This window comes from Xenopus laevis, chromosome 2S, assembly GCF_017654675.1.
Source record: "Xenopus laevis strain J_2021 chromosome 2S, Xenopus_laevis_v10.1, whole genome shotgun sequence".
Classification (NCBI taxonomy): domain Eukaryota; kingdom Metazoa; phylum Chordata; class Amphibia; order Anura; family Pipidae; genus Xenopus; species Xenopus laevis.
In genome coordinates, this window is record NC_054374.1 from 146,064,771 (window position 1) to 146,136,462 (window position 71,692).

The window sequence follows — 71,692 nt, forward strand, 5'->3', positions numbered from 1 at the left end:
GCAGCCTGAGAAAAATAAAAAAAGAGGAACTCTTTTGCAGCCTATCACCCTGAAAAATAAAAAGTCGCCAACGTTTTTTGGGACTTTTTGGGAAAAATGTTCAACTATTTTTTGAGGAACTCCAATCTACTCTATTGCACTTCGCCTGTTCTGAGGTGGCGAAGGCAGGTCTGGCACGGTAACCTTCAGTTAAATCCGCATCTTAGTGAATTTGCGTAGTTACGTCCATTCGCCAGAGCGCAAATTCGCCAGGCGTTAGGGAGCGAAGTACCGCTAGAGTTTATCTCCTTCGCTAGCAAAGGGCGAATTTTCACCCATGTTAGTCACTTCACCTTTAGTAAATTTGCCCCATAAAGTGGACATACACTGGCAGATTAAAGATGCCAATATCAGTCCTTCAGACCGATACGGCAGCTTATCTGCCCCTGTGTGGGGTCCAAAAAGTCGGCCTGATATCGATTGGGCAGGTTTGATTTTTCCTGTGATTGAGGATAGCATCAGCTAGTTAATGCAGTCTTACGACCCGTCAGCGCACAATCCGATCACTAACTCGCCCTGTCTGGCGAAAGATCTGCTAGTTTGGCAACCTAGTGAAATGAGTGGATCTTATCGTGTATGGCCACCTTTAAGGGAGAAGGAAACCCTGTATGTCCACTTTATGGGTTTCCTTCTCCTTTAAATATCCCCCTTGCCACCCCCTAATTTATGCATCACCCAGATTCCTAGTGCAAAGGTTGTCATATCATACAGTGCCAGATTTAAACTTGATTTGGGTTCTTAAAACCGATTCGGTGGCCTTTGTATCGGGCCCTCCACAGGCTTCCCTGATATCTGGCCAAAAATTGGTCAGATGTTGATTGGGCAGGTTTGATCTTCTGTGTCTGCATCGGATAGTTGATGAGGTCCTTGTCATCTTTTCTGTCATCTTAATCCGATCATTTGGCCCTGGGGTGGAACGATCAGATTAGCCCAATATTATCCGATTCAGGTGGACATAACAGGGAAAGATCTGCTTATTTACCAATCTCGCCATACAAGTGAATCTTATAGTGAATGGCCACCTTCATGCAGTGTAATGAAAATCTTGATCATTAATGGGAAACATATTGCAGCCCTGTTTTTTTATCAATGCAGTTAATAAAAAATTGCCCTCATGATGAAAAATGTGGGTAAATCCTGGTTTATTTCTAGCATGTAGTAATCACATGTAGTGAATACTGAAAAAACTTTTGAATAACTATTAGTTTAACATATTTTAATTCTCAAAACCTGGAAGATGACCAGTAATGCACATTGAAAGAGTGATCTGGTGAGTAGCACCCCTGGACCCTCTACACTGTGATCAGTGGAATTGGAGGGAATAGTACAATAGCGAAATGTATATTAATTGAATTGCCCCCCTCTGAAACACATCACACTAATAACATTTTATTAGGACAGACCCAGTTACAGTAATCAGCAGCAGTCTCACGTGAGGTAGAAGAATTTAAATGTGTAAAAGCTCCTGTTGTATTCCCCACACACACACACACACACACACACACACACAAAATCGCACAATCTGCATTGACTGAAGAACAAATTCACTTCTTAGGCTGGTGTCCATGAACCTTCATTTGAGATGATTTTTGCTTTAAATTCTGATAGCCGCGGCCTGTGACTGAAATCAGGATTTGTTCAACCGCTGCTTTGTCTGTCAATTGAAGTAGAAAACATTAGTGTAGAATGAACTGATTCAAATGAGCGGAAAAATCTGAATAATGTTGCTTTAATATAGAGAACTTCTATTCTGTATGCAAATAACAGGACTGATCCAGTCAACCGGGAGGCCATCATATTACTGCCTCATATTATATTTATTAGAAGCAAAACTGAGCAAATTCTAATCCCTTAGTTTTATGGTAATATCCTTGTGATCTGCAAGGAGTTTGTAAGTTCTGTCCATGGGGGCAAATTCACTAAGCGCCGAAGCGCCTAACGCTAGCGTCAATTCGCTAGCGTTGGGCATTTTCGTTACTTCGCAAATTCACTAACGGACGCTGGCGTAAATTCGCTAGTGTTACTTCGCACCCTTATGCCTGGGGAATTTTCGCTACGGACGTAACTACGCAAATTCACTAACGCGCGCAGTGTACTGAACGCTACCTTTTATGCTAGACTTCCTTCGCCACCTCAGACCAGGCGAAGCGCAATAGAGTAGATAGGGATTGCTTCAAAAAAAGTTCACATTTTTTCTAAATCCCAAAAAACCCTGGCGTTTTTTCTATATTATGGGTGATAGGCTGAAAAAGATCGAAATTTTTTTTGGGTCTCCCCTCCTTCCCCCCTACATTTCCTAACTCATGGCAACTTAACTATACAGTGGGCACATGTGTAGGGCAAAATAAAATTTTTATTTGATGTTTTGAAGGTTTTTCGAGGCATTTGTAGTGATTGTACATATTCCTCCATTGAAATTTGAATTTGGCACCGTATGCAAATTAACCATCGCTAGCGTAACTTCGCTTAGCGAATCAACGCTAGTGCAACTTCGCAACCTTACGCTACCCCTGTGCGCAACTTCGGATTTTAGTGAATTTGCGGAGCGCTGGCGAAACTAAGCCTGGCGAAGTGCGGCGAAGTTGCGCCTGGCGCAACTACGATTCTTAGTGAATTTGCCACCATGTCTTTGTGGGTTTCTTTTTCGTTGGCTCAGCGCATGCGTGTGGTGCCGGCGCCTTCATGCGTGCACGCAGAGAGGTGCGTCGGAGTAGGGGGGCCCTGGACAGCAGTCCCGGTGGGCACTGGGCCCCCCGGTCCGACCCTGGGAGCGATAAACACCGATTAAGCATGATAGCTTCAGTGTTTCCCGGGTACTGACAGGACCTATTGGCGGATAAGCTGTGATAGTGAAGTATTGCCAAATTTCAAAAAGCTCACACGAAACTATTCAAACAAAAGTTTTGCCTGCCCCGACCCGGCCTGATTTGACTATGATTTCTGCCTACGCCTTGTACCACGACCTTCTGCCCAAAAGACTTTGCATTACCGTTGTGCCCCTTTGCTCGTTCAGAACCTTTCACTTGGCACCTCTCTTAATAAGACCTGGCGGCATCCGATTAGCCGAGGGCTCCTCCCGAGGTGAAAGGTGGCTGTTAAAGGCTGAAGCAAGAACCCAGAAGAGGGTGCTTAGCATTGGTTCTGAATTTAGGGTGCCGACCGTGACACTTGGCAATACTTCACTATTACACTTTATCTGCCAACAGGTCCTGTCAGTACCCGGGAACCACAGAAGCTATTACGCCTAATTGCTGTTTATCGCTCCTACCAAATGTGAGTAGGCTGACCTACAGTAGATCAAGGCCAGTTTTCTTAAAAAGTAACACACTATTGGCAATTTTTTTCTTTTTAGAAAGCGCCTATTTCTTTTCCTCACTCTATATTTATCTACTAGGAAAGGGAGCTCCCCTAAAAGATCTACCTGACAATGAAAATCTGACCCAGACCTCTGCATGATGAGAGTAAGATACTGATCAGTTTATAAACGGTACTGAATTTTTTAAATTGATTATATTTAGAAAGTGTCTTCATTTAGTGAGATGAAGCTTTAATTTTTGCGATAGATCCCCTTTAAAATGTATGCAATCAGTATCTCTGTCCATCACTTGTGGGTACTGATTCATTGTTGGAATTATTCAGTAAGCGTAGAATTACCTTCAGGGGGTACGCTATCCAGATATTTATTTAGCTCCTCTGGATTCATTGATTTTACAAGTGATGGAAGGTCAATGTATTCTTTTCCAAAATGCCTCTGATATGTAGTCAGTTGCTTTCTGTGTTCTTGGTTCTGGATATGAGACTTTAGCACAGTAGGAACTAAAAGGAAATAAAGTGACAACCTCAGGACTATGTGCAAAAATCATAATAAACAATACAGAGCTTTACCTTGCATGATTATTGGTGCTATTGCAATTTTATTATTATGAAAGTAAAGAATCAGCACCAAGAGCAATATAAACAGAGTGGGACAAATGTTAAAACACAGCGCTGCTAAATTGCACCAGAGCCGCTACACACAGTGACCAATCAGATTTCTGGTTTCATTTTCAAACTTGTAACAAATTGATCAGTGATAAGAGTGATCATTTGCAGTTGGTTTTAATTTTTTTTATTTGTGTTTTTTTGAGTTATTTTTTATTCAGCATCACTTCTGTCTGCAATTTCAGCAATCTGGTTGCTAGGGTCCAAATCACCCTAGCAACCATGCACTGATTTGAACAAGAGACTGGTATATGAATAGGAGAGGCCTGAATAGAAAGATTAGTACTAAAAAGTAGCAATAACAATAAATGTTTAGCCTTACAAAGCATTTGTTATTTTTAGATGGGGGTCAGTGACCCCCATTTCAAAGCAGGAAAGAGTCAGTATAAAAAGGAAAACAATTCAAAAACTATAAAAAAGGAAAACTGATGGCCAACTGTAAAGTTGCTTAGAATTAGCCATTCTATAACATACTAAGAGTTCATGTAATTGTTTGTTGTTGAGGAGGCAAGAGTTATGTGCGGGTTGAGAAAAACTCGACCTACACCTGACCCTAACCCGCACACTCCCCACACATGACTTCCGCCTTCCTTTTATAGGCCCGGCCCACGATGATGTCTCTATAGGGATAGACAGGCAGAAGTTGGAACCGGCAGTGTAAGGTCGCGGCCGGGGATAGCAGGCAGAAGAGCTCAACCTGAACCCGCCAGTGACCTGCAAATGAAGGAGTGAGGTCGGCCCAAACCCGCCCAACCCATTCGCAAGTATTTGCCTGGCCTGCAAATCACTACAACATAAAGATGCTGGAGCGTTCCAGAGCTACATATCTCTGCACTAGCACAGAAGATGGAATTTTTAGTTTTATGATAGCAGAAGCAGAAATGGAACCAGCTGACTCAGATAGGCCATTGCTTTAAGTATTGAAAAGAATTTCCAGTCATTAAAGGGGAAATATACCCCCGTTTTGACATCAGCTCATTCAGTGGAGCCTATGTAGAAAAGGTGCATAAACACCATCTGAACTTGCAGAAATAAATAGAAAATGATTTGTTGACACAGACATTTTGCATATCTGCTCATTGTCCTGTCCTTTTGACGTTCAACCTGTTGGATGGGGCAGTAATTATTTGCAGCACACAATGGCATAACATGACAGTTAAATGGCTTGTCTATGGGGAAAAGCATTTTTTTTATAGCTCTGCGCCTCCTTTAGTAAATGAGACTACAACACTTACTGCCCAACAATGAGAAGAACATTCCAGAGCTGAATGCATCTATATATTATACTGACAATGTCTTGAATGTCTTCCTTCGGTAGAGGAAATGGTATCATGGCGGCAGTGCTCTTACCTACACCTTTGGCAGGCAGATGCCTGTTTGCGTAACATCCATATTTGTACGTGAAGTTCTGTAGTTCAGGATCATGTGGCTGAATCTGATAATGAAATCGTGACTCCGTTTCAAGAGGGCGAGGAATTTGCTTTTTCCAGTTCAAGGTAGGGGTCAAGGCGTATTTAACCTGAAAGCCTGTAGGTATGGAAGAAAACACTAAAATGAAAGTCAGGAACTAAACCAATTGAGACAATGATATCAAAAGGTTCACTAAGATCTCTGGGTCATACAACACTGACTTCTAAAGCACGGATTTTAATCTGATTCCTCTCCTTTCCCTAAAAACAAGCAACTGAATAATCAAATTTAAGAGTAAAGTAAATTAAACAAAATTATATACCTAAAGGAAATCTTATACCCCCCGAACAATGTAGGTCTCTATAAAAAGATATGGCATAAAACAGCTCATGTTTAAAACCCTGCTTCATGTAAATAAATAAACCATTTTCATAATGATACACTTTTTAAGTAGTATGTGTCATTGGGTAATCATAAATAGAAAATTGCCATTTAAATAAGGGCCGTCCCCTGGGATTGTGGTATTCACGGTGCACACAACCAAACCCTAAATGTTAGGTCACATGAGCCAATTAACAGAATTCTGTCTTTTGCTTCCACACTTCTTCCTGTTACAGTTAGAGCTGCAGTATTTCTGGTCAGGTGATCTCTGAGGCAGCACAGAGACCAACACCAAATGGTGGTTCAAGGCAAGAGATATAAAAGAGCAATATTTACTTAAATATATACACCAGTTTGGTAATATTCTTTAATATGCCACTTAATATGATATAAACTGTTGCTTAAATATTCATTTTAGGGGTAAAGTTTTCCTTTAAATTAGTTGTTTACCATGTGAGGACCCTGTATGGGACACTTTTCCCCAGGAGCTAAGATCCTGAAACATTGCCTAATGGGAACCCTATCATACAGCAGGAGTTCACCTAACTGGACCAGAGGCAGTAGTTCATATGTTTTGAGTACTGCTCCCTGCTATAAGGATGTATTGAAAGGAACAGTAACATCAAAACATGAAATTGTTTTAAAGTAATACAAATATAATGCAGTGTTGCCCTGCACTGGTAAAACTGCTGTGTTTGCTTCAGAAACACTACTATTATTTATATAAATAAGCTGCTGTGTAGCAATGGGGGCAGCTATTCAAAGGAGAAACAGTTCAGGTTACAAAGCAGACAGCAGATAAGCTCTGTAGAACATAATGGTGTTATCTGTTATCCACTATTTAACCTGTGCCATATAGCCTTTTTTCAATTTCCACCATTGCTACACATCAGCTTGTTTATATGAACTATAGTAGTGTTTCTGAAGCAAACACATCAGTTGTACCAGTGCAGGGCAACAGTACATGATATTTTCATTACTTTAAAACACTTTCATTTTTTATTGTTACTGTTCCTTTAACCTTTTTACAATGGGTCAGTTTTTTCAGCCACTGCTGATTTATACTTTATAATGCAGGTACCCAGATATAGCGAGTATGGCAGTGTTGGACTGGGCTGGTGGGACACTGGGGTAAAAAAAAAAAACCTTGTGGGCCCCACTGGTCAGACCCACTTTCTACTGGAAATTGCTAGTGATCCACCTTGTCCCCTCGTTGACTGTGGTGAGAAGCAAAAGGGGTGTTGGGTATCTCACCAGGAGAAGCTCATGATTGAGGTGGGGGCCTCTGAGGGGGTGTGGGTCCCCTGAGGTCAAAAATACCCCTGTCTCACACTGGAGTGTGGGCTCTATTGTTATACAGATTTTAGCACAGCAGAATGTAGGAGCGGTACCAAATATAAAAATTACTGACGTTGAACTGACCGAAAATACAGTGAATATGAACAGACACCATTGCTCAAAGCATGTTTTATAATTCTCAATAATGGGTCATGGGATGGAAGTACTTTTGGGCAATTTTCTCGTGTTGTGGAATGTTAGCCAAGATCTACACCTCTAGTCCCAGTCCCAGTATTCCTTCCTTCTGGACACCATGGCTTTATAAAATAGCAGATATTACAATGACTCGAAGTCGGGGATTCTCATGCTTTAAATCTGCAGAAAAAGCCATCAAACAGGCAGAATACTGTGAAATTGCCAATAATCTACAATCGTAAAAGCAAGAACATTACAAAGGTACTTTGTTATGAATTTAGGTCCAAAATACATTTAATTTTACTAAATTATAACTAAATATGTTAAATCATCATTTGAATCATTTCAGCAACTAATTTACTTGCACAATGTTTTTTTTTCCTCCTAATTGCACTCATTATGAAATGACAGTTTCCTGGGGAATAGCTGCCATTAAATCTATTTTTCTATAAAAACAATTTTCAAGCAGTGTCATTAAAAATGTGGGTAGTTTTGTGGTTACCTTATCTGACCTCAGCTTGCAGAAGGAGGAGGTTTTTATTCAGTTCAGTAGACAGATTATCCGCTGTTACTTTGAAGTTTTACTTTGAAGTTGGGCCCTTTATGTGCCTAATCGCAGGTGACCCACGATCCCCCCGCCCCGCACCATGCATACCTTATCGCACATCGATCCTGCATCGCCAACTATCCCCTGCCGTACTGCATAAGCACATACTAACAAAGAAGTGACAGACCTGTTATCCAGAATACTCGGGACCTGGGGTTTTCTGGATAAGGGATCTTTCTGTGATCTGGATCTCCATATCTTAAGGCTACTAAAAAATAATTTAAACATTAATTAAACCCTATTGGATTGTTTTGCCTCCTATAAGGATTAATTATATCCTAGCTGGCATCAAGGACACAGTACTGTTTTATTATAACAGAGAAAAAGGAAATCATTTTTAAAAATTAGAATTGTTTGATTCAAATGGAGCCTATGGGAGATGGCTTTCTTGTACAGGTATATCTGTACAGGTATGGGACCTGCTATCCAGAATACTCGGGACCTGGGGTTTTCTGGATAATGGATCTAATTTGGAACTTCATACCTTAAAGGGGAACTCCAAACAAACATAACGTAAGCTTTTTGAAAAGTAAACATGATTTCAAGCAACTTTGCAATATACATCAGTTAAAAAATGTGCAGACTTTTCATGATTTTTAATGATTTGGAACAGTTCCCTAAACGTAGCCCCCTGCTGATCTGTCTGACTACTTTGCTGAGCTGGCTGACTACTGTTACTTTGCAGGGCCGGAACTAGGGGTAGGCAGAAGAGGCAGCTGCCTAGGGCGCAATAATAGAGGGGCGCAGGGCAGCTACCTCTAAAATTGTCTTCTGCCTATACCTAGTCCGCACCTCAAAGTCCTCTTCCTTCCCTCCTGACACCCTCAACTCCGTCGCTGTCCCTCCCTCCCCTCCATCGCTCTTTTGAAATTAATACTTCCAAAAGAAAAAAAAATACAAGGAGAGGTGTTTGTCTACAAGTTCAGTGGGAAATTGTAAATTCAAGTGCAATTCCAGCATCGTCATGGTCATTAAAGGTTGATGCACTTTCTGAGTCTGCTCTGCGCCTTCTGCAATTGTACCCAAATTTGCCAAACTTACCCCAACTGCATGTGCATTTCACTGCCTATTGTTTTAATCACAAAAAAACTATGCTTTGCATTTACATCTCCGTGTACCTTGTGGTAATCCTAAAAAATCTCCTCTGTAAGTGGAAGAGAACTGGGCCTTCATTACTCTCTGGAAATCTTCAGCTGTTGGTGTTTTTTTCAAAGGTGTGCAGGTGTCAAAAGCAGCCTTTTGTTCCTCGCGAGACAGCTTCCAAACTGTGAAAGCCTAATGGCAAATATTCATCAACATAAAATGATACTCACAATCCTTCCTATGCAGGTCTGTCAACATAAAACAATAAAAACACAATAAACCAAGTTTAGAAGAAACATAAGCATTCTTATAATATTGAAATATATCAGTCACACCGAGTGACGTAACTAGAGGGGGGCGGGCCCTGGCGCGGGACGCGCTGCCGGGCCCCCGCCCCCCTCCGTACACCCGGAACCGCCCGGGAATCGTGGCGCGCGAGCTGCCGGGGGGGCCTTGAGGGGGCGCGGCCCCTTGCCCAAACGCACCCCCTGCTCCCCCGGTAGTTACGCCACTGGTCACGCCCTATTGCCCTTCTCTAACCCTTTATTCTACCTAGGCCCAGGTTCAGTGTCGGACTGGGGACCCAGGGCAGCCCCAGAGGCCCACTCACCATCCTCTGGGCCCCCCAGTCGCAAAACCCCCTGTGCTACAACCCCCCCCCCTGCATGCGCGCACCTTCCTCCGGTGCGCACCTTCCTCCGGGTTTTTTCCCCGTGTCCCACCGGCCCAGCCCGACCCTGCCGAGGTTCAAAACCAGAGAGAAAGCAAACCCTGCAGAATTAAAATAAAATGAGCCATCCTACAACATACCAAAAGTTAAAGGTGACCCACCCTTTAACTTTTAATATGTTATAGAATGGTTATTTATAATCAACTTTTCTATTGGTTTTCATCATTTATTTGTTATAGTTTTTTTTTAATTATATGCCTTCTTCTACTGACTCTTTCCAGCTTTCAAATGGGGAGTCACTGACCCCATCTAAAAACCAGTGCTCTGCAAGGCTACAGAGTATTGCTACTTTTTATTTCATTCCCTCTCCTATTCATATTACAGTATCCGTTAAATCCGTGTATGGTTACTAGGATAATTTGGACCCTAGCAACAAGATTGCTGAAATAGCAAACTGTAGAACTGCTGAATAAAAAGCTAAATAACGTAAAAACACAGATAATAAAAAAATAAAGAACAATTGCAAATTGTTTTTGAATCATCATATTAAACTTTAACTTGAAGGTGAAAAAAACCCTTTTTAGGGGTAGTAAACCCTGCTGAAAGGCACTGGTCAACCAAACTTTGTTGCTGGACTACAAATCCCAGAATAATGTAACATATAAGTTGAGGCATGCTGGGAGCTGTAGTCAAGAAACATCAGGTCTGTATTCTAAGGGCTCTTACTGAGGAGCGGTTGAAGCTGCGCTCCCCTGCATTCCGTTTTTCTGCGTTCAGCCACAGGGGAGCGCAGGAATCGACGCATTACGTTTTTTCCGATGGGGCTGTACTCACACAGGCGCATGTAGGCGCCGAACGCAGGTTGAGACGCAACATGCTGTATTTTTCCTGCGTTTGGCGCCTACATGCACCTGTGTGAGTACAGCCCCATTGGAAAAAACATAATGCGGCTAGTCCTGCGCTCCCCTGCAGCTGAACGCAGAAAAACGGAACGCAGGGGAGCGCAGCTTCAACCGCTTGTTAGTAAGAGCCCTTAAAGCGAAATTGCACAATAGAACATTTCTCCAAATCTCCACAGCCAGAAAAAAAATGCAAAAATAAGAATCCCAGCTGATCTGTATAAATCTGGCTGCATTTTCTTTGTTCCTGCAATTGAAGCTGGAAGCTTAAAGAACAGCTTCCCAGCACTAAACAAGTCTGTATCTTTCTCCCATGTTTGATTCCAGTGTATTATAATAGAGGAAAAATGACATAATCAGTGGCGTATCTATAGAGGAAGCAGACCCCGAAGTCACAGAGTGGCTGGAGAACAGGGGGGCCTGGACACTGGCTTCCTCTATAGCTCACAAGAACCACCCCTTCCCCAGCAGCTCTCTTACATGCGGAGTGCAAGTCGGCACAGAGTGGAGAAGTGGGCGGGGAGCGTGCGTATCGGTGTGTGGATAGGGCAGGAAGTGGGAGGGAAGATAGGGATTGGAGTGTGCAGGGGGCCACTGGTCATAAGTATCTCTATATGTAAGATAACAGCAGGAAGCCGGAAATACTGCTAGCAATCATCATTCTCAAAGGCCAATTCTTTTGCATTTATAATGAAGTTTATGATCAGTAGAATTCTAATAGGTGCATTTTCTTGCATCTATAATTATGTTTTGTGAAAACTTCAACAGAAAACTAGGAGGGTGCGGTGGGACGGCGTTATGTCTGGGTCTGCGACCCCTTAAATGTTCCAGGGCCAGTGTGTCCATTTTCACATCCGCCTGTCACGTGGCATATGTGAGACACACGCAGAGCAAGTTTACCTTATTCGCCTGGGGATTGTTACTTCTCGTTCCTGAAGATGTTGCTGCCCTTATCGGTTCTGGTTTGGAATATGGCTTCCAGCCAAACTCATCGCTGTACATACTCATCCCCACCGGGTCGCTCAGGCAGTAAGGATTCCTGTAGCCTTTAGATGTCTGAGGACTAGAATGGAAAACCGAGGCAGGTGTAAGAAACAGGATCCCTCAGGAGGGAACTACATGGATTGGGTGTACTTTACAAAAACCTGTGAATAAATATGTAGATTGATGCATGACAGCATAATTGGCCTGCAGTAACAGGAGCCCTGAGAGTAGATATAGCCATTAAATGGTAACTGTAATACCAAGCAAGACTAAAAAAATTTTGTTTTTAAAAACTATGCAAAGGGATCATTTACATAGACCCAGGGCAGAAGTGTAAGAGCACTAAGGGGCACAAGCCAGGGGGTAAGTACAGGGCCCTGGTGTTGCCTGCATCTCCAACACTCCCTAACTAGGGCACATTAGGGGATGGAAGTATATGTGCCTCCCCCTGGCCACCCCTCTCATGAACACAGTGCTGCTGAATGCAGGTAGTGTTGTATCCATAGGGGGCAGCTGCAAGTCTCTTTGCTCCAAAACGGAGCACAAAGCCCTTCAGTACAAGTATGGGATCCGGATCCATTATCTGAAAACCAGTTATCCAGAAAGCTACTGATTATGGGAAGTTTGTCTCCCATAGACAAATATAGAATAATCCAAATTTTTAAAAACGATTGTTTTATTTGTAATAATTTAATAGTACATTGTACTTGATCCAAACTTATATATATATATAACAAATGCCGTTTCCCTTATATGATTGTATGTCATAATTGACAATATGTTGCAATTTACTAAGATAAGGCTTATCTTGATTCACAGGTGCTGTATTTGTGTATCCATCGGCCTTGGAAACAAGGAGATTGATTTGTAACAGTTTTTTAACTCACTTCAATGGAATATGAGCACAGATTAAATGCACAGTATTTTGCTGACACCTATTGACACAAATATGAAGGTACACCTTTTTTATTGTGATTAACCACTCATCATATGTGTTGAATTGTTAATTGAGTGTTGTAATGAGGTCATCATGACGTTGCTAATGAGGGAATTGTGGGTATAAATATTGGGCACTAAGCCACACACACTTTATCCTTGATAAAGGCCCCAATGCGGGCCGAAACGTTGGATGCACAGTGTATTGAATAAACACTTTTGATAAAGAAAACGGAGTGCTGGTCCATCTTCAATTGATACATATCCTTTTGACCGAGCACCCGGCAAGGAACTACAGAGGATAGAGTGCAGGTGTCTCATATTGAACTATATATATATATATATATATATATATATATATATATATATATATATATATATATATATATATATATATATATATATATATATATATATATATATATATATTACATCTTTACTGAAAGCCAAACAAGCCTTTTAATTATTGTTTAAATGATTTTCTAATAGAATTTAGAAACCCCAGGTCCCAAGCATTCTGTATAGCAGGTCCTATACCTTTAATGCATTTATCCAAATCATTTATTTTCAGAAGGTACAAGTAGCATTAAGGCTTACTCATTTGTTACTCTGTTCCACTGGATAATTTATTATTATCCAACAGCAGCATGTACCTTGCAATACACAACCAACCTGAGGTTTCGTTTGCCCAACATGAGGAGATATGCTGAATGGAAACAGTGTTGTAACATAGCATTGGGAAATCCAAAAAAGGATCAGAAGATTCTATCTGCATCTTAGGCTAAAATGGCTTGAGAACAAGACAATGGGGCTGATTTACTGAAACAGGTGCTAATAAATTGCAAATTGTGTCGGTACCCACAGCAGCCATCATTTGTATGCTCTTATTTTCTTACTTGCAATGGACTGTTTTAAAATGATTATTGTTGATAATTGAAATTATACACCCTTGCACAGATACTAAATTCCTAGTGAATTGGGGGACCAGGGACTGTGCATTATTCAATCCCTTCTATCTCATGTATACATGTAGCTTTGTGGGTCAGATCAGCTGCATTTCCATTGTACTTCCGTTGTGCCATACCTCCAACATTTCAAAAACAAAAAGAGGGACAAAAAGATCTGCCACACAGCGGGGCAAATTTTTTGACCATGCGCATTTAGTGGCCACACCCCCTAAACACCATGTTCATTTTACAAAATTTGGCAGGCTATGGAACATTTGAACACATTTCTGGCAGGTTTAGGGTCATTTTATGTGTTATTACAGTTTTGCTATTGAAGGTGAAATTGCCCTTTAAGGAGTCTCAATTCTCCCAAGAGAGCTGCTTATTTTATTAGTTACATTTTTAGCTTGGCTTATCTTAAATTGTTACAAATGTATCTATGTTCTGAGCTCTTTGCCAAGAGCCTCTTATTTAAATGTCAGAAACATTGTATCTTTTTTCTGGCTGTTCAGTGCAGGAGATCAAATAGAAACTCAAAGAGAACATTTCAGTAACAATCCGGAACTGAGGACTGAGCTGTCAAAATTGGGACTGCCCCGCAAAAAACGGGAACGTTGGGACGTATGTTGTCTTCCAACAACCCCCACCCTTTTTTGTATATTTTCAATTTGGGTGACATGGGTAACACAATTAGCCCCAAGCCCGTGGTTAAACAGTGGTTTAATGTTGGATTTTTACAAATATGTTTGAAGACTTACCGCAATGCCTGGGTTGATGAGATTTTGTGTGTGTATTCACGATTCATAGTTGTTTCATATGGATTCCATGTGCTTCCTCCTATTAATATGAAAGAACACTTGGATAGAGGAGACCACATTGAAGGATGCGAATAAAAATGGAGAGAAAGGCATTTTGGGCAGTAGGGATACCAATGAAAACACCAAGAACAGATTACTTACCTGACCTTTATAGGAAATTATACATTTGAATATTATGTACCTACCCACCACTTCTTATACTGTATTTGCAAGTATTCTTGTAGTGCCACTACTTCGATGCCTAGCCATGTCTCCACTACAAAACATCAATACACAGAGCTGTGTACACTTTATTTAAATATACCACTGCTCAATTTTTCAGGAGGGTGATTGTAATGTGTAGTTCAGTAATGGAGATTATTTACACCACTCCTGCTGTTGCATTGAATTGTGCATAGTGATGCTAGGCTTGTGCATGGCTGTTTGCCCATGGTGATAAATCTTGTTAAGCTCCTGACATTATTATTTTGCTAGTGTTGCTTCTATAAATAGTTTTTACTTAGGCAGTGTGGGTGCCAACTGAGGATATGAGGTTTTAATACTGCATGATAAGACATCACTGTGAGAGCAGAATGAAATAGAAGAAGTCTATCTTGTAGGCACCAGCAGAGGGAGTATGTGGATAAGGAATGACTTGACACCTTGCTTTTATAGTCACCTGTCTGTGTAGCTTTGAATTAAAAAGAAGAGGTTGTTGCTAGCCAGCAGATCAGGAGAAACAAACACATATGTGGCACATATGTGATTCAATTTAAGCAGCAAACACATTTCAAGGTGTCCCTTAGAAGCCCCACAGCCAAGTTTAAAAGAGATGAACTGTATAATCTGAGTCTATTGTTCTAGTATCCTATAAATACTTTATTGCTCACTTACTAAAACTGGGCAAAATTGCGTCGGTGTAGCATCTCATAGCAACCAATCAGCTGTCTGCTGCAACTACAAAAAAATCAAATACATGAGACATGTTTTCCAGAATGCTCGGGACCTGGGGTTTTCCTGATAAGGGATCTTTCCATAATTTGGATCTTCATACCTTAAGTCTACTAGACAATCATGTAAACATTAAATAAACCTGATAGGCTGGGTTTGCCTCCAATAAGGATTAATTATATCTTAGTTTGGATCAAGTACAAGGTATTGTTTTATTATTACAGAGAAAAAGGAAATATTTTTTTAAAATTTGGATTCATTGGATAAAATGAAGTCTATGGGAGACAGCCATTCCGTAATTGGGAGCTTTCTGGAAAACAGGTTTCTGGATAAGGGATCCCATACCTGTATCTAATCAGTTGCTATTTTTAATGTGCTAATGTGTCAGCATGACTTTAATGCCCTGTTATTGTTCCATCATTGCTACTACGGAGTGGTTATAGTGTATATCATAAGCACCATTAAAGGATAAGTAAAATGTTAAAATAAGTGAATGTAAAATAGATGAGAATTATATTCTATTTTGCAATTTACATTTTTTAAATTCCAAGTTATTAAGGGATATGTGTACTATTAAAATAAATTAATTTTGTTACAAAAGCAACACCTTCCGGTCACTTTCAAACCATGAAGTAGTCAAGGCAGTTGTCAGGAGAAAGGAAGAGGGCTACTGATGTTGGAAAGAAGTGAGTAAAGTTATCAGAGGTTTCTACTGTTTTTCCTTCCCTCAATATCTTGGAATTTAAAAAAATAGATAATGAATGTATGTAAATTGCCAAAGTGCTTAGAATAGCACTCTCATGAATTTTACAGTCACTTATTTTTAAGGTTTACTTGGAATTAAACATGATGCATGTATATTGCCTTCATAAGAATGCTTTTTAATATAAGAACCTATATTTTAAGCAGAAAAATAACAGGAAATGTTGCAAATATTATATTTCTGCTTCCCCGTTTTTCACCTTTCCTATATCTGGCACATGGAAAGCTGGGTGCAGACTCAGAGGTCAACTCAACCTGTAGTTACTCCCCAGCACACAGTGATATGTGGATTTGGTGTTGGGTGAAGCTGGACAGGATCTTTGGAAAAAAAATCTCAGCAAAGCATATGTTGTATTTCATCTTTGTGCCATACATGCCTATCCCTAGTTCCTATTGTCTTTCTATTGTCTCATTTTATATGTAGAAGCTGTAAGAATGTGCACTTATTGTGTAACTGAGAAGAATGAAGGTGAGTGAGTAAAGACAATAGATCAACCCTGGCAATGAATTAATAAATTACCCATTGTACGTGTATTTGACAGGGCATTGCAGTAAGGTGTCAGCATGGAGGATGTGCTTGTGCCTAGAATTCCTTACCTAATGCAGCCATAGCAGTCTTGGGCCTTCCTTGAGGTTTATCTGCAGGTTGGGAGAGTTTATTATGGATGTGCTTAGAGGAGAGCAGGAGACAGGCAGCGAGATGGTCACATCTTTCTCTAAGGTAGTTCAGCTGCTCCATGAACTGCGGCTTCAGGATATCGCCACTGAGCTGGAGAACAATAGAGTAGAAACAAATGAGCTGTTATTCCCCCAAGTAGCTGGGTTTGATGTATCTGATGTACCAATGAATCAAATAATGTTTGATTTGTTTAATGTTGATGGCACATAAATGTTCCATGGTTACTTGGTTCATCAAATGCAATTCTCCAGCACTAGATTGTTGATCCAAGGAAGTCCAATCAGTTCCAGCAATAGACCTTTTTAAAGATACAGTAGAACCCCCATTTTACATTTTTTAGGGGACCAGAAAAAAATGGTGTAAAATCCAGGAAAATGTAAAATCAGGGAAATGTATTATGCATAATAATAATACATAGGTGGCACCACAAAACAACAATGTAAAATGAGGGAAAACTTAAAATCAGGGGATGTAAAATAGGGGTTCTACTGTATATGTATGTATGTATATATATATATATATATATATATATATATATATATATATATATATATATATATATATATATATATATATACTGCCTTCAGAATAAGACACACTGAAAATTTAGACCTGTCATCGCTGCTAGATTTAATAGGAGTCGCTGGTATTAATATGGAGACTGTGTGCAGGCAATGGAATGATCTGTGTGGGGTAGAATGTAAAGTGTTTGGAGGGCAGAAATTATGGTGACAATGTGTGTGGAACCGAGAGTCTGTGCGGGGTAGAACTGAAAGTCTGTGCGGGTTAGAACCGAAAGTCTGTGCGGGGTAGAACCAAGAGTCTGTGCGGGGTGGAACCGAGAGTCCGTGAGGGGTAGAACCGAGAGTCCGTGAGGGGTAGAACCGAGAGTCCGTGAGGGGTAGAACCGAGAGTCCGTGAGGGGTAGAACCGAAAGTCCGTGCGGGGTCGAACCGAGAGCCTGTGAGGGGTAGAACCGAGAGTCTGTGAGGGGTAGAACTGAGAGTCTGTGAGGGGTAGAACTGAGAGTCTGTGAGGGGTAGAACTGAGAGTCTGTGAGGGGTAGAACTGAGAGTCTGTGAGGGGGTAGAACCGAGAGCCTGTGAGGGGTAGAACCGTGAGCCTGTGAGGGGTAGAACTGAGAGTCTGTGAGGGGTAGAACCGAGAGTCTGTGAGGGGTAGAACCGTGAACCTGTGAGGGGTAGAACTGAGAGTCTGTGAGGGGTAGAACTGAGAGTCTGTGCGGGGTAGAACTGAAAGTCTGTGCGGGTTAGAACCGAAAGTCTGTGCGGGGTAGAACCAAGAGTCTGTGCGGGGTGGAACCGAGAGTCCGTGAGGGGTAGAACCGAGAGTCCGTGAGGGGTAGAACCGAGAGTCCGTGAGGGGTAGAACCGAGAGTCCGTGAGGGGTAGAACCGAAAGTCCGTGCGGGGTCGAACCGAGAGCCTGTGAGGGGTAGAACCGAGAGTCTGTGAGGGGTAGAACCGAGAGTCTGTGAGGGGTAGAACTGAGAGTCTGTGAGGGGTAGAACTGAGAGTCTGTGAGGGGTAGAACTGAGAGTCTGTGAGGGGGTAGAACCGAGAGCCTGTGAGGGGTAGAACCGTGAGCCTGTGAGGGGTAGAACTGAGAGTCTGTGAGGGGTAGAACCGAGAGTCTGTGAGGGGTAGAACCGTGAGCCTGTGAGGGGTAGAACTGAGAGTCTGTGAGGGGTAGAACTGAGAGTCTGTGAGGGGTAGAACTGAGAGTCTGTGAGGGGGTAGAACCGAGAGCCTGTGAGGGGTAGAACCGTGAGCCTGTGAGGGGTAGAACTGAGAGTCTGTGAGGGGTAGAACCGAGAGTCTGTGAGGGGTAGAACTGAGAGTCTGTGAGGGGTAGAACCGAAAGTCTGTGAGGGGTAGAATGATGAGTATATGGAGGGTAGAATGATGGTTGTGGATGGATCAAATGTACAGAATGTTAAAGGACAAGGAAAGGAAGGTTCACAGGGAAAAAAACAAGCATACTGCCACACTGCCATATTTCTTACCTTATCCAGGCATCCCTTGCCAGACTTAGACTTAGCACGTAGAGTAATTATAGAGTAGAACTTTTAATATGAAGCATAACAAAGTGGTGTAAAGGTGATACCTTTATTGGCTAACTAAGGTGATAATCACATCAAGCTTTCAGAACATTTCAGTTCCTTCTTTTAACAGTAGACACACCAGATAATGGGGCAAATTCACTAGGATTTGTAGTTGCGCCAGCGTCCGATTCGCCGCACTTCGCCAGGCATATTTTCGCCAGAGCTATGCAAATTCACTAAAATCCGAAGTTGCGCTCAGGGGAAGCGTAAGGTTGCGAAGTTGCACTAGCGTTAATTTGCCAAGCAAAGCGAAGTTACGCTAGCGATGCTTAATTTGCATACGGCGCCAAATTGAAGTTACAATGGAGGTATATGTAGCAGCACTACACAAGCCTGGGAAACCTTCAAAACAGCAAATAAAAATTTTTTTTTGCCCTACACATGTGCCCATGTATAGTTAAGGGTCCATGAGTTAGGAAATATAGGGGGGAAGGAGGGGAGCCCCAAAAATTTTTTCGATCTTTTTCAGCCTATCACCCATCAAAAAAGGGGAAAAACGCCAGCGTTTTTTGGGACTTAGAAAAATGTTTAACTTTTTTTGAAGCAATCCCTATCTACTCTATTGCACTTGGCCTGGTCTGAGGTGGTGAAGGAAGTCTGGCGTAAAAGGTAGCGTTCAGAAAAATGCGCGCGTCAGTGAATTTGTGTAGTTACGTCCGTTGCGCAAATTCGGCAGGCGTAAGGGTGCGAAGTAACACTAGCGAATTTACGCCAGTGTCGTTAGTGAATCGGCGAATTAACGAAATTAGCGAATTAACGCTAGTGTTAGGCGCTTCGTCCTTTAGTGAATGTGCATGCGGCGTGAGAAGTGGATAAAATGTATGGAATAATAAAGGTATTCTGGATAGAATGTGCATTGTTTGATACAATTTACACAGGAGTAAGGCAGAGAGAGATATTGGCAGATAGAATGCTCAGGATGGAATGTATAATAAGATATAAGAATAGGGAGAAAGGAGATAGAATGTGCAGGATAGAACTGATAACACACACACAGTAGATGCACAGGGCAGACTTTACAGAATATAAAGACACACAATGTGCAGGATATAACAACTCTATGCCCTTTCATAATGGAAACAGACGTTGACAGTGAGTTTCTCTTATTATTTGCTCACAGATACAGATTAACCGGTGCGCCCCCTAGTGGCAATATACAAGTAACACGCCTGGATATTATTATTTGTAATTCCCAATCCCTAATAACCACGATTGAGTCGCTCTCTAACACTGTCACATACAGCGCCCACCTGGGTGGAGATCATGGTGACAGCGGAGATTCCTGGTCCAGCAGGAGCCGCGGATTCTGAGCTGCAGTTTGGGAAGTCCGTCACGAAGTAAGAGCGCAGTTCCCTAGGCCGCTCCCATTACTTTAAGTTTAGGCCGCCCGGCTAAGAACGCTTTGGTTGCCAGGCAACCCGGACAACACGTGATTAGGAGGGCGGAGATCATTTCTTTGAGAGGCAGAAAGGAGCTAATGTAATAAAGTTTGTTGTCAGTGTCAATTGGGATCATTTGTGTTCCCCAGACGAGCTAATGATGTCTCTACAGGGAAAGGGTTTAATACCAATGTATAGTTATAAGTCATACCATTCCTCTCCATATGGAGCTGTTTATAACATTTCCTAGATTGGTTTTCATTTTTCTGGAGGCCATTTGCCAACCAGCCCAACTGATAGCCATGAAGGAGACCCTTGTATTTTCTCAACACTTGGTAGAAAGTGACCAAAACAAACACCAACATTGGACTGAGGGGATCCAGGGCCCACCAGAGATATTGTACCTGCCCAGTCTAGGGTTGCCACCTTTTCTGGAAAAAAATACCGGCCTTCCTATATATTTATCTTTTTCCCTATTAATAACATTGGGGTCAACCATCATTTTTACTGGCCAGGCCGGTAAAATACAGGCCAGGTGGCAACCCTAGCCCAGTCTGACCCTGGCAACTGCCAATATTGGACTGAGGGATCCACGGCCCACCAGACGCCAATATTGGTTTTTGTTAGGGATTCACTGACTCCAGGATTCCTTTTGGGATTTCACAGGATTCGGCCAAATGCCTTGTCAAAACAAAACCATGTGACTTTTTGTCTCACAAACAAGGAAATAGTGATTTTAATAATGCTCTGCCTCACAGTCTCAGCCCCCCCCCTCCGCCCCGCGCGTGGTTAATGCAGGAAGAAGCGCAGGGTACGGATCTGGGCCGGCCCTGATTTACCTTCAATTGCATATGCAAAGTAGGCTTCAATTCGGGATTCAACCAGATTCCAAAGAGTGGATTTGGTGTAGGGATGACTTCAACTACCTATGCGGTAATGGCGGAGCTCACCCGGAGTTGTGTATCGTCCTGCTTGATCGCAGCTCTCGCGATATGCCGGTCACTCCTTAACGGCGACTGCACCAAACTATCTAACCGATGTGGAACGCTGATCAAGAATAATTCAGGAGTCTGACACTGCTAACATCAATCTTCGGCTTTATTCAGACGCATGTGAGGATTACATCGGAGGGTGTACATTTCTAACGCGTTTCGTGCCCTAAAACTGGGCACTTCATTAGAGTCACGAAACGCGTTAGAATTGTACACCCTCCGATGTAATCCTCACATGCGTCTGAATAAAGCCAAAGATTGATGTTAGCAGTGTCAGACTCCTTAATTATTCTTGATCAGTGATCCGCAGCAGTTAGATCGTTTGGTGTAGGGATACACCGAATCCAGGATTCGGTTTGGGATTCAGCCAGGATTCCGCTTTTTTCAGCAAGATTCTGATTCGGCCGAATCCTTCTGCCCGGCCGAACCGAATCCAAGTCCTAATTTGCTTTTGCAAATTAAAGGGCGGGAGGGAAATCGTGTGACTTTTTGTAACAAAACAAAGAAGTAAAAAATGTTTTCCCTTCTCACCCCTAATTTGCATATGCAAATTAGGATTTGGTTCGGTATTCGGCCAAATCTTTCACAAATGATTCGGGGGTACAGCCGAATCCAAAATAGTGGATTTGGTGCCTCCCTAATTTGTTGTCTATGTATAGCCGATTTTACTCTGTCAGTCATTGTAAGGGATACTTACGGCTCTGGTGCTGCCTCCTCCGCGTCTCCTAATCCAAGATGGCAGCGCCCACGGAGTCCTCGTGATCGGCACGAACGCCAGCGTCAGGATAGACGCAACGTAGCGACGCCGGCGACAGAATGGACGCAGCGTCATGACGCAATCACGCTCGATTTTGGCGCCAAATGATGACTATTTAAAGCGCCAGAACACTGCAGTCAGTGCCCTTATATAGGTTCCAAATAGTGAGTTCCTGGGTGTCCTATTCTACTTTCTAATTGCTTCTGATCTTGACCTTGCCTGTTAAACTGTGTACTGAACCTTTGCCGCCTGAACCGACCCTTCTTGCCTGGACCTGACTACGCCTTTCTCTTAATCCCTTGGATACCTCGAACTGGTTGGACTGTGCTTCCTCCTTGGTCCGCTACCCCTGTTTGAGCCTTTGGGCCCCTTACAGTCATGCACTGTCAAATTTAAGATGGCTAAGGGCCTACAATGGGCTTGCCCAAATGATATCAGGCTGCTAATTGGGCAGGTTTGAGAAGTCTGTCACACTAGGCATATTGATGTGGTCCTCATCCAACAGTCTCTGTAGGCTCCAATTGTTCATCTAGTACAGGGGTCCCCAACCTTTTTCACCAGTGAGCAACATTCAGAGTTAGCGAGCAACACAAGCATGAAAAATGTTCCCGGGTGGTTCCAGATAAGGGCTGTGATTGGCTATTGGTAGACCCTATGTGGACTGGAGGTTCTGTTTGGCAGTACATCTGGGGTTTTTTTGCAACCAAAACTGGCCTCCAAGCCTGGAATTGAAAAACAAGCCCCTGCTTTGAGGCAACTTTGAGCAAGTCCAAGGGGTTGGTGAGCAACATATTGCTGAAGATTCAGAACTTTATGCCTCGCATTAGCATTGATCAGCACTGGGCAGGGTGTAACTTGACTGATAAAAGTAAAGCAAGAAAAGTACAACGTACAAAAAAGACTTGTAAACATACATGAAAGAAGTAAAAATATGTGAAATAACACTATAGTCCACCAATTTCTATTATTTGAATGCTCAGAGTAATAAAAAGATTTGCAGCACAGACAATACAGCCTTAAGTCTCCAAAAACATACATTGTAAATACATTCATTATAAACTGGTATAAATAAGAACATTTATAAATATAATCAATAATAAATGATGTACCATTTCTGAAATAATCCAGTTACTCTTCACTTTCCCCATCTCAGCAACTTGCTGCCCCATTTTAATGTACATAATCGGCCATGTTGAGTGTTGTGCTCCACGACAGTTGTGTTTACTATGTAGTAAAGAGACATTATAATGTGGATTAAAAATCACAATTTCTTCCAAAGTAAATGAATGGCATTCAGAATTGTTGGTCCAAAAAAGTTACACCGTTTTTGGCCACTAGATGGCAATTTTCAGGTGAGACTGTGGATGAAGTGACCTTATCACTAAACTCAAGGCTAAGCCCACTGATATGCCATATGCAGATAAATAAGATTTCCTACGTCAGTATGTTGTACTGAGCAGTTATAGGAAATAAAGTGAATATAAACCAGGTCTGGACTGGGAGTCATTATATTATTATTATTAACATGTATTTATATAGCGCCAACATATATAAGTACTGAGAGGCCCAATCAGCTCCTCCTGACCAGCCCACTAAATAGTGACTTTCTATGGCATCTTATGGCAGACCCTCTGGCATTTGCCAGAACCCACAGTCCGGAACCCTATGCTGTCACTTTACAAAATTACTATAGCTGACAGGACCTAGGGATATGCAGCCATGAACAGGGTCGGAATGGGCCAGCGGGACACCGGGAAAAAACCCGGCCCAGACCCGCTTCCCCACACTTGCCCCTTACCTTCTGGGCCCCGGTCACACATTGCAAAAACGTATGCACGTGCGCATACGCGTGTGTGGCCCAGACCCGCTCCCTGCTCTTCCTCCTTACTTTCCGCCAGCAAAAGGTATGCATGTGCACATGCGCAGATTAGACAGTCTGATGCTGGCCATGTACAACAAACCATCATCTATTAGTAGGCTATCCCTTAAATCATTTTTCTGGGTAAGATACTACCAGCTTCTTTTGACTTTGATATCTACAATTACCGACCCTCCAGTGTCTTAACCACTCTGGAACTCTGGGGCTGTCCCCACTAGGGCGACCCCAAAGCAGTGAATGGGGCAGCTCACCAGAACAAGCTGTATATTGTGTGTAGCTCAACAGCTGACTGAATTATATATCAGTCATCTGATATATAATCCAGAGTTTTACTACAACAACATAAGGGGGCAGATTTACTAAAGGGCAAAGCAGCCATTGCTAGCGAAAATTCGGCAGAAATACCATCCGCAGGGACATCTCCAATTTACTAACAGGTGTAGAGGACAATTCACAATCTAAGAGACTGTCGCTAGCGCAGTTTCACGCCCTTTCGGAAGCCGCATTTTTGCTCAGATAAACAATCGTTACTCCACAAATTCACTAAAGTGCAAATTTTACAGAACATTACCTCTTTCGCCAGAGTTTCCTTTGCCACCTTAGGCCTGGTGAACTGATAAGATGAAGCTACATCCTCTTCAATCCTTTAATCCTATGTCACTGTATGCCGAAAAGTTATCAAAATGATAAAAAAAAAACACTGGCTTTTTTCATATTTTAAAGTGGGATTGTCTTTAAAAATTGTAACTATTAGAAATTTTTGTTTTAAACTTTTTCTTTTACCATTTGAAGGTCATGCCACATTTGTTTTAGGGTGGGCTCATGTCTAGGACATTAGAGGATCTTTTGTTTTTATTTTGCGTCCTTGGACATTTGTAATAATAAGTGACCACTTCAAGCATTTGCACCAACATCTCTAATAAAGACATATATATGACCTATTTGTACCCACCCTATTCAAATGGACCTAAGCGTAAGAGTACTAACGAATTTTCGCTAGGCAGAAATGAATGTTAGCGAAAGTTCGCTATGAAATGCTTGCACTGATGAATTAACCAAAGCAAAACTTCACCAGTGTTTGGCTGTCAAGACGTAACTTTGAATTTTATTGAATTACCGTAGTGATATCGAATTTGTGCGTGGCGAAGTGGCACGAAATGTATTGAAGCCTTCGCAGGCGAAAATTCGTCCTTTAGTGAATTTGCCCCAAGGTGTTTCGAATTTAGATCAGAAAAGAATGCAAAATGAACAAAAGTCATTTTTAAACTGGTTTAATATTTTTGTAATATTCCTGTTCTCTTTTTTTGCATTGTGGCATTAAAAATACATTTACTGTACAACTTCCTATACATAATGTCTGTACAAAAACTGTACACTGTCAGATTATCTCATATTGTATTAAACAGAACAGCAATTTGTGTTATCCAATATTTGGAAAATTCATACACATACACATACTTTTAACTGTAAGTAATAAAGCTAGTGCTACACACACACAGGCATACACACCCTGTTTATACACTGTTAGAATAGCATGTGAGAACATAATCAGTTGGCTTCATACTTGCTATTCGGAAATTCTGTTCTAAAAATTATAACATGTGTCTTCCATGGAAATTTGGCACTTGCTCTTTTTGTTTGTGAAGTGGTGGAAGAGGGGCATGTGCAAAATTTGCACTGGAGCCCAGAAGGCACTGATTAGGTTTCTGCTTTTGGGTTAGTACTGGCTAATATAGTTTACATAAAAATGAAAATGAAAGTAATCAATGTTGCTAGTCCCCCTTAAAGGACAAGTCAACCCCCAAAATAAAAATTTGCCTAATAAAAGAGCAATAAAATAGAATTCTAAGCAACTTTGCAAAATACATTCATTTTACATTTTCTATGTTTTTTTTAAGCTATTTGTATATGTATTCCTATTGAAAGCAGTGTCTGTCCCTTTCTATTCTCTGTCCTGATGGCTCAGACTGTTGATACAATGTAAGACAAGGCAGCTGATTAACAGACCTGACTTTGCGGGGGAACTAAGACTTTTGCAACATTGTTTAAAAAGTAACAAGCAGGAGTTAAGCAAATGCTGCTTTCAATAGCAATGGAATAAAAGTATATTGGAAAGTTGCTTAGAATTATTTTTTCTATTATTGGGCACATTTTTTTGGGGAGTTGACTTCCCATTTAAGCCTGCTGTAAAGAACACAATACAACTGATCCCATGGATACTAGGCAACTCTACAGCTAGGCACACTTGTGCCATCCTGGACCTGGAACTCTTGGGCTGTCCCCACTAGGGGGGAAACATCTGTGTAGTCCTACCCTAAGTGCTGTGATTGGCCATTTGGTAGCCCCTATGTGGATTGTCAACCTACACTGAGGCTCTGTTTGGCAGTGCACCTGGTTTTTATACAACTAAAACTTGCCTCCAAGCCTGGAATTCAAAAATAAGCACCAGCTTTGAGGCCACTGGGAGCAACATCCAAGGGGTTGGTGAGCAACATGTTGCTCACAAGCTACTGGTTGGGGATCACTGCCCTAGAGGGAAGCTAACCCAGCACTAATGCTATTACTACCTCCATCCTCACTGGGGTAGCCTCCTAGTGGATAAAGTAGTGGTCCTTGCCAATAAATTTGTAATTCCATCTTTTTCTGCCCCTAATCCGCACTAAGGGCAAAACTCCATGAGCGCTTTTGATCAGATGTTGTTGCTCGTTGTTTATCTGATCATGCCATGCAACAACATGCAACATCACGCAACAGCACAAGATTTTGTAGGATGCTATGAAATCTGATCCCCCTCGAATGTAAATACAGATGAGATAAAGTTGGATGGAGGAAAAAAAGGGGAAAAAAAAACTCTTTTTGACACCATTCGTTTTTATCTTGTTGGATAAAGATGCAACATTGACATCTAACAGTCATGTCGCGTTGGATGGAAAAACTTACATGTAGTTTACGCATCAGATTTTTGTCCCATTATAATTTGACCCATACGACTACATCCGACTTGTCAGATACGGCTAGTTGATCCAACGCCATCCAACAAATGCACTTGTGGAGTTTAGTCCTAATGCCTGCTTAAATCTTTCCTTTAGCATTTTAATTCCTCAGAATCCACCCTGCAGAGCGGGGCAACATGGCTGGTATTTTACAAATGAAAAGGTGGCAACCCTGATCCCCACTCACCCTCACAATTTGCCCATGAAAGCAAGTAATAATTTGCACCTCTCAGAACATTGTACACAAGCTGTGATGAAAGTTATTAGTGCATCCACGATTACTCCGGAATTCTGGGGGAAATGCTGCATTGTGGGTAAATAAATATACACTGCCAAAGGCAAAGGTGGCAGTGACAGACGGACTACCCCTTAGAACTGTTGCCGTTTGCACCTGAGCACAGTGAATTGACAAAGCTCCCATGTGCCATACTCCCTATAGTTTATAAAGTGCCAGCATATTTTTTTTAAAAAAAGCAGTACAATTTATTAATGCAAAATACAATAAATAGAAACAGTGCAACAAGCAGAAATAAACCAACTTTTCAGACACAAGTGCACCCACAAGTCCAGGTGATCGCTTTGCAAATCTGATTTTTGGAACTTGACAACAAAATCACTGGCGTTATGTTAGCCCTGAGGGCAATGGCACACGGGGAAACCACCATCATTAACTTTCATGTGGATCACCTGGAAGTGCTAGTACTATATGTTTGTTTAGCTGGCCGATAAAATAAAGTTCTACCATAGTATAAATATGTACTAAAACTGTACAGCTGAAGAGAGTCTCATTCTCCTTCCAAGTGCTGGAATCATTTTGTCATTGCTGCTTGGCTTTATGGTGTTAGAGGAGATACTGGAGAGGTTTCATGGAAGTTGTCTGTGCATACTTCAAATGGATCTTCGTCACATACATCTAAAGTTAAAAAAAGGTTTTAATACATTTTAGTGAACACCTCAGAACCTTAGAAAGCTGAGTGGCAGAACATTAACTACTAATTTGCTTACATAGGCAAACCTAGGAATTAATTCTGGTCTTATGCAGCTTCAATCGTACAGATATAGCTAGTGTGCATATCAGGCACAGTTCTTCCCAGCTCCCATGATTGGCCAGATATCTGGAAGAAGGATTTCAGCCTTAGAGCAATAAGTATTTCTAATAATCATGCTTTCTCAAGAAGTATCACAGCTACCAAAGTATCCTTTCCTGTTGTCGGCCATTTCTACATAATGCTGCACTGGCAGCAGGGCTGTAACTATATAGGCACCCATGGGCCTGTGCCTAGGGTGGTAGTTTTAGGTGGTGCCCTGGGTGCCGATATATCCAGTTCCTCAGGTTAGAGAAATACAACCCTAACAGGCATTAAACAAGTATTACCCCAGTAGGAGTTAAGGCAGGGGTGTCCAAAAGGTAGATGGGGATCTACCAATAGACCAGCTGGTGATCAGTAGATCTCAAGACAGACAACAAACAGTTTGACTAAACTCCCTCCTATTTCATTATTTTCATTCAGAAATGTATTATGTGATGGTTGAATAAGAAAACGTTGTTTGTTAAATATAGCAATATACATTTTGTAATTAATCAATATTTAAGTAATATTTTCCATGGAACAGAATGCTAACAATGCTTTTTATGGATGTAGATCATAATGGGACATCATCACTAAAAGTAGACCTTGCATTAGTAAAGTATGGGCACTCCTGAGTTAAGGGTTTCCATTGTTTGTGTTTGTTTTATAAATAAAAGTTTTAAAGAGAGAATAAAAAAGGGATATAAGCAATAGGGGTGGGTGCAAAATCACTCCCCTTAGAGCTTTCAGGGGTGCTTCTGTCATGAGGCGATTTGAAAAACTCTCCTCAGGAGACAGCAGCTCCCTAGTTACCAAGGGCAGCAAAAAGTCTCTCCTGGTAATTTTAAGAGCTGAATTTCCGGTCATTAAACTGGAAATTCAGAAATTGCAATCTCTGCACTAGTGATGCACCCCCCCCCCCCTTGGACCCACTCCTGTGCAAAAAAGATAAGCGATGGGAAGCGAGGAGGGGGCGGCATCGCAGAAGCCAACTCAGGCGGCAAGAGACTTAGAATTGCCCCTGCACTGTCTGCAGTGCTGTAATGCACAAGGCAGCCCTGAAGTGCAAAAACCTATGGGTGCTAATCAAGGGGCAGGGTGCAATAATTGCATCTCTGTGTAATGTTGCTCTGAGTCCTCTGTCAAAAGAAACGCCGCATTTCTTTCTCTCTATTGTGTACACATGGGCTTCTGTATCAGACTTCCTGCATCAGCATAAACCTCTAGGGTTAGGGCTTGAGCATGCTCAGTTTGCTCCTCTACCCTTTCCCTCTCCCTTTTCCCTCCTCACTCCTAACTGTAATCTGAGCCCATAGCCATGAGTGAGCAGGGAGAGACTCAGGCAGGAAGTGATGTCCCGTCAAGCTAATATGGCAGCTGCTATCCTAAACAAAACAAAAAAAGAGAGCTTCTAGAGCTCTCAGGTATGGTAAAGCAGTTTACAGAATACATATTGAGGTCTAGCTTGCACTTTTGTGGCTAATCTATTGGCAATAAACTGCCTTGGTAGCTTTCCTTCTCCTCTAACCCTTCCCCAAGCTTTGTTAATGAGCCCTAATCATTTCAAAATGATATAAGTAAGCATACTAAAATACAGAGTGTGCAGAGAGAGATAGGTTTGCATATATGTATGTTACTAGTAAATGATCCTTCATCCAACAGACTTACTTAGAGAATATAAACTGGGTCTGCGATCAGTAGAGCCCCCCAGTTTTATTAAGGGGCTGGACATTTTTGCCAGAATCATTTTCACTGTTTCTTGCTTTTCAGGTTTGGTGCAGTGCAGGCTGGTTATGTTGCTGTTCACCTGGCAAGTCTTTTTACTCAGTCCCAACAAGTGAAAAATATCCAGGAACACGTCCACTTTGAACGTAAAGCAGAAGCTCAGGCCGTCCTTTTCTGTTAATACAAACTTCTGACTTGCTAGATATTGAGTGACCATATTTTTTAAGTCGAACTAGAAAAAGACAGAATATATACCATAGAAATGTTAAGTATTATATTGCCCTTTAATTTTAACAAATGTTTTCTCTTTTAAAAGCACTTTAGATTCAGGGGTGGTAATGGAGCCCCTTTTACAATCTACAGTATATTTTTGGCCTCCAGTATTCAAAGGGGACATTACTAAAATAGAGAGATGTGCAGAAAAGAACAACTAATATATGAAAGATTATGGCTACAGGTATTAATCCTTTTTGTATAATGTTAAGCATGGAGAAAACCAACAGATTGGGTTAGGACTTCATCTGAGATATTTCATCATTAACATTAACTTATCCCTTGGCAGATAAATTTCCCAATGAAATTGACATACACAGGCTTATTAGGAGTCAATAACCTGCTTGTTTTTGGAGTATTAAAGGAACACCCAGAGAAAATTGATGCTGACACATGGAGAACATACAACCACTTGCAAATGGTACCCACGTTACATACACACATTGTATATCACATCAGATGCTGCAGCTACTGCTTACAAACATTCAAAGAGTTGTCAAATATTTCTCTTTGTCCCATTACTCTGCAATAAATGATTGTAAAAGGGAGGTTGGTGACATGGCAAAGAAAGCTGTCGTACTGAGATGGACAGTAATAAAGATAATACTACTTGTAGGCCCATGTACGCATTTCATCAGTCTGAACTGGACTAGCACTTGGGCTCACCTGCAGTTGGTAGTTTTCTCCAAATACTGATGATATCACATTGTTCATTCCACCCTCGAATTGTGCCTTTATTTTAGGGTGCCGGGTGTTCACAATGAGGGCAAAGGTTTTTTCTGAAGGAATAAAATGCACACTCTCACAATTTTGATATGTTTTTCTTATAGATCCCTTATGGCACAAAATACATTACATTACATACATGGTCTCTAGTACACAGCGCCACACCAATGGATAGGTTACCTTAGCATTACCCAATAGTACTAGTTAAACCTATGATTTTAACCTTGGCTCCCCAACTGTTGCTGACCTACAACTCCCACAATTCTTCATTGTAAAATCATTCTTGGAGCTGTAAACCAATTATATCTGGGGCACAAGGTTAAGAAACACAGATGTAGACAATATAACATTTTTTGCAACTGGTTTTTAGTTTTAATCCTTGTCATTTCTTCAGTGACCAGCAAAGGCTGTATCTGTCCATCCAGCACCTATAAATAAAAGTTTTTGGCATTTTGGCAGCAAATGTCCTATTTTATGAGAGAGGTTTTCATGCTATAGTACAGGCAGAGCCGGGCCAGGCCCTAGGCAACCTGGGTGGTCGATGTGCGCATGCGCAAAAGGGAGCTTGCATCGCGCATGCACGAATTAACCTGCACAAATACACGGGCAAATAGAGCAGACCGTCGGAGAGAGGGGACTGGACATGGAGTAGGCGACAGAGGAGGTACGTGCCTGGCGCCCCCCAACTTTTTCGCCCTAGGCACGTGCCTACCCCTAGTTCCGGCCCTGAGTACGGGTATGGGATCCGTTATCTGAAAACCCGTTATCCTGGGGCAGCCATTCAAAGCTGAAAAGCAGAAAAGGCACAGGACACACAGCAGATAACATGCTGTATAAGCTTGATTCTTGATTTTTCAGAAGATTGTGTTATCCTTTGTGTAGCCTTTGAATGGCTGCCCCATGACTACATAGAAGCTTGTTTACATAAACTATAGTTGTGTTTCTGAACACAATGATACCATTTAGTATTGCATGCTACGCCACTGATCTATTAATTAGCTGGTTTCTGCTACATTGTTTGAAGTCAAAACCACCAGAAAGGGGATGGATAGTATACTGCTTTCAGCAGCAATTACCTATACACCAACTTTTAAACCAGTGTAAATGTATTATTAATAAACTCTGGATAGCTGCTTAGCATTACATTGTTCATTAGGTAAAAATTAAAATTTTTGGTTTACATATTCTTGTTTTTATTTACAGCTTTCTTTTACAAAACACTACATTTTATTTTCAGGCACAAAAATAATGTATTGGTGTCTCATAACTATTCATACAGAATTGATAATTGTTTCCAATGACTTGACATGCTGCTGTGCTGCTGTGCTATCCCTGTAGATCGGGGAGTGATGTCTTGGCCACCAGAATAGTGTACAGGCTAGTCACTTATAACAGACCATAAGCAGCCGAGACAGGGCTAGACATTGAGAACACAATCCACAGAACATTTTTCATTTACCAACTTTTTCTGCAGCACTTTACAATAGAAAACATTAGCAATCCAAATACATGATCAGTACAGGAGATAAAGAGGGTCCTTGCTCATTAGAGTCTACAAGTAAAAGGGTGGAAGAGACATGAGTGCAGCTACATAATGAGTGAACTGTAACAGTTATAAACTATCCATTGACATCATGACCTCATTTATTGATCATGACCTCATTTATTGATTTAGTATACAATTAACTATATGATATTTATCTGTAAGTACTTCACTCCATAAAGGAAGAACTGCTATGAAGTGAATCTGCCCTTTGAATAGCACAGAGAGTTATTATAAAACAACGATGCATCATCGACGGCAGAAATTGCTGCCCTGATATGAAGGCTGTGTCTGAAATGATTTGCTTAAGGATGGGCAGCCTGCAAGTGCTGGAAGTTGTAGTCCAACAACATCTGGAGGACGTCAGGCCACTCTGCACAATATATATATATATACATATATGTGTATATACAAATCTATCCTTCAAAGACCCACACTTCATTTTGTGATAAATCAAATTGCTTTTATTTCACAATTAGATTTTTCACAAAATGGAGTGCAGGTCTTTGAACAGATTTGTTTATATTAGTTTTAGGGATGCACCGAATCCAGGATTTGGTTCGGGATTCGGTTAGGATTCGGCCTTTTTCAGCAGGATTCTGATTAGGCCGGATCCTTCTGCCCGGCCAAACCGAATCCGCATCCTAATTTGCATATGCAAATTAGGAACGTGAAGGGAACTTGCGTGACTTTTTGTCACAAAAAAAAGAAGTAAAAAAAATTTCACCTTCCCACCCCTAATTTGCATATGCAAATTAGGATTTGGATTTGGATTTTGGATTTGGTTCGGTATTCACCCGAACCTTATGCAAAGGATTCAGGGGTTCGGCCGAATCCAAAATAGTGGATTCAGTGCATCCCTAATTACTTTTGTCCCTGCACCCGAATTTATTTGAAGAAGTACCTCTAAGTAGGCTCAGTTACAGTAACTGATTTTAATAATCAAAGAAAAAAAGAAAAAAAAGAAATATATATATATCCTTCAAAATGGACCAGCACACCAGGTTTTCAAGTGTTCAAATTCCTTTATCAAGGATCAGTTGCAAGTGAGTTAGTGGTCATATAAATACAAAAAAAAACTTTCAAAAAAAACTTTATATATATATATATATATATATATATATATATATATATATATATATATATATATATATATATATATATATATATATATATATATATATCTGAAAAGAACAAAATACTACATACCTGAGGCAGAACTGTTGTTTATCTTTTTAGCATTTATCAGGAACAACATTGGCTTGCTGAGGATACTTTCTCTGTAATCCTTGTAATCAAAGTGGCTATTCAGTTCCACTTTCCTAATGTAAAGACAAAACAAGCAGTCAGTCTCATAGTAAATGTAAAAAATGCATTCTCCTAATACAACCTCATAAGGTATGTGGGTTTAATTCTTTAGTTTCAGTTGCTGTGTGATTCCATAGGCAGGTATTTTACATCCCCTGGTTTTAACTCTTTCACAGATTATTTGTGGTCCGATTCTTGCGCACTGCGTTTGTTTCTTTCTGGATTTTCCTGAATTTTATTGTTCATGTTTTAGTGGCCCCTTGGAAAACTCAAAAGCGAGTTTCTACCATATTTGGTCATATCTGCCCAAGTTTGGTCAATCCGTTTTACCCTAACTGAAAATAGGAGGATGGGGGAGGTTTTCACTGAAAATCTAGTGATCCTATCAGATCACAATGGGTCAGTCCAAACAAAACATTCTGCCATTTCTACTCTAGAGGGTGCCTGTTTCACCTCCTCTACGAATATGTTGCATATACAGTTATGGGAAACCCCATTATCCAGAAAGCTCTGAATTACGGAAAGGCTGTCTCCCATAGACTCTATTATAATCAAATAATCCAAATTTTTCAAAATGATTTCCATTCATTCTGTAATAATAAAACAGTACCCTTTACTTGATTGAAAATAAGATTTAATTAATCCTTATTGAAAACAAACCCAATTTATTGGGTTTATTTAATGTTTACATGATTTTCTAGTAGACATAAGGTATGAAGATCCAAATTATGGAAAGATACGTTATCTGGAAAACCCCAGGTTCCGAGCATTCTGGAAAACAGGTTCCATATCTATATTGTATGTCTGGTTGGCTCACAGGTCAATCAAATAGATACATTGAAGCTTGGCAAGTGTATCAATACTGAGTTTGAGCCCATATTAAGATATGGTGCAAGAACTGTTATTTCCCCGGCTACTGTCACAGATAATATGATATAAATATTAGGGATGCACCGAATCCACTTTTTTGGATTCGGCCGAACCCCCGAATCCTTGGTGAAAGATTCGGCCGAATACCGAACCCGAACCCTAATTTGCATATGCAAATTAGGGACGTAAGGGGAAAATATTTTTTCCTTCCTTGTTTTCTGACAAAAAGTCACGCAATTTCCCTCCCCACCCCTAATTTGCATATGCAAATTAGGATTCGGATTCGGTTCGGCGGGGTAAAAGGATTCGGCCGAATCCGAATCCTGCTGAAAAAGGCCGAATCCTGACCGAATCCCGAACCGAATCCTGGATTCGGTGCATCCCTAATAAATATCACATTATAGAGCATATTGCATGTACAAATGCTTACTATCAATGCCATATATAGTAATTGGCTTTGCACACACTGGAAATATTTACTGTATAAATCTGTGTTATCCAATTTGGTGACTCACTTTCAAATTAAAAATAATTATAAATTAAGTGTTTCTAAAGGTTTCTATGTTCTGGTAAATCCAAATCATCCAGTGTTCTTACCAAAACAGAATGTCACACACTGTGTTCCAAGTACTTGCAACATGGGGGTAAATAATAGGGGAACCTTAAAGGGATACAGTCATGGGGGAAAAAATTTTTTTTCAAAATGAATCAGTTAATAGTGCTGCTCCAGCAGAATTCTGCACTGAAATCCATTTCTCAAAAGAGCAAACAGATTTTTTATATTCAATTTTGAAATCTGACACGGGGCTAGACATATTGTCAATTTCCCAGCTGTCCCAAGTCATGTGACTTGTGCTCTGATAAACTTCAATCACTCTTTACTGCTGTACTGCAAGTCGGAGTGTTATCAGCCCCTCCCCCCCAGCAGCCAAACAAAAGAACAATGGGTAGGTAACCAGATAGCAGCTCCCTTACACAAGATAAAAGCTGCCTGGTAGATCTAAGAACAGCACTAAATAGTAAAAACCCATGTCCCACTGAGACACATTCAGTTACATTGAGAAGGAAAAACAGCAGCCTGCCAGAAAGCATTTCTCTCCTAAAGTGCAGGCACAAGTCACATGACCAGGGGCAGCTGGGAAATTGACAAAATGTCTAGCCCCATGTCAGATTTCAAAATTGAATATAAAAAATCTGTTTGCTCTTTTGAGAAATGGATTTCAGTGCAGAATTCTGCTGGAGCAGCACTATTAACTGATTCATTTTGAAAAAATGTTTTTTTCCCATGACAGTATCCCCCAGGGAGGACAAGGAGGCCAGTCTGGCACTTATTAGAAGTTTCAGTATATGTTTATGAAAAGTGTTTTAAAGGACCAGTAACAGCAAAAATTTTCAAAACAAAAAATGTGTTACTATTAGGGTTGCCACCCGGCCAGTATTTTACCGGCCTAGCCGGTAAAATACCTGCCAAGGCCGGGGCCGGTATTACAAATTTACCGGCAATGTAGCTGCCGGTAAATTTGTAATACGATTAAAAGGAGCCCTCGGCCTGCCCCCAATCCCCTGGAACCTACCTTTTCTTTTGCTTCTTCTAGCGTCCATGGCGCGGCCCCGCCCCTTTTGACGTCACTGCCGCCCCTTTTGACATAACGGCCCGCCCCTTTGTGTCCCCGCCCCCCACCAGCCGGTAAAGCATTTTAAAAAAGGTGGCAACCCTAGTTAGCATGCTATGAAAAAAAGACACCAACACATATTAAACTTTAAAATCGCTAAGTCTTTATTAAGAAATAACTTACTGAAACTCCACTTGCGCTCCACTTCATTAACGGCGACGATCCATCGTGCGGCGCTCAATCTCCTATAAGGAAGGCAGGGAGGAAAAATGGAGCGCCGCATGATGGATCACCGATCGCCTTATCTAAAGTGGAGTGCAAGTGGAGTTTCGGCGAGTTATTTCTTAATAAAAGTGTCTTTTTTTCGTAGCATACTAACAAATTTTTTAAAAAAAAGTTTTTGCTGGTCCTAATTGTACACTGGTGCCCGAGTCCCAAAAAGAGACTCATCTGGCAAAACCTCCTTGTAACGTACACCCTGTGGTTATGTCTCACCTGCTACTAAGGGCTTTACCTGTAATATTAGCTGCATAGATCTCATGGAGGCTAATAAAGCACTGACTGGCAGAAATAAATTCACAGGAGGTATTTATGGTATCCCATGTGTGCCAGGCAGTTGCAGAACAACAGGAGCTGAAGAGGCAAAGGTGGCACATTCCTGTAAGAACCATTGATTCGCTTCATTCACCCTCACACCCAGTACAGTAAGTCATTTTGTATGTACAGTATGTATATTTCTATTTGTATAGTGCTGCTTATGCACACAGTCTTGTACAGAAGAACAACATTGTACAAATTGATAAAACAAACGGTCAATACAATAATACAAAGTACAGTTACATTAAAGATTAAATGCTAATAAGTGTTAGAGACAAGTGAAAGGAGGTCCCTGCCCTGTAAAGTTTACAACCTAAGTTTTACCTCTGAATGTAGTTGTTGATGTGGAAAGACTCCCCGTCTATGCTGATGGTGCCATTGCTGAAGAGGTTGAAGCCCCCATGTTGGTTATTGCAAATGAGAGTGTTGCCTTCCAGGTGCACATACTCGGGCAGCAACTGCATCAGGTGCTTGAGGGACAGAAGTCCTACCTCACAGTTTGGAGTGGTCTTAGACGCAAGGTCATAGAGCAGTGTTGTTCTTATAGAGGTGATGCTCTTCACGCTGCCCAAGCGCCCGAGCCCGCCATCTGTAGGCTTCTTAGTGGCCATGGCTAAATCTCCCCCCCGGATCGACGTGGTACAGTCAGCAAGAGATTGAACACTACTGCCAGTCTAACACGGAGACACAGCAATCCTTGGAGTGTGGGGTGGGGCTGCAGGCTCAGAGTTCCCTGCTTGTCAGCAGATGGTCAGACTGAGTCACTCTGGGGATGTTGGGATTTATCACTGTGTAAAATAAACTTGCCCTAATGTCTGATAGTTACTGCCTGAGGAATGTGACTTGGGAAGAGATAGCAATTGCTGTGGGGTTGGGTGCTCAGCATATATATATACAGCTACCAACAATGCCCTCCCCTTTAAAGGGGTTGTCCATCTTTGAAACACTTTTTTTCAGTTCAGTTGTTTTCAGATTGTTCACCATAAACAAAGACTTTTTTTCAATCGCTTTGAATCTTTTATTCTTTACCTTTTCCCAAAATTTCAAATAAATGTATCAATTTAGAACAGTTAAAGAGTCGGCGACCCCTCCCCCCCCACCAGAACTGCTTTAGAAGTTGAAAAATGAAACTATACACTTCAATATTAGAAAAATCGAATAGAAAATAGTCACAAATAGAAAATAGAAAGCAATTGGAAAACTTCTTTATTTCTGGTGTCTGAAACCAACTGAACTGAAAAAAGGGGTTGGCGTGAACCAGGCCCGAACTGGCAATTTGTGGGTTCTGGCAAATGCCAGAGGGACTGCTGTAAGTTGCCATAGACAGGCACTATTTATTGGGCTGGTGAGGTGCTGTTTGGGCCTCTGTGTAGCTGAAATGCCAGGGCCTATTTTGAATCTCTGTCCAGACCTGAGGGGAGCAAATCCTTTGAACAAAACATGGATTGTTTGTCTATATATTGCAATAAATTAAAGCTGGCCAATTGCATCAATCATTCCTGAGCTGGCCAATCCTACACTAACTTTGCTCTGATTCAGTAAAAACGCTACTATTTCTTCAGGCATTTCTATAGAGCACTGATCCCCAACCAGTAGCTCGTGAGCAACATGTTGCTCTCCAACCCCTTGGATGTTGCTCTCAGTGTCCTCAAAGCAGGAGCTTATTTTTGAATTCCAGGCTTGGAAGCAAGTTTTATCTGCATAAAAACTAAGTATAGTGCCACACAGAGCCTCTTGTAGGCTGCTAGTCCACAAAGGGGCTACCAAATAGCCAATCACAGCCCTTATTTGGCACCCCAATGGACTTTTTCATGCTTGTGTTGCTCACCAACTCTTTTTACATTTGAATATGGCTCAAGGGTAAAAAAAAGTTTGGGGACCCCTGCTATAGAGGCTACATGCCTCTTTCCAAGGATAAATCTTCCAGGTATCTAATTTTGTAGTCACGTCTTCACTTAAAGGCAGTGTCGGACTGGGATGCCAGGGGCCCACCAGAAGACGTTAGGCTGAGGGCCCACTTTTCAAACTATTCTACTTTATCCTTTCCTCATTTAACCTCTTTATTCTCCTGGTCTCTTTTCTCTACATACTATACTCTATTATTACATTATTAAGCCTCTTTGTTCCCTTAAAGAATTAGGGAATGACCATGAAATAGGCCAAATGGTTAGAAGCAAGAGGCCCACCGTGAACTGGGCCCATCGGGAGTTTTCTGGTATTCCGGTGTGCCAGTCCGAAACTACTTAAAGGGACACTAAATAGAACTATAAAGCTGGATAACTTTGCATTTTAATGCTGCTGGGGGCCCTGGAGAGATAGAGAAAGTTTTATTGAATGTATATAGTATGTGTATATACTATATTTATCTATATATACTAGGGATGCACCGAATCCAGGATTCCGTTCGGGATTCGTCACAGGATTCGGCCGAATCCTTCTTCCTGGCCGAACTGAATCCGAATCCTAATTTGCATATGCAAATTAGGGGTGGATGGGAAAACGCATGACTTTTTGTTACAAAACAAGGAAGTAAAAAACGTTTTCCCCTTCCCACCCCTAATTTGCATATGAAAATTAGGATTCGGATTCGGTATTCGGCCTAATCTTTCACGAAGGAATAATGGAAAAAAATTGTGGATTCGGTGCATCCCTAATATATACTATTCACACACACACACACATATATATATATATATATAAATATAACAACATACCTGTGCACTCAAAAATCCTCAAATAGTTACTGCCCAGGTGCTGGTTAGAAATATCATATAGAGCTGCAAAAAGAACCGCACTCACAGGACTTGTTCCAAGTGTACAAAAATAAAATATCTTTATTTCGACGTTTCGGCTCTAAACTCAAGCCGTCTTCAGGAAGTCGGCTTGAGTTTAGAGCCGAAACGTCGAAATAAAGATATTCTATTTTTGTACACTTGGAACAAGTCCTGTGAGTGCGGTTCTTTTTGCAGCTCTATATATATATATATACACACACACAAAGGGGTGAGGGTGGTGGGCACTTAGAATGGCAGCCCTGGACACCCACTCTGACACTGCATTTTTTTGCTTATACCAACAAACTGTAAGTGACTAATTTTATTTTTAAGTGTACAGCATAAACGCTGTACCGGCAGTACCCAATATATGTAAACTAAAACCAAGGATGTTGAGTGGCCATGACCTACTTTTGTGACTTGTCTGTGGATACTTTACCCTGGTACACAAGCACAGATACATAGATTGGCGCCTAGACATAGTTTGTTACTAATCACATGTTTAACAGTTATCTAAAAGACTAATATAGTAAATACACTTTAGGTTTAGGTGTTATCTACCTGCCAAGCCCTACAATGGCTTTGTTTATTGGTATCTGATAACATTTCAAAGTTTTCCACTTATCTCAAATGCAATCATGAAGTAGTGATAGTGTCTATTTTTCATGTTTGGCTTGCACTTTTTGAAGATATTTTGGCACTTACTTTCAGGTTACTGTGGAGCAGAGGTGGGGATTTCTGGGTTTTCTTGACTCCCTAAACTGAATATCAAAGCATATTCCACAACAAACAGATTTGAGGTACAGAATGCAGAAAGCTTCGAATGAAGGAAGTTACTTATTAAAGTCTGATTTTTTCTGGTTGGAGTTTTAAAGGGGAAAAACACCACTGTTTCATAAAAAAATAATTTTTTTGTGATTTATTAAACCCCAATGCTGATAAAAGTCCGAATAAAAAAAGTACTTCATCTCAAACCTGCCGAGGTCATGTAGAAGTCAATGGCAGATGCCCCGTTTACAATTGGAAGATCTGTGCTGGGTTTCATACAATAATGCAAAAAATTGGTGGTTTTCAGGTGATAATCTGAAAAAATCAGGTGTCAAATCAGAAAAAATTTTTACAGTTTGGATTTTTTTATGATTTTAGCAAGTCTTTGCCTGCACCAGATTTTTTAGAGTAAATATATTAATATATATTAAAAATGTGCACGATAGTTTGGTCGAAGTGGTTTTAAGAAAATAGTGAGAATTTTTCGTATCTTAGTTAATAACCCCCTAAGTCTATTAAAAACATATAAATAAACCCAATAGGATTATTTTGGCACCAACTAGGGTTGCAACCGGGCCGGTATTTTACCAGCCTGGCCGGTAAAAATGATAGTTGATCCCAATGTTATTAACAGGGAAAAAAGATAGATCGGTAGAAAGGCCGGTATTTTTTTCTGGAAAAGGTGGCAACCCTAGCACCAACACAACATGCAGCTTAGTTACCATCAAGAACACAGTATTGTGATATTATTACAGAAAAAATACAAATTAATTTTAAAAATGAGAATTATTAAAGGGATACTGTCATGGGAAAATTTTTTTTTCAAAATTAATCAGTAAATAGTGCTACTCCAGCAGAATTCTGCACTGAAATCCATTTCTCAAAAGAGCAAACAGATTTTTTTATATTCAATTTTGAAATCTGACATGGGGCTAGACATTTTGTCAATTTCCCAGCTGCCCCCAGTCATGTGAGTTGTGCCTGCACTTTAGGGGAGAAATGCCTTCTGGCAGGCTGCTGTTTTTCCTTCTCAATGTAACTAAATGTGTCTCAGTGGGACATGGGTTTTTACTATTGAGTGTTGTTCTTAGATCTACCAGGCAGCTGTTATCTTGTTTTAGGATTTTAGGAAGAACATGAGCATTGCTGCTTTCCATTTCTAGGTACGGAAAGTTACCCATGGCAGTAGCTTCAGTATGTGGTATTATGTCCATTCTGGCAGTGGCGTAACTACCGGCAGAGCAGGGGGTGCGATTGGGCCAGGGCCCGCACCACCTCAGGGCCCCCCGGCAGCTCGCGCACCACTGTCTTCTACTGAGTTCCGGGTGTATGGAGGGAGGCGGGGGGCCCAGCTGCACGTCCTGTGCCAGGGCCCGCCCCCCTCTAGTAATGTTACTGGTTTCAGGCTATTATGCCAGCTCTTTTATGACACATTCCACACATGACTGATTGCTATCTGTTTTTGCTCCATGCATTACTAATGCCTTTCTTGCCAAAGCCTATGTAATGTGGAGAGATTGACATCATAACAAGAATTCATGATGTCATATACAAATACATATTTCCTTCATGTGGATTATGAGACATCCTGCAGTGAAAATCAGATTCATCACTTGTCAACTATGAATCATAACTGCAGACATGAATAGGAACAGGATTAAATGCTTTTCACCTTTCCAAACATTTTTTCCACATTTCCTGATTTATCCATTCATATCGCAGGACAGAAAAACAGAATCTAAAAACCACTGTAAATGTTGTGATTTAGTAAACAAACAGATTATTTTATAATTAAACTACTTGTAGATTGCAGAAAGATGAGACATGGTTTGCTATAGGACCAACTACATGAACTACTGTTAGCACCATAAAATATTGTCTACTGTGACAATTTTGTGATTTTGAGAAGTGTGAATGAAAGCAGCCATATTTCCTAATGCAATTTAAGGCAACCTCCAGCCCTTCATTTGTTGTTTTTCTACAATGCCAAATACTTCCGGGCAGCCAAAGGCAGTGTCCGACTGGCCCACTAGGATACCAGGAAAACTCCCGGTGGGCCCAGGTATCAGTGAACCCTTCTGCTCACCCAATTATTTGCCTTTTATGTCTATACCACAGCCATTCCCCCATTTCTAAGAGAGAGGAAATGGAGGGAAGAATGGATAATAATATGTAAGGAGATTAAAATAATAAAGAAAGAAGAAAAAAATGAAAAATAATTTGGAGAGTGGGCCCACACTCAAAGGTTTTCTGGTGGGCCCCAGGCATCCCAGTCCGACACTGGCCAAAGGTGCAAAGATGCTGGGAGTTTTTGGCAAAGGGGAGGTTGTACTATAAATTTTGTAGGCTCAAATGTTTCCAGGTTACCCCTCCACTAATTTAAACACTACCCATGTTTTTTTTCTTTCCTTTGGATAATCTAGAACAGGGGTCCCCAACCATTTTTTTTACCCATGAGCCACATTCAAAGATAAAAAAAAGTTGGGGAGCAACACAAACATGAAAAAAGTCATCTGGTAGCAATCTGGTAGCCTCTATGTGAAGCAGCAGTCTACAGGGGGCTCTGTTTGACAGTACACATGGTTTTTAGGCAACCAAAACTCCAAGCCAGGAATTCAATAAAAAGCAACTGCTTTGAGGCCACTGGGAGAAACATCCAAGGGGTTGGTGAGTAGCATGTTGCTCATGTGACACTGGTCGGGGATCACTGATCTAGAAGTTGGGCAGAATTTGCTTGGACATGGTTTTTTTTTTTCCAACCACTTCTCCTATGTAACTGTTTAAAAAAGATGCATGTAAAACATGATGAAGTGTAATAATCTGAAATGGCTTGAGTCCTGGGGGCAGTATATTTCAAAGAATGAGGTGTTTGGGAGACAGTGAGTCAGAATGGAACTGATGTCATTGATTTAGCTCAGGGAGCAGCCAAGCACAGGGTGGGGAACATCTGATGAGATGTGCTGCTCTCATCCCATAGGCATGGCTAGCTCTCTGCTCCACAGACTTTCTTAAGAAATAGATTTTGTTTGTTTCTATATTGTGATAAAAACAAATAGTTCATATACTAAGACCTTGCAGCTTTTTCTGGTGAACTAGCCCTTTAACCCTTGGAATAATCCTGCTAGTTCAATCTAGCAGCTAGACTGCAGCTCTGGCTTAAAGGGGAAATTTCGCGAAAATGAAAATTGAATATGAGCAAATATAATCAATTAATAATTTTGTACTGTTTCTGAAATAATCAAGTTCACTATCCCTCTCTCAGCATCTGTTTCTCCTCATTCTGTCTTTATACAGGAGTTGGGTGTCAGATGATCCAATATATCCAATATATCTTATAAGGGGGGGGCTCCTTTTGCCTAGAAGATGTATTAGAGCTCACTTTATTAAAATCACCAGACATCAATGGGCCCATTTACTTCGAGTGAAGGAATAGAATAAAAAAAACTTCAAATTTCGTATTTTTTTTTGGCTACTTCGACCATCGAATTGGCTATTTCTACCTTCGACTACGACTTTGAATCGAACTAAAAATAAGTCGACTATTCGACCATTCGATAGTCAAAGTACTGTCTCTTTAAAAAAAAACTTTGACCCCCTACTTCGCCACCTAAAACCTACCGAGGTGCCATGTTAGCCTATGGGGAAGGTCCCCATAGGCTTTCTATCAAATTTTAGGTCGAAGAAAAATCGTTCAATGGATGGATTAAAATCCTTCGTTTTCGTTCGATCGTTCGTTCGATCTAACTATTTGCGCAAAATCCTTCAACTTCGATATTTTAAGTCAAAGGATTTACATTCGGCAGTCGAATATCGAGTGTTAATTAACCCTCGATATTCGACCCTATGTAAATCTGCCCATATGTCTCTCTACATGCAGGATTTGTGCAAAAGCCAGTTATTTTATCAGATTTTGTTTGTACTGGATTCAGTTATTTCAGTGAGCTCTAATTCATCTGCTAGAAATGGAAGCCGACCCCCTTTTAGATATATTGGATCTAACTGTCAATGAATATCTGACACCCAACTGCTGCATGCAGAATGATGAGAAACAGATGCTAAGAGAGGGATGAGAGGGATAAACTTAAAATATTAAAATTTAATTATTTAAAGTTTCTTAATTCAGTGTGAAGAAATTACATTTCAATTTTTGAGATAGTTCCCCTTTAACAGACCCAAATCTCTCACTCAGATAAATGTCAGACACACAATAAATACCTTAAACCTCACCTCACCACCAACTTTGTTGGATAATATATTTTAAACAGTCCGAAACAGGAAATTAATTTTCAAAAATACTTTGAAGAGTACGATGATAATATGTTTACAGTCTTACAAGCTCCTTTCCTGCACGCAATGCTGGCATGATCTTTGTTCTCTTTCTAATTAATAATTAATTATTGCACACTATTCTCTGCTCGGCACATTGTGTTTGTTGCCTTGCCGGATGTAAAATCATTTGGTCAGATTAATGATTTTTCAATAACTATTCCTCATAGATCTGGTCTTAAGATCATTTTCTTTTTCAGTTTTAAAAGCCACTCTCCATTCATTTCATAGGCGTATTCATACTTTTATAGGCGTATTTATCAAAGGGTGAACTTTCACTTTCACCCATTGATAAATACGCCTTTCAAAATCCCATAGAAATGAATTGAGAGCTGCGGAATTTCACTCTAGTGGCGGAACTTCACTCTTTGATAAATTTACCCCATAATCCCAAATTACCCCGTGCAATTAACAAAATGAGGAAAATTCAAAGGCTAATCTGTTAATGTAAATTAAATTGGGCACAAGATGCAGCAACAATTAGCACTGTTTTGCATTTTGCACTACTCATATGCCTATGGTTAAGTCGGAAGCACTCAAAAGAGTCAGGTGATGTTGCTGTATGTATTGGGGGTTTAGTGGTTGAGAAAACCATCCCACACTTGTAGAATAAAATCATAAATCCAGCTTTATTGGGGTATTTAAAAACAACAACAGGCATCCATTTACAGACGTACTCCTACCCTATGACATGTATGGTCACATGACGCATTTCATGCCTCACTCTGGCACTTCATCAGAGGTGAGGTCACAGGAAATCCTGTGTCTTATATACCTGTATTCATTAAAATTTTAAAAAATAGCAAAAAGATCATACATTTTGCCTATTACATGTCACATCAGTTACAACAATTGTTTTAATAAATTAGAGGGCACTTATGAAACATATCCAACTTGGACCCCTTATGTGTTTGTACATAAATTTATAATATATGTGCAACACCCTTGTGCTGCACCTATATTATGGTAGGAAGAAGCAAGTTACTTCCCAGCCGTTATTGAGACCAAGAGGATGCCGTGTCTTCAGAGTAAATATCCACTAAGCTTCTCTTTGGTCAATCACTCTTTTGACATCACCTTCACGTGGTCCCAATTTCACACTCTCTATGCCTCTCTAATGTCCACTGGAATGGAGACCAGCAGGAGGAGGCCTGCGCACATCGTGGAATGGGCACAATGGATGCGTGACCTCCAGGATGGGACATGTGAGTTTCTTTCTCCTATTGAGATATTGCTGTATGCTTTTATTTCATCAAAATAAAGATGTGTGCTTTTAACCGACACTTGGCGATGCCAAAACCTCAATTTCTTTCTTTCAACTGCTAGTACAGCTTGAAATTCCTTGCAAAGACTTCACCTAGCGAGTTACTGGGACACCTCGGATTAGCACTACTCCTTTGTAGTGAGCTGGAGGAGTGATTTTCTATTCTTAAATTTTTTTTATATATACCTTTAGCTTCCTTCAGAACCTTTCCATCTCCTCTCCCAAACCAAGCTCCACTTTGCTCATTGTTGTAATACAATGCACAAAGCAAGGTTGTCAGTCTCCATTTCTGGTTGTTTCACATCATTTTTACAACCTATGATTGCTCTCAGTTAGGACCAAGTAGGCCTCAATATACATGTGCCTAGGAGATGGGAAAATGAAGTGGACAGAAGTGGTGGCCACCAATCCTGCTGCACTACTTTATGAACATGTACCTGCAAACAGGGCAGTATTGGGAGTCCTGTATGTTGTAGTTCAGGTGGGGGTAAAGTAAATGAACCATTTGTATTTGACCCTAAGAACAATGTGCATTTTTTACTAAAGCTGAAAAAAGGAATTCTTAAAGGCATTGTCGGACTGGGACATCAGGGGCCTACCCAAAAACCTTTGACTAGGGGCCCACCAATTAGTCTTAGACCAGGGGCCCACTCTTAGTACTATTGTTCTTCCTCTCCTCCCTCAACCTCTATTCTTCTAGTCTCTTTTCTTTACATACTATCATCTATTATTCCATCTATTTAGCCTCTTTGTTCTCATAGTATTTGGGAATAGCCATGAAATATGCCAAACGTCTAGCAGCACGAGGGCCCACTGACACCTTGGCCCACCGGGACATTTCCTGTATCCTGGTGGGCCAGTCCGACACTGCTTACAGGGATACTCTCATGGGAAAAATTTTTTTTCAAAATGAACCAGTTAATAGTGCTGCTCCAGCAGAATTCTGCACTGAAATCCATTTCTCAAAAGAGCAAACAGATTTTTTTATATTCAATTTTGAAATATGACATGAGGCTAGACATATTGTCAATTTCCCAGCTGCCCCAAGTCATGTGATCTTGTGCTCTGATAAACTTCAATCACTCTTTACTGCTGTACTGCAAGTTGGAGTGATATCACCCCCTCCCTTTCCCCCCCAGCAGCCAAACAAAAGAACAATGGGAAGGTAACCAGATAACAGCTCACTAACACAAGATAACAGCTGCCTGGTAGATCTAAAGCTCCCCATAGACGCTACGATTCTTCTTGCCGAACGAGCGATTTTAGGGAAGCCCGACCAATCCTTCGAAATTATCGTGCGGTTAGTGGTATTCGAACGATCGTACATCTTACGATTTTTCGGCCGACATCTCTCGGGAAATTGATCGGCCAGGTCAAAAAAGCTCTGTCGGTCCCAGTGCAATCTATCTATGTTTGCAGGGCCAAGCAGGCAGCTCCCCTTTGTTTTCCTGGCAAATTGGTCTTTTTAGTTGATGGTAAATTCGTACAATCGTTCTGAGAAGATCGTGGTCTCACGATCAGGATCTGATCTTTTAAAAATCTATGGCTAGCTTAAGAACAACACTCAATAGGAAAAACCCATGTCCCACTGAGAAACATTCAGTTACATTGAGAAGGAAAAACAGCAGCCTGCCAGAAAGCATTTCTCTCCTAAAGTGCAGGCACAAGTCACATGACCAGGGGCAGCTGGGAAATTGACAAAATGGCTAGCCCCATGTCAGATTTCAAAATTGAATATAAAAAAATCTGTTTGCTCTTTTGAGAAATGGATTTCAGTGCAGAATTCTGCTGGAGTAGCACTATTAATTGATGCGTTTTGAAAAAAACATGTTTTCCGATGACAGGATCCCTTTAAAAAGGATCCTCATATTGTGCTTAATAGTTAAATGTATTTCCCTCCCAATAAAACCAGCGGTCCTTTCATACTTAAAGGAGAAGTAAACTTTATAAAACACATCAAACTCCACTCCCCAACTGCGTCAGCCATGTTCATAAAGTGACCCCTTATCTAATGACCCTAAGCAGAAAGCTTCATTTGAAAGCAACAGGGAATTGCAATACTGCTGCTCTGGAGGGCCTCCCTTTTTCTTAAATAGGTCAATGTATCCCACCCTTTCAAATGAACTTCGCTCTGGATATTTATGATCTTTTATATAGCAAGTAATTTGTATACATGTGAAATGGTATCTGTTGTGACATATAGCTTTAGGATACAATGCAATCATTATCTGGTTTATGGAGCAAATTGTTTACAGCCGTTGTAAAACATTTAGTGCACAAGAGTGTGACCGATAGTGTTTCTGTACTGATGTTCATGTACATGGAGTTCTGTGTTTATATGAATAGAACAGACGTGTGATACGGCGCAATAGTTTGACAACAGCAAAGTTACCCATTCATTGCCATATTATCTGCTGACCGAGTTTGTGGCTTATTATTGGGCAAAACAGTGACTTTCTCAATATTTAACACCTGGCCTAGGACAAAGATCAATAGGGTTGAGAGTTGAAGACAACAAAGTCTTACAGAGACATCTGGCTGAGGATTTGGCACTCTTACCTATGATTAACCCACAGGGTCATCCCATAGGCACGACCCTGTGTCATATACTCTACATTTTGGATAGAAGTCCTGAATATTCTATGATTTGTGCCTAAATGTTTTCCTCATTTGATATACACATTTGAACAATTCCTTATATTTTATTTATCGTTTTTAATTGTGTATGTCAGTCATACTCCTTAGACAAATTCAGTGGAGACTGGTTACCTACTTTAACTTAAAGCTACAGTATAATTAGAGTCCCTTTGGTTCCTGTAGTTTGGGGGGGCAGTGAATAGGATTACAGGGCTATTTGCATGGCGGAAGCAGGTAAACACATAACGAATGTACAGTATATCCTGTTTGATCTACATAATGACGTCCCAGTCTGTTTAGTCTGTACAATGTTACTGACGTTATTGTTGCAATAATCATAAAAATCTCCACCCTTGATACTCTAACTCGGCAGTTATATCAGCGTCAGTGAAATTACAGATTTGGAGTTCTTCAAGGGAAAATAAACCAATAGTGTCAAGTGGATAATCTCTTCCATGATTCAATTAACCCAGTTAGCAGATTACGTTCGAGGAAATATGGATATTTACACTGCAGTCTCAGAATTCACATTGGGGACACCACAAGGAAGAGGGCGATGGAGCCACAAATGTACCAAGATAACATAACCTTGGACACAAGGATCCGAGTCCCTTATACACAAAGCTGAACCAGAGATGAAATGGCCTTGCAATTAAAGGGAATGTAAAGGCAAAAAATAAAATCCCATTTTTACTTTCTGTAATGAAAAAGAAACCTCTCTCTAATATACTTTAATTAAAAAACGTGTACCGTTTTTATAAGAAACCTGACTGTATGCAGTAAAATTCACGCTTCGATTTACTTGCTATGACAGCTGCAGTTAGAAAACTTCAGACAGTCCCTAACTGCTGTGCAGGGAAACGATCATACTTTCAAACGACAGGGGGAGCCCCCACCTTACTTCCTAGAACTCAAGCAGCTTTGTTTGTTTAGAAAAAGTATGTTTTAGTGGGAGCACTTACCGGACACTGAATTCAGACGTGCTGTACAGCTAGCCGCCATCCCACACGGTCACAAGAATTCCAGGAACAAGAAAAGCGAAGCACCGGGAGAATTCAGTAAAATGTAAAAAAATGAAATTTTATTCAATAGACATGTAAAAACTAGTTACAGCAGCAACCCGTGGCTGCCCGCTTAACGCGTTTCGTGGCGTCCTGCCACTTCATCAGGATGAAGTGGCAGGACGCCACGAAACGCGTTAAGCGGGCAGCCACGGGTTGCTGCTGTAACTAGTTTTTACATGTCTATTGAATAAAATTTCATTTTTTTACATTTTACTGAATTCTCCCGGTGCTTCGCTTTTCTTGTTCCTGGAAGCTTTGTTTGTTTCCCTGTAACAACTGTGTAGAGATTTGTATACACAGACCCAGTGCAGTCTGTATATTCTGATTATTAATCAGTCTTGCTGTATTGGCCGGCAGATATTACTTGACTTGTGCTCTTTTGATCATTTATGACGATCCCTAAGCTCAAACTCCCAACTGAAGCCCAGACCACACTGAGCATGTGCATAGTTTTGGTATTGCAAAGATGTTTAACCCCCTGCGCCAACTTTGAAAGCAAAAATCATTTGTTTAATTAGGCTTCCGGTGCAGTAAAGTAAGTTCATGTTTATATTTAGTATACAAAATACAGCATTTCTAAAATTATTCTATTTTAGACTTTAGTAGCCCTTTAAAGGGCACATAAACATCTTAATGTAATAACTCATCAGAGAACACTTTTGCATTTCACATTTGTTTCTTAATCTTTATATTTCATACAAGCCATTCTTAAGCTGGCCACAGATGTTAAGATTTTTAAAAGATCCGATCATCATCGTGAGACCACGATTATCTCGGAACGATTTTACGAATTGTCCATCAACTAAAAAGACCAATTTGCCAGGGAAACAAAGGGGAGCTGCCTGCTTGGCCCCTGCAAACATAGATAGATTGCATTGGGACCGACAAAGATTTTTTAACCTGGCCAATCAATTTCCTGACAGATGTCGGCTTAAAAATCGTAAAATGTTAGATTGTTCGAATCCCACTAACCGCACGATAATTTTGGTAAGGATTGGTCGGACTTCGCTAAAATTGGTCGTTCGGCAAGAGCAATCTTTGCGTCTACGAGGAGCTTAAAGGGATCCTGTCATCAGAAATCAGTCATCAGTTAATAGTGCTGCTCCAGCAGAATTCTGCACTGAAATCCATTTCTCAAAAGAGCAAACAGATTTTTTTATATTCAGTTTTGAAATCTGACATGGGGCTAGACATTTTGTCAATTTCCCAGCTGCCCCCAGTCATGTGACTTGTGCCTGCACTTTAGGAGAGTAATGCTTTCTGGCAGGCTGCTGTTTTTCCTTCTCAATGTAACTGAATGTGTCTCAGTGGGACATGGGTTTTTACTATTGAGTGTTGTTCTTAGATCTACCAGGCAGCTGTTATCTTGTGTTAGGGAGCCGTTATCTGGTTACCTTCCCATTGTTCTTTTGTTTGGCTGCTGGGGGGGAGATGGGTGATATCAGTCCAACTTGCAGTACAGCAGTAAAGAGTGATTGAAGTTTATCAAAGCACAAGTCACATAACTTGGGGCAGCTGGGAAATTGACAATATGTCTAGCCCCATGTCAGATTTCAAAATTGAATATAAAAAAATCTGTTTGCTCTTTTGAGAAATGGATTTGAGTGCAGAATTCTGCTGGAGCAGCACTATTAACTGATTCATTTTGGAAAAAATTTTTTTTTCCCATGACAGTATCCCTTTAACACTGCATGAACGTGTAACCAGACTACAGCTGTTCTTTGAGGGTCGGAAAAAATAAAAAGCACTTCATGCTTCAGTAACCTAAGCTTTTGCCACTCTGCTGGGGACAACACAGAAAATGGGCCACTCATTAAATTCAGTATATTATCAGTAACGAAATAGCAACTTTCACACCACATTCAAGCTGTAGACACAAAACCTCCATCCAGTGCATAAGTAGACAAAAAAAAAAGTGCTTAGAATCCTTGGTCTTGTTTATGTAGGACATTTGAAATGTTACAGACATTGTCAACACAAACAGTTTTTCACACTTGGCTAAAATGAATATTAAGAAGATTGTTCCATCGCGGCATCTGACTTTATGCTGGTCTGGGGAACAAAAGCTCTAAAGAATTCTTCCACTTTCTCCTTTTCTTCAGCAGTTTTGTTTTTCAGATGAATAATCTTAAGAAACAAAAAAGCAATGGATTTTAAAATATGTTTTTTTGTTGGTGATATGGCAGAAAACCAAGGCATTGCCCCTGTCTCAAGTTGTAATCAAATAGAGAAAGAGCCAAACAACTGATGTTGAAAAAGCACAAACAAGGCAGCCTCACGCATTTCGCGTTCACCAAAATGTAATCATAAGAGTCTACATGAAACACATAAGGCTGCCTTGTTTGTACAAATAATATAACATCAACTTGCTTTCACATGCCTGATGGAAAGTTTGGTCTTTTGAGCGCCTGCTCAACTACAATACAGATGGATCTACTTCTACTTCCTTAGCTGAAAGCTTAGGGCAATGCACCTGGGCCTCTTTGCATCTGTGGAAAGAGTTTTTTGTGTATCTTTCTGAGTATTGCACATACCCTTCCTTCTGGAAACAAAGAGACCACTCCTACGAGAGTGGGGAAAACTTTGGGGTGAACAAATGGCATTGGACCACACAGCAGTCCATTATGCATTAGCACAAAGAATATGCAAATATTTACATAAACGCATCAATTACATTAAAAGTGGATCTACCAAAAAATAGTATTCGCATAATGGGAAAATAAAATATTGTTATTAGCACATTCCCAACATACATTAAAAGCGTGTTAATATAATTGTTACTAAAAGCAGCATCACAATGGTTGTTTATTTCAGAATCTAATCTAATCTGTGGAGAATATAATATAGCAGAAACCAAGTGGCTACAACTTCTGGGGGGACATGATTTCTGCTATATTGTTTTAAAAACAATTAATTACTCTTTTAATTCATATATTAGAAAGTTTTGTAGAACCGTTTTTGGGTGGAGGTCCCCTTTAAGACAATAAAAAGCTATAATCTCTCAAATGGAATTGACAGAAATGGAATAACTAACCTGACCCTGAATTGGAAACTTCCTTTTGCTGAACCCAAGGCAGTATGCAAACTCACAGCCACCATCACCGTTATAATCCAGAGAAAAGGTGGTGTTTTTCCAGCATGGAGTTACAGACTGAGAACCATCAAGGACAGTGAGATCTGTGTCTGTTGTGAGTTTCACTAGAGAATCCATGAAATCAACCTAAAGGTAAATGGAAATATATATTAGAAGACTAGGAGGAACACGCCATCAGGTACTACACACAGTGATATAACGGGAAGAAGAACCTAAAGTCTGCCATGTACAAAAAGGGTCTGTTTGATTTCATATAATCAGGCTGATTTGATTGCTTGGCACCCTGTCCAACTTTTGGATCATAACAGGGGACCCATCAAGAAAAGACCATATTACAGGCTAATATGGGCCTCACTCAATGAGATTTTTAAACCTGCCTGATATCTGGTCAATCTAAGCCATAAAGATTGTCAGATAGGTTTGGCCTCATACATGGGCCAATAGAAGCAGGGGATATTAACCTGGACAACGGATGGAGTCCTAACTCACGTGGCATGTCCATTAATGGTAGTTAAACTGGTACTTTATAGGACAGGGGTTGCAAAACTGGTGTGAAACCCAAGCAGGGCCTAATGTAGTTGGTGCCCATAGTCAGAGATTACTTATTGTCTTGATATCCGCACTATGCCTGGATAAACACTATGATCTCCTTTCTAATTTGTTGTTTTTATCACATTATTGCAAATAAATAATAAATCTGGGAATAGTATTCTTACTTCATAATTATCATTAAAGCTTGAACATGAAAGCGAAGGGAACTGGACGAGACAATGTTTATGTTTTAATGGCTTGGTGGGCAGGATAGAGATTTAACTAGAAGCCCCATGGTAACCTTCATGTGATTTTGGTCTCCTACTGAAACCTGCTGCTTTCCGCTACTCTTAGGCAGCCAGCTGGCCTGTCAGATTTTGGAGTGACGATAGGGCTGCTCCATGCCAAGACATAGCAAACAGCCTAAAGCTAAGTGTGTCATTTGCATGGGTTTGATGATATCTAAGCAGGGGCAATTCTGAGCCTTCTGCTGCCTGAGGTGGCTTTCTTTTTGCCTCCCCTGGTAACCCTAGAGGCACTGCCGCCTAAGAGGAGTTTCTCAACTTGCCTCATTGGCACAGCACCCCTGTGTCTAAGGGTTGAAGATGTTACTCTGTAATATAATGTAGTGCACACTAGGTGGCACTACAACAGGACATAGCATCAGAAAAACCAAATCCAAGCATATATATTTAGGGGGTTGGACTGCATTCCTCTGTTGGGGCTGTTGAGAAGACGAGAGCCATAAGGTCCCATAATGCAACAGTTCCTTGCACAGGGTTTATTTTAGATAAATATTCAGTGTACAGATGTCATGAGAGTTAGGTCCCACCTCTTCATGGCGGTGGCGCAAAATGAGGATAATTTTCCTTAATTTATTTGTAATCTTACATGCTAAGGGATGGGGGTCTGGGGTAGTCCACCTTAATCACTAATTGTGCCAAAATACAGATTTGAATGGCAGTGGGTACAACAAGGCAAAATCTAATGGAATCAATCAGCTTATACTCTTAGGTGAACTCAAAAATCTTCTCAATCCAAACATTTTTATTCATTTGGCAATAACCCTACCTCTCATATAGTCAGCTTTGTACAGAATACACATATTTATTATGTTTATTAATTCATGATTTATTATATACCCTGAGGCTGCTAAAAGTCCATATCTAAAAATATTCTTATCTTCAAGCTGTCGGGTCCTGTAGAAGTCAATGGCAAAGGTCCCATTTCAAATTTGAAGATATCATGGCCTGTGTGATTTTCGGGCAAAAAAAAAAAATCAGGGGTTTTGAGCGTTTTCATGAAAAATTAGAGCATTTCTGGCATAAAACCCAAAAACTATTTATTTTTTTTTCGCAAAAACTCACATTTTTTTAGTTTTTTTCCTGAGCCTATTTTATAGTTTTTTCAATCATGACTAAGGTCGAATCATGGATTCTAGTTTGGTCTGACTTTTTCTACTTAAAAAAAAATCAGAAGAAACTTTTGATAAATAATCCCCATAATCCCGCAGAATACTCATAAATCAAATACACCCAGGCCCGGGCTGCCAATTTGTAGGATTCTGACATATGCCTGCGGGGCTGCTGTAACATGCAATAGACAGTCACTATTTAGTGGCTAGTGAGGAACGATTTGAACCTCTATGTATTTGAAATGCCAGGGCCTATTTGTGTGGCCTGTTGGGGCCTCTGGGTACCTGAAATGCCAGGGCCTATTTTGATTCTCAGTCCGGACCTGCCTATTTGGAATCCCAGTTGGGCCCGGATACACCACATTACATTACACAGTATGACTTGCCTTTACAGTGTAGTTCTCACACATGACAGACGGCAGGACGGCATTTAATCCTTGCTCCATTTTGTACTTAATCCTTGGATTCTTCCCATTGATCATGAGAACAAAATGCCTTAGCACTTGAAGTTAGAAGAGAAAAGGAAGGGTTAGACAATGCAGAATTTGTTTGAACTTCACTTCAAAGCAAGAATAAAGGAGGCAACAAAGTACTTGAAGTCCCTCCACTTTCCAGAGAACCTATGAACCACCCAATATGGAAACCAGCAAGACTTATTGTCCCAAAAATACACTTTACTGTTATATATAGGGAATAGTGAAGTGATCTTTCCCTTTAGACAAAAGGTAAATTTGTTGTATTGTGTTAGCCAGACACAGGGTAACAAAAAGGTGGTATAAAGGGGATACCTTTATTGGCTAACATAGCAAGGTTTCGGAACATTTTAGATCCTTTACCAAGTTGAATCTACTATATATTCAATAAATAGTATTTTTGTTATTTTTTTGCCCTTTAGAAATCACAGACACAAGAGAAGGGAGGGCTACAGAGATGACCCTGTATGTGCACTGCACAGTTTATACCTTTCCCTGGTTTATTTGGCTTTTTTCTCTTCCCTTGAACTGGAATACTCTGACAGGCAGCCACAAGGATGATGAGGAGGTTCGACATCAGTTTCTTCTTCACCTCTGCACACTCCATCATAGTTTTTGCCTGAAGGATTCTGGGAAAATAGGGGAAATGACAGAAACAGCCATTAAACAAAGCTTTAATGTTATAATAGGGGCAGCAAACCTAGCAAATGTTGGATAGGGGTAGGGGCATAGGTGGCCTAATGGCAGAATGTTATCCAATGATCCTCCACAATGGGGCCACATTAGACATTTGGCTTGATAAAGGGCCCAGGGCGGCTGAAGCGTTGCTATGAATTGATGTCCTTTTTAGGCAATAACATCACCTTTTGCATTCTTAAAATGAATCAGTGTTCTACATTCCACAAGAGCCATTTTTGCTAAGAACTGTAACAACTGTGGGACCATTTTGGCAGGACTCTCGAGATGGAGTTTTGCTGGCTGGTATACAACTCAATCTACAAATATTTTCAAACTGGGGTTGGGGCGCTCTGAGCCAGTTGGGGATGAGGGAGGTCTGGGCCAATCAGGAATCCATACTGCCCTGGTGCAGGACCCAATTGGGCCCCAATCGGCCTAAACCAGCCCTGGTAGATTAGTTGTAGATAAATTAGTTAAGACCTGTGGACCTGCTTTTAACCTGTTTATATTGTATAGTTAGATCACACTATTCCCAGGACCACCATTGAGGGAGGGGAAGTCCACTCAGGTGAGAATAATAGACAGGATTTGGGTGTAATGGGGTGTGGCTTGATAGTGCCAGGCTTGATAGTGCCATCCCTGTGCTGATAAAAGCTGCAGAGTCCTGCCAGAAGGAGTTGGCATCTTATTGGCCTGTGTATGGGGCCAACCAACCGGCCAATGGCTGTGCAGTGGCTTAATAATCAGGCCCCCAGGGAGGGGGGAACCCTGCCGTGACATCTGTATATTCAACTTTTTGGTACAGCACAGTTGCCAATAAAAGGCACAAATGAACAACCTGTCCGATAACTAGTTACTCTGCATAACTAAACAGTGGGGCATTGTTTACTAACACTAGGAAAGTCACAGTTGTTTGCCTTGTCATTGTTCATTAGTCACAAATTCCGTCTCATTTCTAAAAGTTACTTCTAATAATTATTATGTAACACGTTAACAGATAGTTCTGAAACGGGACAAATTCGACCATCACGGATTCCCAGAAGGGACTGTAGGAAGAGATTTCTTTAAAGGGGTGGTTAACTTGTGTTATAGTATGGCCCGTTTCGCTTTGTTGAAAATTTGTGAAACGGCAAAATTCATCGAAATGCATTAATTTGGGTAACAAAATATTTTTCAATGCGCAACATATTGTGTAAAAATTTTTGGACACGCAACAAATTTTTCCACCCATTAGAGTCTATGGGCATCATTTTCGCAGCGGATCTTGGTGAAAAATTTTGCTCATCACTTATGGCTAATTCGAAGAAACTTTTCAAATGGACTTCATTATTTTATTTTTTAGCGTTTTTAAAGGATTTACCTTTTTCTTCTGACTCTTTCCACTGACCCAATCTAAACCAAATGCTGTATGAGACTACACATTTATTATTACCGCTTTTTGTAACTCAGGGTAACTCAGGACTTCTCCTAGTTATAGTCCACTCTCTTATTGAATTCAACGCAGTGTTGCTAGGGTAATTTGGACCCTAGCAACCAAATTGCTGAAATCTCAAACATGAGAGCTGCTGAATAAAAAGCTAAATTTCTCAGAAACCACAAATAAATTTTAAAAAATTAAAGCCAATTGCAAATTGTCTCAGAATATCACTCTCTACATTATACTAAAAGTTAACTCAAAGATGAACAACCCTTTAAATACAATAGGTATACATAACATCACTGCCCCCTAGCGAGCCCAGTAAGGAACAGCTGCAGGATCCACACTCACACTAAGGTGCCTGAGCACAGGAGTCTGGGACACTTACCGACCAAGGGAGTTTGTAAACATGACCCTTCTACCAGATATAGCGATAAAGTCATCTATCATCAGGCTGATGCTGTCGGACAGGCAGGTCACGGTGCTTCTGGTGGAAAGATTCTGAGACTGGATCCCAGGTGGAGGGCACCTTAGGAAGTCCTCAATGGCCATGAGCCCCATCTCAGATGCATTGGCCGATTTACTGGCAGCCATTGGAAAGATAGCATTAAAAAAGTAAAATAAAACACCTTCAAAAAAACATAAATAAAACCAAACCACCCAAAATAAAGCAAGAGAGGAAAAAAAGCCCCCCAACCCCCAGGCTATTGTGTATATTTGGGATTTACTTTAACCTACTGCCCTCCAGCCCCACCCACAATTACTGCCAGGGTGGGGAGGTGCTAATTAACCCATGAAAGCTTGAGGGATAGAGATCTGCACTACCTTCCCCATACCTGTCAGCAAGAGCAGCTGCCTGATTGCTATTAAGCCTTGATTGATGTAATGAGCCAAATAAAGTATTCTTATTGCAAAAAAAGACTTTTTGTAACTATAAACCAAAAAGTCAGGGCACCTGCTTCCTTTAAACCCTGCATTTTTGGCAGCAATTCACGCATGACTAAAAGAAGCCATATGTTGCCAGATCCACTTGGTGAGGTGCCAAAGAATGAAATCTGGGCCCAAACTGACTAACGTGTAGGGCTGCCACCTGGCCGGTATTTTACTGGCCAAGCTGGTAAAAATAATGGTTGATCCCAATGTTATTAATAGGGAAAACAGATAAATATATAGGAAGGTCAGCAGGTCTGGACTGAGAATCAAAATAGGTCCTGCTATTTCAGGTACTCGAGGCCCTAGGGTTGCCACCTTTTCTGAAAAAAAATACCATTGGGATCAACCATCATTTTTACCGGCCAGGTGGCAACTCTAAGAGGCCCCAACAGGCCACACAGAGGCCTAAACAGCCCCCCACCAGCCCACTTAATAGTGACTTTCTATGGTATCTTACAGCAGCCCCTCTGGCATTTGCCAGAACCCACAGATTACCAGTCCGGGCCTGAAAGCCGGTATTTTTTTCCAGAAAAGGTGGTAACCCTAGTCATGGCATGCAGAGTGTTGGCTCTGCTGCTCTCAGCCTGCATTACAGGCTCATAAAAGCGGATCCGCTCCGTGCCCCAGTGTAAGAGGTACAAAGTTAAGCACCCCCCTAATAAAATTTGTGTAATAAAACAAGTTCAGCACTTACTTACATTTTGTTTCCTGTAAGACCACATTTGCCAGGAACACTTCCTGCAGAGGAAACTAATGTGCACAGCTGAGGTACAAACTTTTACCTGATGCACCAGTTCCCATGTGCGGGATTGAAGGAGAATTCAATGTTTTCTTAGCACTATTAAGGGCTCTTACACATGAGCGTTTTTACCTGCGCTCCCCTGCGTTCCGTTTTTCGGCGTTCAGCCGCAGGGGAGCGCAGGAATAGACGCATTTAATTATTTCAAATGGGGCTGTACTCACACAGGCGCATGTAGGCGCCGAACGCAGGAAAAATGCAGCATGTTGCGTCTCAACCTGTGTTCGGCGCCTACATGCGCCTGTGAGAGTACAGCCCCATTTGAAATAATTAAATGCGTCTATTCCTGCGCTCCCCTGCGGCTGAACGCCGAAAAACGGAACGCAGGGGAGCGCAGGTAAAAACGCTCATGTGTAAGAGCCCTTAGCCTTTCTTGTCTATCCTGCTGCTAGTTAATTGCCTCCTGTGCGCCAGTATCTACAGTATAAATGGAAAATTACATCTTTATAAGATCAAAATAACTTTTCCTGCTTTCAGTAAATGATATCCCTTGCAAAGGGGGAAATGTATGTATGTTATTAAATTGGATAAAATAAAGGTAACTTTATTTTCTATATTGTATATCATATCCAGATTTTCACATCATGGTCCCAATCTCTGATTTATTATTATTATTATTAACATGTATTTATATAGCGCCAACATATTGTGTAGCACTGTATATTTAGGGTATAGATTGCCTAACTAATAATGCACTCACTGTAAATTATAAGGATATTAGAAGTCAGAAAGGAACCCATACAAAGTATAAAGGCCACCAGCCAAATGCTTTCTGTACAGCCAGAGTCACCATCAAGGAGCCACCAGGTAGCCCTGTCAAGGGCATATTTCCAATGGTAGAGCTTAGACTATTGTGAAAGAAGATGGTTTGGGTGGATTGGGGTCATATTTGTTCATCAGTATGGCTGAGACATGATGATTTGTCAAGACAGCCATGCGTTCACCAAATTTAGGAAGTTGTGTGATACACGATATCACTGTGTACTGATTAATCCAATGACATTACAAACTGGCCATAGACACAAAGATCCGATCGAATGATCGGACTTCCCCATCTCCAGACCTGCCACTAACCATTCCGATCAAATAAAGTAGTAAAAGAACAGATCAGCCGATGTTCTACCTCTGACAGCAATCGTACGAAAGTTATGTCCGACAAAAAAGCTGGTGACAGTCTCCCACTGAAAATCGTCAGGTCGGCAATACATGCAGAGATATTATCGTCAGCCAACAGAAATCTTTTAACCTGGGCGATTGACTGATCTCCATGGGACAAAAATGTCGGGACTCTCCACACACAGTCCGAAAATCGTACGAATCGAGGATTTGTACGATCGGATCTTTGCGTCTATGGGCAGCTTAAGGCTAAGGCCACACTAGGCGATAGCGCCGCGATTTGACTCGCGGCGACTTTTCGCCGCGACTTTTAAGCCGCAATCGCTGGGGAAACTTTTGCGCCGGCGTCTATGGGGAATCGCGAAAAATCGCCAGCGTAAAAACACACGCAGCGATCTTTTCTCTACTGTCGCTCGAAATTGCCTCGCTAGGCGATTTCGAGCGACAATAGAAAAAAGATCGCCGCGTGTGTTTTTACGCTGGCGATTTTTCGCGATTCCCCATAGACGCCAGCGCAAAAGTTTCCCCAGCGATTGCGGCTTAAAAGTCGCGGCGAAAAGTCGCTGCGAGTCAAATCGCGGCGCTATCGCCTAGTGTGGCCTTAGCCTTAGCCTGAGAATGACTGGTTTGTAGTTGTTCTACTATGGAAAGTTTCAACTGCTTGTATCTTCTAGAAGATAAAGCTGCTAAATACTGTTGACTTCAGGTTCAGTTATCCAGATGATCTGATACAGCCAGTTAAACCAACATTGTTCAGGTCCAAATCAGACAGGATGCATTTGCATGCCGGGGAATTATATACAAACACAAACTGAGAAGAAGCCAATGGCTGCAGTTTCTAATGCAGAGATAAGAACAGTCAGATGCAGTTTGCTATAAAAGTGGGTTTGACTGCAGTTGCATCCGTCAACTTTCTGTATTGTCTTCTTATTTTTGTAAAGTTTTTCTTAAAGGTATACTGTCATGGGACAAAATGTTGCTGTTTTTTTAAATGTATCAGTTAATAGTGCTGCTCCGGCAGAATTCTGTACTGAAATCCATTTCTCAAAAGAGTAAACATATCTTTTATTATTTCATTTTGAAATCTGACATGGGGCTAGACATATTGTCAATTTCCCAGCTGCCCCCAGTCATGTGACTCATGCTCTGATATACTTTAGTCACTCTTTACTGATGTGCTGCAAGTTGATGTGATATCACCCCTCCCTTCCACCACCCCCCAGCAGCCTAACAATAGAACAATGGGAAGGTAACCCGATAACAGTTCTGTAACACAAGATAACACCTCCCTGGTAGATCTAAGAACAGCACTTAATAGTAAAATCCAGGTCCCACTGCGGCACATTCAGTTACATTAAGTAGGAGAAACAACAGCCTGCCAGAAAGCAGTTCCACCCTAAAGTGTTGGCTCTTTCTGAAAGCACATGACCAGGCAAAATGACCTGAGATGCACCTACACACCAATATTACAAATAAAAAAAAATACACTTGCTGGTTCAGGAATGAAATTTTATATTGTAGAGTGAATTATTTGCAGTGTAAACAGTGTAATTTAGAAAATAAAACTTCATCATAAAAATCATGACAGAATCCCTTTAAAGGCACAAGGTTAATTATTATGGCAGTGGTTTCCAAGATAAAACACACAACAAAAACTCAAGTAGGCTAGGCCAAAAGGCCAGTTAGGTGTTTACTGCTTATATGCTATCTTACATATACCTGAAAATATAGGACTTTTGGTTTTAGGGAGCTAGCACACGGGCAGATTCGGGGAGATTAAGTCGCCTGGTGACAAATCGCCTTTTCTACGGGGCAACAATCCCCCTTGAACTGCCTTACCCCTGCCTTCTATAATGAGAAAACGCCAGTGCCAATGCACTCGTGGCGCTTTGCTTTCCGAAGTTTCCTCGTGAGACTTCAGGCAACTTCGGAAATCTAAGCGCCGCGAGTGCATTGGCGCTGGCGTTTTCTCATTATAGCAGGCAGAAAGCAGGGGAGATTGTCGCCGCGCTGAAGAGGCGATTAGTCGCCAAGTGATTTAATCTCCCCGAATCTGCCCATGTGCTAGCTCCCTTATAGGCTGTTGTGGGACAACTAAATTGTGGACCACACAAAGGAGAACTAAGGAGACCTCAGTATTATGGTATGAGAAGTAATGGCGAGATAACACTGCTCATTGTTTTCAGGTACATTTCTATGCTGCTTCCAAAAACTAAAATAAGGTAATAGTTCAATATTCCAGCCACTGACATAGCAAACAGGAAAAAGATGATACGCTTTCCAAAAATGTATCCTGGGGTGCTGAAAATAAACAAAAAAAAAAACAAGGTTAGAATCATTAAGTATATACAGGAAACTTACTAATAAAAAAAAAATCACCCTTTAACTTATAGTAAACCCCAAATAACCACACAAACTTACAGCTTGGACTTCAGAGTCTGATGAGTCTACTGCTATTTGTACTATATCTGAAAAGGTTTATATTTGGAGATATAGAAGTAAATTCTTCATTTATCGCTGTCTACAACAGGGTGGTGGATAAGTTATGTGGTATGGGCGTCTCTTTGGTATGATTATTATTCTGTGTGGCAGAATGATGCTTTTGGGCTACAGATACATTTTAGTGAGTTGAACCTTATTTTGCATATATTGATGCCTCACCAGAATTAGGTCAAACAGCTCTCAAACCATTTGGTGTAAATCATTGATAGTGTGGATATAGATACATGGCCTGTATAGTTTGAGTTACTGGGTCCTAGGTCTGAGGAAGGGGCGTCCTACTGGAGCAAATATACAGATATTGTGCCAAAGATGAAAATAGCTATAGTAGGAAAGGGAGAGTGCTAAATCCCAAATGCACAAAGAGCACAGGCCACTTTCTTCATCACTGTGCTTGAATCATTCCTTAAAGGGGTACTGTCATGGGAAAACATGTTTTTTTTCAAAACGCATCAGATTTTTTTATATTCAATTTTGAAATCTGACATGGGGCTAGACATATTGTCAGTTTCCCAGCTGCCCCCAGTCATGTGACTTGTGCCTGCACTTTAGGATGGAACTACTTTCTAGCAGGCTGTTATTTCTCCTACTTAATGGAACTGAATCAGTCTCAGCGGGACTTGGCTTTCACTATTAAGTGTTGTTCTTAGATTTACCAGGGAGCTGTTATCCTGTGTTAGGGAGCTGCTATCTGGTTACCTTCCCATTGTTCATTTGTTAGGCTTCTGGGGGTGTATCACTCCAACTTGCAGTACAGCAGTAAAGAGTGACTAAAGTTTATCAGAGCACAAGTCACATGACTGGGGCAGCTGGGAAACTGACAATATGTTTAGCCCCATGTAAGATTTCAAAATTGAATTTAAAAAATGTATTTCAGTGCGGAATTCTACTGGAGTAGCACTATTAACTGATGCGTTTTGAAAAAAACATGTTTTCCCATTTAAGGCTAAGGACAAACAGGCTGTTTTCAGTGGCTGGTCAGCGGCTGTTGTCAGCCTGAGTAATGATGGAGGCTGAGAGAAGCAGATCTGCTCAGTGCCCCTGCTTCATTGATTTGAATCTGATCACAGGCTGAAGTCAGCCCAGTTAAACAGGCTGAAAACAGCTTGTGATCCCCAACCAGTGGCTCATGAACCAACATATTGGATGTTGCTCCTAGTGGCCTTAAATCAGGTGCTTCTTTTTGAGTTCCAGCCTTGAAGGCTTAGGTGCTACCAATAGCCAATAACCGCCCTTATTTGGCACCCCAGGAACTTTTTGCATGCTTGTGTTGCTCTCCAACCTTTTTTACATATGAATGTTGTTCATGGGTTTGGGCACCCCTGACTTAAAGAATGGCCCAAAATAAGTTGAGCATGAATGACCATGATCTGCAGTGAAACTTATTTCCTGTCCTAGATAGCTGAAACTTTGACTGACACACCAATATTTCCTGCTTGGTATATTACTCTATGGTTTGAATATTGTACCTGTTTTTTGCTCCACTGTTATGTTTGGATGCATGCAATGGGAAGAATAGGGAAATTGGGAATTATCTTCTCCCTATCCTGGATCAGTGAAGACTCTACCTTCTCTTCACTTCCCTCTCCTGTGTAATGCACTTCTAACACTCCCTCTACCTTGGTGTATTGCCCTTCACATGCCACTTTGGTGGCAACTGTAAGCTGCAGTTATACTTCATACCTCTGTGTCTTTTCTCCCAGATATCCAACAAAGTACTTCTGTCTTACAAACAAATACATGAGGCCAGCAAAGGCTGCAGGTGCTGAAAAAAGGAAATGAGATGGCAAAACACTTAATTAATAAAGGTGTTACACACTCTCCAGACCGTGTTGGCAGCTTATGGGGCCTGGCTGATATCTGGCCATAAATCTGCCAGCTATGCCATTGACAAGGACTGCATTGGCACATAGATGTTGTCTTTTCCCAGTGTGTATGCATGGCCCACAGTATGAGCCATGCATTGGCCCTGGCGTTGACCCAGCATGTTGATTGCCAAATGGGGCAAAGATCCAAATTACATATAAAAAATATATGTATGTAATGGAACAGCGACGATACTCTACTGAACCTACATGCACACAGTAATGGATAACCATAACCATAACTACTGTTCTTTGTCTTAAATAGAGGAACAAGGTTTGCACCTGCATGATCTATAGATACTGTATATAGTAAAAGACACACTATCTTACCTTGACTACAGAGCACTCCTGCACACCACAGCACCGCAAGAAAGGTCGGATATGCATCGATACAGTTCTGGCTGAAAAAACGATGGAAAATAATATTTGTAATAATATTTATAAGGACCTAGATACACACTTTTTTGAAAAAATAAATAGTAAATATATTTAATAACCATGTAAAACATATTTTCCTTTAAAATGTATTTTCAAAAAAAAAGTGGACTGGTCTCTTCGATGTTAGAATTTGTAGATGTTTGTATAGCACTTGTGCTGGTTTGTTTCTGCAAACACGATAAAACAAACAAAACAACATAAACAAAGACTTACGACAATTAAATTGTTTACCCCTCAGAAACTGGTTTTGTTGCACAACAAGCTGTAAATCAGAAGAAACTTGTGTAATACACAGAATAAGATGGCACATGTTGGCCTATGCTGCTTCTCTGTTAGTTTTGTGACAGTTCTAATATGACAAGGAACGTCTTATCCACTAGTGTGTTCCAAAATGATAGGAACCTCCAGTGAATTAAAATGCCAAGTTACTTTGTTTGGGGAGCTTTAAAGGGATACTGTCATGGGAAAAAATGTTTTTTTCCAAAATGCATTAACTATTAGTGCTGCTCCAGCAGAATGCTGCACTGAAATCTGTTTCTCAAAAGAGCAAACAGATTTTTTATATTTAATTTTGAAATCTGACATGGGGCTGCCCCCAGTTATATGATTTGTGCTCTGATAAACTTCAATCACTCTTTACTGCTGTACTGCAAGTTGGAGTGATATCACCCCCTCCCTTCCCCCCCCCAGCAGCCTAACAACAGAACAATGGGAAGGTAACCAGATAGCAGCTCCCTAACACAAGATAACAGCTGCCTGGTAGATCTAAGAACAACACTCAATAGTAAAATCCAAGTCCCACTGAGACACATTCAGTAACATTGAGTAGGAGAAACAGCCTGCCAGAAAGCAGTTCCATCCTAAAGTGCTGGCTCTTTCTAAAAGCACATGACCAGACAAAATGACCTGAGATGGCTGCCAACACACCAATATTATAACTAAAAAAAACACTGGCTGGTTCAGGAATGGAATTTTACATGGTAAAGTGAATTGTTTGCAGTGTAAACAGTGTAATTTAGAAATAAAAACGACGTCATAAAAATCATGACAGAATCCCTTTAATGTTGTCAAGTATTGGAGAGGAGGCAACTACAAGCGCTCTTTTTATTTTGCTTGCACAGTGCAGCTCTCAGCCTGTGGTAGTTATTGTGACTGTGGCAGACCCAACCTATCTCTGAGGTGAGTAAACAAGAGCAGTCCCATACATCTCCTATGGTGTGGATGTGCAGGTAGGACCAACAGGGTGGTAGACTTTTTTTGGTCATTCCTGGGAGACTCGTGTTGTTAGTGAGTGAGGTCTGGGGCACTACTGATTGGAACCTCAGGAGTTTGTGTACCCGCTTCAGTGCTTGGCTGTGAGTGCGCTGGAGTGGGTTGCTGGTTTTCTGTTGCACTAGACTCAGCCAGGGGTCTGCTAGGCTGTATGCTGCCCCATAGTTGGTAAATTAGTGGGTAGAGTACCCTGTGCATCATAGGTTTGATATGTGAGAGCTGGGTTGAGAGGTAGTAGCATTGCATATTGGGTAAGGCCATTCCACCTTTGAAGGCATATTGTTTTATTAACCCTGTACACAGTACCAGGCTGAGTCGGCTGGGCGCCCTCCTCCTCCTCGTGTGCATGTGCAGAAGAGCGCATTCCCCCGAAAATGTGCTGCAGGTGGGGGACACAAGGGTCCAAACTAGGGGAAGGTGGCTGTATGTCAATCATTCTTTGCACTCACTTTGCCGTATACACTTTCTCGAATGCAGGTGAACCGGTTCTCTGGAAGGTCCTGGATTGCTGGCTCTTGGATTCGTTCTCCACTTTGAATGCAAATGAAACTACAATATAAATAGAAAAGACCTTTTTATTCTGATTCACACTAGCATAGCTGAGGTATAGTGAAAATTCACAATCCCCCATACTTATGTTTACACCTACTACTAATTATATGGCACGCAGATGATAAAGCTTAAGACCTGATGTTAGACAAGGATATAAATCTAAGATTGAGGTTTGATGTGCTGGTAGCCTGGGCCTAGTAGCAACGCAGAGCTCCCTATCTAATAAACAGGCACAAAGGTAGGAAGTAGGGACAATGATCAGAACCAGCACCTATTCTCAATGGCTGCAATACAGATCACCTTCATTTGCATTTTTTGACTCAAACCAATTATAGTTTGCTGCACTGGGACCCACATAAAATATAACAAGGTAACCTACATATGTGAAAATATAATATTATATCCAAAAATAACTATAAAAAAGTAGCCCCAAATATCAGATTTGGTTTCATGGATACCATGGATAGGGGAGTAAATAAGCATTTACCCCAAATCTGACTCCTGTTTGTCTTCAGGCTGGACCTCCCTATCTACTACTGGTTTCCCCCCAAGAGGGACCGTGCCCACAGTCTGGGTGCTTCTGCTTCGTCTAAGAGGGATCACATTGCAGTGTCTAAAAAGATAGGTATGGAGTAATAGCAGTGATGGGGAAGTTGTGGTGGAGTTGTTTTCTAGAATGCACTTCAGTATATTCTGATGTTCCCTACAAAAAATGTTTCCTTTGAAAGAGACAAGGATCAACTTAAGAGTCAGAGTCCTAACCACAAAAAGAAAAGGAAGTCCTGGTGTAAAACACACACAGCCACAACCACCCTTATATGATTTACTGATAAACATGTTACTTATATTTCTCAGTCAGTAAACGTTCTATCAACTCTGCACATGGTTACTAGCAAAATATGCATGTTTTGCTTAGCTAAGGCAGCACCTACAACTTATCCTTCCACCATTAATAAATGTCAATTGGCTACAGAAAAAAAGACCATCCAACCAGCCTGTTGATACACAAATTATTTCAAACGTCAGTGGGTAAATTGTGCACCAGCTGAAGAGCTGACGCTTCACTTACTGTAGTTCCGATGCTTGTTTGCAAATGCAAATAAAGGATTGGAATTTGATCCAGTTTTTTTTTAGTTGTCTAAAAGTATGAACCTGTGTCAATATTATTTGCATGAGCAGCAGGGAAGGGTGGTGTCCTACAAAAGCAAGGTACAGCAGCACTCCAGGCTAAGTAAAACCAATTTTTTTACATAAGATAGCATCAACGCAGCAACCGAAAAGTTTGTTGTATTGATGACATTGCTAAAATGATGGTGGTTTTACTTAGCTTGGAGTTCTGCACTATAAAGAATGATCTTCACATAGGGTTGCCATCTGACTGGTAAAAATAATGCTGATCCCAATGTTATTAAAGGGATTCTTTACCTTCAAACATGTTTTTCAGTTAAGGACAGATGGCTACAAAGTAACAGTAGTCAGCCAGATCAGCAAAGTAGTCAGACAGATCAGAAGGAGAGCAGGGGGCTAGGCTTAGGGAACTGTTTCAAACCATTAAAAATCATGAAAAGTCTGCATAATTTTTAATCGATATATATTGCAAAGTTGCTTGAAATTAAGTTTACTTTCAAAAAGCTTAGGTTGTGTTTTTGCAGAGTTCCCCTTTAAGCTTAAAATTGTGTGGAAACGGTAAAAAATAAAAGATGGAAAACAATTGGAAAAAGTCTTTGTTTATGGTGATCAATCTGAAAATAACTCAACTGAAGAAAAGTGTTTGGAAGGTGAACAACCCCTTTAATAGGGAAGAAAGATAAAGACATAGAAAGACCAGTATTTTTTCCAGAAAAGGTGGCAACCCTACCTACACAGGATGAGTAGAAAAGGCTGGCGTTGATGTCTATGCTTCCAGACCCAGACCATCCAAGGTAGCACCACCATAGGTAACATCTTATTGTTTAAGGTGGCCATATACGTTACAATTTGAAGGAAAAATCGTTTGAATATTCGACCATTCGATAATCGAAGTACTGTCTCTTTAAAAAACATCAACTTTAATACTTCGCCAAATTAAACCTGCCGAAGTGCTATGTTAGCCTATGGGGACCTTCTACAACCATTTTCTAAGTCTTTACACATCGAAGTAAAATCGTTCGATCGTACTCTAATTCGAATGATTTAATCGTACAATCTAATGATTTTACTTCAATCGTTCGATGGCCAAATTCGGTGAAAAATACTTCGACTTCTAAGTATTTTAATTTGATGGTCGAATTTCGAAGTATTTTACACTTCGAAATTCGACCCTTGATAAATCTGCCCCCACATATCGTATGAAAATTAATTTCTTACGATACTATCGTTGCATCTATGGCCACCTTTAATCACATGCAGGCCATGCATTATTGCTTAACCAATAGGATTATAACAAGATTGCTAGATGTCCGTCAAAAAAAACATGAGAGCTTGAAGAGAGATGCAACTCCAATTTCATGGCACATAACTGAACCTGAAATGTTGCATCTGAGTGAGCTTAGCGAACTACAAGTAGCAGCTACTAATCCCTGTGTAACATCAGTATAAAGATGTCTACAGACCTCACAGCTGATGGTAGACTAAAGGTCCCTTGTAAGGCAACTTCGGGCGACTTCAGAAAATGAAGCACTCCGAGAGCCATCCCGCCTGCGATTTACATTCTAGTTGGCGGGAAGGCAGTTCAGGGAGATGAGTCAACCCGAAGAAGAGGAGATTTGTCAGCGGGCAACTAATCTCCACGAATCTGACTGTGTGTCTCTGCCCTAACTGCAATAAAAATCAACTTCTGTTTTAAAGAAGAGATAAGTCTTATGCATGAAATTCTTTGTTCTATTGTTCTACGGTACCACCAAAATGAAAATGCCCTTTGACCTGACATAATAGATATTTCTGTCTTGAACATATTTTCTTTGAATTAGAGGTCCTGGTTTCTGTTGCAGAAAGTTTGTTATGAGCCCTGCTGTGCTCATCTTTGATCTCTCAACAAAGCTGCACCATCTCCAATGGAACCTTTGATGATGAATATTCATTACCTGCTTCCAGAAACCCTGCCATAAATCTACAGTTATTTAATAATAAAAAAAAAAAATCACACTTTCTAGAAGTGAGAGATTAAAAGTACATTTTAACACAAGGCTATAAAGGAAAGTTACAAGCATCTTCATCTCGTTCTAAATTCCAAATGTTTCTATTTCTTTCCTCTTTGATCTTTTCAGGCCCAGAATTAGAATTGAGCAGGAGAAAGCTGGGACATCTTACTGAATCTTTCCCATCATCATAAGGAAAGTCTCTATTACCTGTTAGGATGTACAGTCGGCCAGTCTTTGCATAACATACTTTATACACTATTCTCATGTTTCTTCTTAGTGGGACCCCTCCAGTGCTGAGGGCATTGGATATATAAATGCTCTTCCATACCCGGAAATAAGCCCTGGGTATGTCATATATTCTTTCTTGCAATCAGTAATGTAACTACCAGGGGAGCAGGGGAGGGAGACCTGCATTGCCACAGGCAGAATCCATAGAAACCTAATAAGCCCTTCTGCAGATGAACGAGCTGGTGGCATGTGAGGAAAGGGGGTCTAGTGCAAATATCCCCCTTGCTTGTATGCCTTTAGTTACACCATTGGTCTTAATGTGATCTTATAATTGGCAAATGACTATAACATTTTTTGATCCTTCCCACACCCCTGAGTGAATGATATTATCTTACCATTCTGAATGACACTTATCAAGGTGACAATCACCAGCAGAACAATATTCTCCACAATCTCAGGGTCCATCTTTATGGAAGTAACAGAAGCAGCTGTCTCTCGAGGAGGACTCGGTGCCAATGTAGAGGCTCTTGCTTAATGTGCAAAAAGAGGAAGCTGCCCCACCTCCTTCAACAACAATATTATAGGCTGAAATTGTGCATTAATCATTTCCAGGAGATAATTATTGTGATATCATCATTTGCTACCCTACTGTTCAACCTCAGATTGCTCAATTTAAGTAATAAAATAATGAGGAGGATGTTGCGGTAAAGTACGCCCCTGCCCCATGAAGGCTACAGCAGCTTGAAATGATGATATACTGAACTCAGAGAAACTGTAGAGTGGGCCATATTTTAAAGGAACGTTGACTTAAAAGATGATCAATATCGAAATAAAACAGGGTTTTTTTTTTTATTTCAAACCTTTGGCTAGTAAAATATCAGCAAAGGCCAGTATTACAATTTAACCGTCAATGTCCTTGCTGGTGGATTAGTAATACTCTCTCTTTACACCCTTGATCCTTCTAAATACCTGCTCTGTCCCAGTTATTAAGAATCCAACTCCATGATCTGCCCCTTTATGTCCATCCCAGCCAGTATTCTACTTTTATATAAGTGACAACCCTTCCTTCAGGAGATCCCATACAGGGGTGAATAAGATGCTGACTTACTCTGGAGGGGCTGAGTAGCTTATTGGCAGTGTATGGCCATATTTTGGGTATAACAAGGGTACAGATATAAGGAAACATAAGTAAATCAGCCATTAAGCCAACAATATCCAGGACCCTGACAGTCCCTGCCAGATGCACAATGCACAGTAGGAGAAGGACAGCCAATCACAGCCCTGCTTCAGTTCCCTATCAGGTCAGCCTAGCTACTGATTGGTTCCTATCCTACAGTGCAGTGTGCTGAGTGCCGCCGGATCCCCTGCACAGCCTGGGAAAGGAGGCAGCAGGAAGTGGAACAAATGGGCAGACATTTTCAATAAATGTTTGCAGAAATTTTCAATAAAGTAACAAGAAACACAACTTTTTAAAGCACATTCCTTCTATCAAGGAAGCGGACTACCGTATAAAGAACACACATTCCTTCTATATCTAAAAGAGTTTAATGCACTGGTACATTCTTGTTTTTTACATAATATGTCTTCTTTAATACCAAAAATGAGAGTTTAACTCACACATATGGCATTATGGGAGGAGACATGCACAGATACAGCCTAATAGTTCAGAGCCTTTTGGCTCATTTTAGCCCGTCTCACTCTAAGCAGGCTAGTTTCTTTGCTTCGCTGCTCCACAAGTCCTACCCACTCAGAAGCCATGTTCCAATATCTTCCACTGATGAGATCTAACAAAACCAAAACAGACTATCTGCATAAACCCATTGCAGTATTTATATATAGGGCGGCACGGTTTTGGGGGTGGCCCTCAGGGTGCATATTTTTTTCGTTTTTTTTTTTTCCATAGGAAATCCGGTGACGGATCTAAGGTAGTAAGGGGGCCGAGGAAGAATGCGGAAGTGACGTCACGGGAATGGCGCAATGACG

General features: G+C 40.9%; 4 protein-coding genes across 4 annotated transcripts; all 4 read right to left on the bottom strand.

Moving 5' to 3' along the window:
* Positions 1-1,164: 1,164 nt before the first annotated feature.
* tex26.S (testis expressed 26 S homeolog) lies at positions 1,165-20,128 on the bottom strand. Its single transcript, XM_018250253.2, has 8 exons — positions 19,974-20,128; positions 16,518-16,689; positions 14,169-14,247; positions 11,444-11,606; positions 9,010-9,166; positions 5,371-5,547; positions 3,694-3,855; positions 1,165-1,693 (listed from the first exon to the last, which is right to left on the bottom strand). Exons 1-8 carry the CDS (start codon positions 19,986-19,988, stop codon positions 1,584-1,586), a joined length of 1,035 nt encoding a protein of 344 aa, XP_018105742.1. The 5' UTR covers positions 19,989-20,128; the 3' UTR covers positions 1,165-1,583.
* Positions 20,129-27,181: 7,053 nt separating this feature from the next.
* On the bottom strand, positions 27,182-37,305 carry medag.S (mesenteric estrogen-dependent adipogenesis S homeolog). Its single transcript, XM_018250254.2, has 5 exons — positions 36,773-37,305; positions 33,270-33,382; positions 30,458-30,570; positions 29,462-29,750; positions 27,182-27,636 (listed from the first exon to the last, which is right to left on the bottom strand). The coding sequence occupies exons 1-5, from the start codon at positions 37,057-37,059 to the stop codon at positions 27,557-27,559; spliced, it is 882 nt and encodes a 293-aa protein (XP_018105743.1). The 5' UTR covers positions 37,060-37,305; the 3' UTR covers positions 27,182-27,556.
* A 13,895-nt stretch (positions 37,306-51,200) lies between these two features.
* On the bottom strand, positions 51,201-57,680 carry LOC108709949. The gene is made up of 5 exons (XM_018250255.2): positions 57,277-57,680; positions 55,283-55,422; positions 54,707-54,822; positions 52,316-52,501; positions 51,201-51,408 (listed from the first exon to the last, which is right to left on the bottom strand). The coding sequence occupies exons 1-5, from the start codon at positions 57,480-57,482 to the stop codon at positions 51,292-51,294; spliced, it is 765 nt and encodes a 254-aa protein (XP_018105744.1). The 5' UTR covers positions 57,483-57,680; the 3' UTR covers positions 51,201-51,291.
* A 4,055-nt stretch (positions 57,681-61,735) lies between these two features.
* Positions 61,736-70,458, bottom strand: alox5ap.S (arachidonate 5-lipoxygenase activating protein S homeolog). The gene is made up of 5 exons (XM_018250257.2): positions 70,105-70,458; positions 66,260-66,359; positions 64,431-64,501; positions 63,919-64,000; positions 61,736-62,037 (listed from the first exon to the last, which is right to left on the bottom strand). The coding sequence occupies exons 1-5, from the start codon at positions 70,172-70,174 to the stop codon at positions 61,875-61,877; spliced, it is 486 nt and encodes a 161-aa protein (XP_018105746.1). The 5' UTR covers positions 70,175-70,458; the 3' UTR covers positions 61,736-61,874.
* Positions 70,459-71,692: the final 1,234 nt, after the last annotated feature.

What these genes read in the sequence shown, in the direction of transcription:
- alox5ap.S (XM_018250257.2), bottom strand. Translation starts at nt 70,174, where the DNA reads ATGGACCCTGAGATTGTGGAGAATATTGTTCTGCTGGTGATTGTCACC. An exon ending in GATAAGTGTCATTCAGAATG is followed by an intron (nt 66,360 to 70,104) that starts GTAAGATAATAT and finishes TTTATATTGTAG; the next exon opens with TTTCATTTGCATTCAAAGTG. An exon ending in AGGAGTGCTCTGTAGTCAAG is followed by an intron (nt 64,001 to 64,430) that starts GTAAGATAGTGT and finishes TCCTTTTTTCAG; the next exon opens with CACCTGCAGCCTTTGCTGGC.
- LOC108709949 (XM_018250255.2), bottom strand. Translation starts at nt 57,482, where the DNA reads ATGGCTGCCAGTAAATCGGCCAATGCATCTGAGATGGGGCTCATGGCC. An exon ending in GCCAAATAAACCAGGGAAAG is followed by an intron (nt 54,823 to 55,282) that starts GTATAAACTGTG and finishes TCTAACTTCAAG; the next exon opens with TGCTAAGGCATTTTGTTCTC. An exon ending in GTGAGAACTACACTGTAAAG is followed by an intron (nt 52,502 to 54,706) that starts GCAAGTCATACT and finishes ATTTACCTTTAG; the next exon opens with GTTGATTTCATGGATTCTCT.
- medag.S (XM_018250254.2), bottom strand. Translation starts at nt 37,059, where the DNA reads ATGGCCACTAAGAAGCCTACAGATGGCGGGCTCGGGCGCTTGGGCAGC. An exon ending in ATCAACAACTACATTCAGAG is followed by an intron (nt 33,383 to 36,772) that starts GTAAAACTTAGG and finishes TCTTTACATTAG; the next exon opens with GAAAGTGGAACTGAATAGCC. An exon ending in GAGAAAACTACCAACTGCAG is followed by an intron (nt 29,751 to 30,457) that starts GTGAGCCCAAGT and finishes GTCTTTTTCTAG; the next exon opens with TTCGACTTAAAAAATATGGT.
- tex26.S (XM_018250253.2), bottom strand. An exon ending in TCATCAACCCAGGCATTGCG is followed by an intron (nt 11,607 to 14,168) that starts GTAAGTCTTCAA and finishes TTTCCATTCTAG; the next exon opens with TCCTCAGACATCTAAAGGCT. An exon ending in ACAATCCCCAGGCGAATAAG is followed by an intron (nt 9,167 to 11,443) that starts GTAAACTTGCTC and finishes ATTTGCCATTAG; the next exon opens with GCTTTCACAGTTTGGAAGCT.